Source organism: Zea mays, chromosome 1 (assembly GCF_902167145.1).
Source record: "Zea mays cultivar B73 chromosome 1, Zm-B73-REFERENCE-NAM-5.0, whole genome shotgun sequence".
NCBI classification, from domain to species: Eukaryota; Viridiplantae; Streptophyta; class Magnoliopsida; order Poales; family Poaceae; genus Zea; species Zea mays.
This window is the reverse complement of record NC_050096.1, coordinates 299,322,867-299,393,006: the sequence shown is the minus strand read 5'-3', so window position 1 is coordinate 299,393,006 and position 70,140 is coordinate 299,322,867. Positions and strand designations below refer to the sequence as shown.

The 70,140-nt window shown below is 47.6% G+C and overlaps 3 protein-coding genes across 5 annotated transcripts; 2 read left to right on the top strand and 1 right to left on the bottom strand.

Annotated features, from left to right (window-relative positions):
* Positions 1-20,535: 20,535 nt before the first annotated feature.
* On the top strand, positions 20,536-26,319 carry LOC100282868 (uncharacterized). Its single transcript, NM_001155774.1, has 11 exons — positions 20,536-20,748; positions 21,503-21,587; positions 21,879-22,178; positions 22,515-22,673; positions 23,123-23,263; positions 23,380-23,436; positions 24,089-24,227; positions 24,315-24,419; positions 24,535-24,755; positions 25,731-25,772; positions 25,915-26,319. The coding sequence occupies exons 1-11, from the start codon at positions 20,603-20,605 to the stop codon at positions 26,092-26,094; spliced, it is 1,575 nt and encodes a 524-aa protein (NP_001149246.1). The 5' UTR covers positions 20,536-20,602; the 3' UTR covers positions 26,095-26,319.
* A 664-nt stretch (positions 26,320-26,983) lies between these two features.
* Positions 26,984-40,217, bottom strand: LOC100279190 (uncharacterized). 3 transcript variants are annotated; one of them, XR_563442.3, is made up of 12 exons: positions 39,736-40,217; positions 38,091-38,254; positions 37,864-37,987; positions 37,441-37,567; positions 33,794-33,855; positions 32,526-33,640; positions 32,004-32,393; positions 28,000-31,886; positions 27,828-27,914; positions 27,610-27,729; positions 27,398-27,496; positions 26,984-27,295 (listed from the first exon to the last, which is right to left on the bottom strand). XR_563442.3 is itself a non-coding variant. In XM_008674158.4 (12 exons), exons 1-11 carry the CDS (start codon positions 39,885-39,887, stop codon positions 27,449-27,451), a joined length of 6,276 nt encoding a protein of 2,091 aa, XP_008672380.1. In that variant the 5' UTR covers positions 39,888-40,217; the 3' UTR covers positions 26,984-27,318; positions 27,421-27,448. The 3 variants fall into 3 exon arrangements, 2 of the variants coding, with proteins under 2 accessions (XP_008672380.1, NP_001347866.1); XM_008674158.4 differs by having other exon boundaries at positions 26,984-27,318; positions 27,421-27,496; NM_001360937.1 differs by having other exon boundaries at positions 27,020-27,496; positions 39,736-40,090.
* Positions 40,218-43,748: 3,531 nt separating this feature from the next.
* Positions 43,749-45,014, top strand: LOC100277656 (uncharacterized). Its single transcript, NM_001151165.2, is given in 3 exon segments — positions 43,749-44,164; positions 44,280-44,513; positions 44,599-45,014. Coding segments are annotated over 3 exon segments (603 nt in total). The 5' UTR covers positions 43,749-43,930; the 3' UTR covers positions 44,734-45,014.
* Positions 45,015-70,140: the final 25,126 nt, after the last annotated feature.

The following is a 70,140-nucleotide window of genomic DNA, read 5'->3' as shown; positions in this document are numbered from 1 at the left end:
CTGAGTTCGACTGGATCCTAGCTTGGACAGTACATCGGCTGATGTGTTCCGATCTCTTTCTACATGATGAAATTCCAGACCCTCAAATTTATCTTCCAGCTTTCGGACGACAGTGCAGTATTTTCCCATTGAATCGCTTGAACAATCCCATTCTTTGTTTATCTAGCTAATGACTACCAGAGAGTCTCCATATACCATCAATCTCTTGATGCCCAATGATATGGCGATGTTCAATCCATGGATCAGAGCTTCATACTCGGCTGCATTGTTGGAGGCCGGAAATAGCAACTGGAGGGCGTATTTGAGGTGCTCACCTCCAGGTGCGGTGAAGAGAATCCCCGCTCCTGCTCCCTGCAGCCTCAGCGAGCCATCAAAATACATTCGCCATACTTCTGCAGTCTCTGGGTTATCTGGTACTTGCTGTTCAGTCCACTCTGATACGAAATCGACCAGTGCTTGAGTTTTGATGGCAGTGCGGGGTCGGAACTCGATGTCATGAGATCCCAGCTCGCAAGCCCACTTGGCTATTCGGCCAATGGCTTCCTTGTTGTGAAGAATATCCCCTATTGGAAAACCAGTGACTACTATGACTTTGTGGTCATCAAAGTAGTGACGTAGCTTGCGGGCAGTTAGAAGTACTACGTATAATAGCTTCTGAACTTGAGGATACTTTTTCTTTGAGGGGCCTAGAACTTCACTAATGAAGTAAACAGGATGTTGCACGGGGTAGGCATGTCCTTCCTCTGCTCACTCGACTACCAACGCGGTGCTTACCACGTGAGTCGTGCAAGAGACATACAGTAGCAGATCTTCAGCTTGTTGAGTTGACGTAGCTCGTCGGGGTGGCTTCAGTACTGGTGGTGTTGTCAAGAATTTCTTCAGTGCATCTAGAGCCTCCTGTGCTTCTGAAGTCCACTGAAACTTATCCACCTTCTTGAGTAGTTTGTAAAATGGCAAACCTTTTTCCCCCAGCCTGGATATAAATCTGCTCAGAGCTGCCATACATCCAGTAAGTCGCTGAACCTTCTTTTGTGATCGAGGTGCTTCCATCTTCATGATAGCTTCAATCTTATCCGGATTAGCCTCAATTCCCCGGTGGCTGACAATAAACCCGAGTAACTTTCCTGCTGGTACCCCGAAAACACACTTTTCGGGATTAAGCTTCCATCTATATCGTCTCAGACTGTTGAAAACCAGCTGTAAGTCTTCGATGAAGTTTTCCGAATTCTCCGTTTTGATTACCACATCATCTACGTAGGCCTCCACACGCTTGCCCCAGTGATCGGCTAAGCACGTTTGGATGGCTCTCTGATAAGTCGCTCCAGCGTTTTTTAGGCCGAACGACATGGAGGTATAACAGAAAGCACCAAACGGAGTGATGAATGCCGTTTTTTCCTCGTCTTCCTTCGCCAAACTAATCTGGTGGTATCCGGAATAGCAATCCAAAAAAGACAGCACAGAACATCCAGCGGTGGAGTCCACCACCTGATCTATCCTTGGGAGCCCGAAGGGATCCTTCGGACAGTGTTTGTTGAGATCAGTATAGTCGACGCACATGCACCAATCCACTTTATTCTTTTTTAGTACAAGAACAGGGTTGGCTAACCACTCGGGGTGTAACACCTCTCTAATAAATCCAGCCGCGACCAAGCGAGCTAACTCGGCGCGAATGGCCTCTCTCTTGTCGGGCGTGAAACGATGTAACTTTTGCCAAATCGGCCTTGCCTGGGGATAGACCTTCAGTTTGCGCTCGGCCAGTTCTCTTGGGACTCCCGGCATATCCGCAGGTTGCCATGCGAATACATCTCGGTTATCTTGCAGAAACTGGACGAGCGCGCTTTCCTATTTGTCGTCCAAGCTGGAGCTGATGACGGCAGTCTTGCGTTCATCAGCGAACCCCAGGTTGATCCTCTTGGTTTCTTCAGTTGGCCGCATAGAGGTCGCGGCCTGAGCTTCGTTTGCCGGTACCGCGAGGTCCTCCTCAGGCTTAGAGTTCGCCTGTGCTGAAGAGACCGTCGCCGACTTGGTGGTGAGGGCTGCTTGGATGGCCACTCGGAAACACTCCGCGGCGCCTTGGAAGTCGGCACACACAGTTATGATTCCTTGCGGTCCTGGCATCTTCAGTATCATGTATGTGTAATGTGGAATGGCCATGAATTTGGCCAATCCCGGCCTCCCGATGATGGCGTTGTACCCGCAGTCGAAGTTCGCCACTTCGAACCTCAGGAACTCGGTTCTATAGTTCTCCAAAGTTCCGAAGGTGACAGGCATGTAGATGTGGCCCAGCGGGTATTCCCCTTCCGTCGGCACGATGCCGAAGAAAGGAGTGTCCGACTCGTGGAGCTCTTTGAGGTGAACTCCCAAGCCTTGGAGTGTCCGGGGGAAGGTGATGTTGATGCTGCTCCCCCCGTCCACTAGCACCTTCTTCACCCGGCTCTCTCGGATCACCGGGTCGACGAGGAGCGGGTATTTGCCTGGATGGTCGAAGTTGAGCCATTGATCCTCCCGAGTGAAAGTGATCGGGTGCTCCGACCACCGGTATGGGGCGGGAGGACCGGTGGTCGCCACCAGTATCTGGCGGTCGTTGAGCTTTTGTTGCCTTTTGTTCTCCTGCGACCCATGTCCACCGAAAATGACATTGACCTCCCTGTCAACGCGCGGGAAGGCTCCTCCTCCCTCCTCCTGCTGATGGGGTTGTCGTAGTTCATCTGGTCCTCCCCTCGGCGGAGGAGGAGGTAGAGGTTGGAAGGGTCGGCCGTGGCCGATAGAGTGCTTGAAGTCCCGACAGTTACGAAGAGTGTGGCGCATGTCCTTGTGGTACGGGCACTGGGCGTCGAGGATGTCGTCCAGCGTGCGCTCGCCTCCGCGGGGTCCTCCTCGGGCGCGAGAGGCAGGTGGTCCGGCGGCGTGCACTTCTTCACGAGGCCTCTTCTCCCAGCGTTTGTCGGGTTGCTGGTTCGCTTCGCGTCGTGGTGCTGCCGGTGCGGGTTTTGCTCCTCCGATGAGGTTCTGAGCTCGCTCGTCGGCGGTGATGTAGAGGTCGGCTTCCCGGAACAGCTCCTCGGAAGTAGTTGGCGCCTTCTGTAGTATGGCTCGGACGAAAGCCGAGTCATTGGATCCTCTGTAGAAGTCCTCGATCACGGCCGCCTTCGTGACCTCGGGGATACGATTTCTCATGGTCTGGAACCTTTTGAGGTACGACCGAAGAGTTTCGTCCCCCCGGCGCTTGATGGATTTGAGGTCCCATGGTTGCGCCGGTTTGTCGGAGAGGGACTGGAAGTTGGCGGTGAAGCGTCGACTGAAGTCGCCCCAGTCGTCGATGCAGTGTCGGGGTAAATGTCGCAGCCATTGCAGCGCGTCTTGCCCAAGGACAATGGGTAAATACGCGGTCATCACGTCTCCGGACGCCCCGGCAGCTCGAGCAGCGGTGGTGTAGATGGCTAGCCAACCCCCTGGATCCTGCTTAGGTTCATATTTGTCGACATTGGATACCTTGAAGTTGGGAGGCCATTGGATGGCCCTAAGGCGCGGAGTAAGAGCAGACACTTCGCAGGTGTCCTCCTGTCGTCGGGGATGATGCCTATCCCGGGGAGGGGAGTAGTTGTTGTGGTTCCTCGACCGTCCCCGGGTAGTACCGCCAGTTGAGGCCGTTGCCGACTCAGTTCTGGTGGCCTGGCTCCGAGCTGGGATGCCATGATCCCTGTCGTACTCCTCCCGGCGGCGGATCTCGTTCTCATGCCGCCGTTCACGTGAAGCATTGATGGAGCTTCGCGCGTCTCGGCGACTGTTGATGGCGTGTCGTAGATCGTTCGGCGGGTGAGCGAGCGGTAGAAGATGGTTGGCTGCCTGGGTGAACAGTCGTCGGTAGCCCTCGGCGTCGGGAGTCCGAGGGAGTCCATCAGCTATCCGAGCTAATACTCCTCCGACTTCGCTTGGCGTGTTCATGGCTCGGGCAAAGTCGGGGTTCAGGTTGCGCCCGAAGAATGGATTCTCCCGGTGTTGCCTTGCATCTTGCTCGACTTGTTCCTGAGCCCGGCGGCGATCACGTCGTCGGGAGTTCCTTCGTTCTCTGAAGACGCGTTCTTCCGGAGTTTCTCCTATCTCCGAGACCTCGTCTCGCGAGACAGGTTGCTCCGGATCCCGTTCTCCGGCCACGTGATGTCGTCGAATGTTCCTGCGCCGGTTCCTCCGTCGGCGGGATTCTCGTTGAGGCGGTTCTTCTCCGGGTGTGGTCGGCTCGTCGTCGGAGATGGTAGGCGACTCCACTCTCCCGATGAAGAGGACGTCAGGGTAGAATGGTGCTGCTGTCGTGGCGACCTTCTTTCCGTTGTCCTTTGGGGGCGGAGGAACGGAAAGAACAACTTGCTTCCCTTGGTCTCCTTCTTCCTCGCGATCTGTGTCCATTCTTTTGTCGGGGAAGTAGACAGTGGAGTTCTCCGGGTCAGCGGGCCCTCGGCCCCCGACTTTCCGGAGACGATCTTTTTCCGGAGAGCTGGAGGTTGCGCTTCTCCGGCATTTTCGGAGTTTGTTGGAGGAGACTTCTTTTCCGGCGGATCCACAATGCGGTGTAGAGTTCCCTCTTCATCCGCCACGGATGAGATTGTTTCGAAGCAGAATATGGATCCGGGACGCAGGGTGATCTTGCTGTAGAAGGTGACGGCCATTGAGCTAGCTTGGATCGTCGACACACCCCCTACCTGGCGCGCCAGCTGTCGGTGTTTTGGGTCCGACCGCACACCCGGGGTTGCCCCTCAAGGTGTTTTTAGGAGTAGGACGGTGTCGACAACTGTAGCAAAATGGTTCGTGCCGATTGCACGAGGGACAGTGGACAAGGTTTACAGGTTCGGGCCGCTTAGAGATGCGTAACGCCCTACGTCCTGGTGAGTATGCTTGGTGAACGTGGTTACAAGAGAGCTCTCCGGATTGAGAATACAGAGAGTTGGTGAAAGGGAATTAGGCTTACACCTAGTTCCTATATTATTTTGGTGGTTGAATTGCCCAACACAAATCTTTGGACTAACTAGTTTGCCCAATTGTATAGATTATACAGGTGTAAAAGGTTCACACTCAGCAAATAAAAAGACCAAGTTTTGGATTCAACAAAGGAGCAAAGGGGCAACCGAAGGCACCCCTGGTCTGGCGCACCGGACTGTCCGGTGTGCCACCGGACATGTCCGGTGCACCAGGGGGACGCAGACTCAAACTTGCCACCTTCGGGAATTTCCAGAGGCGACTCGGCTATAATTCACCGGACTGTCCGGTGTACACCGGACAGTGTCCGGTGCGCCAAGGGAGGTCGGCCTCAGGAACTCGCCAGCCTCGGGAAACTCCAACGGCTAGTCCACTATAATTCACCGGACTGTCCGGTGTGCACCGGACTGTCCGGTGCGACTCCGGAGCAACAGCTATCTTCGCGCCAACGGCTCTCTGCGGTGCAATAAATGCGCGCGCAGCGCGCGCAGATGTCAGGCACGCCCATGCTGGCACACCGGACATCAAACAGTACCTGTCCGGTGTGCACCGGACACCCGAGCGGGCCCACAAGTCAGAAGCTCCAACGGTCGGAATCCAACGGCAGTGATGACGTGGCAGGGGGCACCGGACTGTCCGGTGTGCACCGGACTGTCCGGTGCGCCATCGAACAGACAGCCTCCCAACGGCCACTTTTGGTGGTTGGGGCTATAAATACCCCAACCACCCCACCGTTCATGGCATCCAAGTTTTCCACTTCCTAACTACTACAAGAGCTCTAGCATTCAATTCTAGACACACCAAAGAGATCAAATCCTCTCCAATTCCACACAAAGCCCTAGCGACTAGTGAGAGTGATTTGCCGTGTTCATTTGAGCTCTTGCGCTTGGATTGCTTCTTTTCTTTCTCACTTGTTCTTGTGATCAAAACTCCATTGTAATCAAGGCAAGAGGCACCAATTGTGTGGTGGCCCTTGCGGGGAAGTTTTGTTCCTGACTTTGATTTGAGAAGAGAAGCTCACTCGGTCCGAGGGACCGTTTGAGAGAGGGAAGGGTTGAAAGAGACCCGGCCTTTGTGGCCTCCTCAACGGGGAGTAGGTTTGAGAGAACCGAACCTCGGTAAAACAAATCCGTGTGTCACACTTCATTATTTGCTCGCGATTTGTTTTGCGCCCTCTCTCGTGGACTCGTTTATATTTCTAACGCTAACCCGGCTTGTAGTTGTGTTTATATTTGTAAATTTCAGTTTCGCCCTATTCACCCCCCCTCTAGGCGACTTTCAATTGGTATCAGAGCCCGGTGCTTCATTAGAGCCTAACCGCTCGAAGTGATGTCGGGAGATCACGCCAAGAAGGAGATGGAGACCGGCGAAAAGCCCACTACAAGCCACGGGAGCACTTCATCGGAAGAGTCCCGCACCAAGAGGAAGGAGAAGAAAAAGAACTCCTCCAAACGGAAGGAGAAAAAGTCTTCCTCTTCTCACCACAAAGAGAAGAAGGAAAAATCTTCTTCCCACAAGCCGCATCGGAAAGGCGACAAGCACAAAAGGATGAGGAAAGTGGTCTACTACGAGACCGACACTTCATCAACATCGACCTCCGACTCCGATGCGCCCTCCGTCACTTCTAAGCGCCAAGAGCGCAAGAAGTATAGTAAGATCCCCCTACACTACGCTCGCATTTCCAAACATACACCTTTACTTTCCGTCCCATTAGGCAAACCACCAACTTTTGATGGTGAAGATTACGCTAGGTGGAGCGATTTAATGCGATTTCATCTAACCTCGCTCCACAAAAGTATATGGGATGTTGTTGAGTTTGGTGCACAGGTACCGTCAGTAGGGGATGAGGACTATGATGAGGATGAGGTGGCCCAAATCGAGCACTTCAACTCTCAAGCAACAACAATACTCCTCGCCTCTTTAAGTAGAGAGGAGTATAACAAAGTACAAGGGTTGAAGAGCGCCAAGGAGATTTGGGATGTGCTCAAAACCGCGCACGAGGGAGACGAGCTCACCAAGATCACCAAGAGGGAAACGATCGAGGGGGAGCTCGGTCGGTTCCGGCTTCGCAAAGGGGAGGAGCCACAACACATGTACAACCGACTCAAGACCTTGGTGAATCAAGTGCGCAACCTCGGGAGCGTAAAGTGGGATGACCACGAGATGGTTAAGGTTATTCTAAGATCTCTTATTTTTCTTAACCCTACTCAAGTTCAATTAATCCGTGGTAATCCTAGATATACTAAAATGACCCCCGAGGAAGTTATCGGGAATTTTGTGAGTTTTGAGTGCATGATCGAAGGCTCGAGGAAGATCAACGAGCTTGATGATGCCACCACATCCGAAGCTCAACCCATTGCATTCAAGGCAACAGAGGAGAAGAAGGAGGAGTCTACACCAAGTCGACAACCAATAGACGCCTCCAAGCTCGACAATGAGGAAATGGCGCTCGTCATCAAGAGCTTCCGCCAAATCCTCAAGCAAAGGAGGGGGAAGGATTACAAGTCCCGCTCCAAGAAGGTTTGCTACAAGTGTGGTAAGCCCGGTCATTTTATTGCTAAATGTCCTATATCTAGTGACAGTGACCGAGGTGACGACAAGAAGGGGAGGCGAAAGGAGAAGAAGAGGTACTACAAGAAGAAGGGCGGTGATGCCCATGTTTGTCGGGAGTGGGACTCCGACGAAAGCTCAAGCGACTCCTCCGACGACGAGGACGCCGCCAACATCGCCGTCACCAAGGGACTTCTCTTCCCCAACGTCGGCCACAAGTGCCTCATGGCAAAGGACGGCAAAAAGAAGAAGGTTAAATCCAACTCCTCCACTAAATATGAGTCTTCCAGTGATGATAATGCTAGTGGTGAGGAAGATAATTTGCGTACTCTTTTTGCCAACCTTAACATGGAACAAAAGGAGAAATTAAATGAACTAATTAGTGCCATCCATGAGAAGGATGATCTCTTGGACTCCCAAGAGGACTTCCTAATCAAGGAAAATAAAAAACATGTTAAGGTTAAAAATGCTTACGCTTTACAAGTTGAAAAATGTGAAAAATTGTCTAGTGAGCTAAGCACTTGCCGTGAGATGATTGACAACCTTAGAAATGAAAATGCTAGTTTAAATGCTAAGGTTGATTCTCATGTTTGTAATGTTTCAATTCCCAATCCTAGGGATAATAATGATGATTTGGTTGCTAGGATTGAAGAATTAAACATTTCTCTTGCTAGCCTTAGATTAGAGAATGAAAATTTGATTGCTAAGGCTAAAGATTTTGATGTTTGCAAAGTTACAATTGCCGATCTTAGAGATAAGAATGATATACTTCGTGCTAAGATTGTTGAACTCAATTCTTGCAAACCATCCACATCTACCATTGAGCATGTCACTATTTGCACTAGATGTAGAAATGTTGATATTGATGCTATTCATGATCATATGGCTTTAATTAAACAACAAAATGATCATATAGCAAAACTAGATGCTAAAATTGCCGAGCACAACTTAGAAAATGAGAAATTTAAATTTGCTCGTAGCATGCTTTATAATGGGAGACGCCCTGGCATTAACGATGGCATTGGTTACCAAAGGGGAGACAATGTCAAACTTAGTGCCCCTCCTAAAAGATTGTCAAATTTTGTTAAGGGCAAGGCTCCCATGCCTCAGGATAACGAGGGTTACATTTTGTATCCTGCCGGTTATCCCGAGAGCAAAATTAGGAGAATTCACTCTAGGAAGTCTCACTCTGGCCCTAATCATGCTTTCATGTATAAGGGTGAGACATCTAGCTCTAGGCAACCAACCCGTGCTAAGTTGCCTAATAAGAAAACTCCTAATGCATCAAATGAACATAGTCTTTCATTTAAAACTTTTGATGCATCTTATGTGCTTACTAACAAATCCGGCAAGTTAGTTGCCAAGTTTGTTGGGGGCAAACACAAGGGGTCAAAGACTTGTGTTTGGGTACCCAAAGTTCTTGTTTCTAATGCCAAAGGACCCAAAACAGTTTGGGTACCTGAAGTCAAGAACTAAATTTGTTTTGTAGGTTTATGCATCCGGGGGCTCAAGTTGGATACTCGACAGCGGGTGCACAAACCACATGACCGGGGAGAAAAGGATGTTCTCCTCATATGAGAAAAACCAAGATCCCCAACGAGCTATCACATTCGGGGATGGAAATCAAGGTTTGGTCAAAGGACTTGGTAAAATTGCTATATCTCCTGACCATTCTATTTCCAATGTTTTTCTTGTTGATTCTTTAGACTACAACTTGCTTTCCGTATCCCAATTATGTCAAATGGGCTACAACTGTCTATTCTCTGATGTAGGTGTCACTGTCTTTAGAAGAAGTGATGATTCAATAGCATTTAAGGGAGTGTTAGAGGGTCAGCTATACTTGGTAGATTTTGATAGAGCTGAACTCGACACTTGCTTAATTGCTAAGACTAACATGGGTTGGCTCTGGCACCGCCGACTAGCCCATGTTGGAATGAAGAATCTTCACAAGCTTCTAAAGGGAGAACACATTTTAGGATTAACAAATGTTCATTTTAAGAAAGACAGGGTTTGTAGCGCATGCCAGGCGGGAAAGCAAGTTGGAATTCATCATCCACACAAGAACATCATGACGACCGACAGGGTGCTTGAGCTACTCCACATGGATCTATTCGGTCTGATTGCTTACATAAGCATCGGTGGGAGTAAGTATTGTCTTGTAATAGTGGATGATTATTCTCGCTTCACTTGGGTATTCTTTTTACAGGAAAAATCTCAAACCCAAGAGACCTTAAAGGGATTCTTAAGACGAGCTCAAAATGAGTTCGGCTTAAGGATCAAGAAAATAAGAAGCGACAACGGGACGGAGTTCAAGAACTCTCAAATTGAAAGTTTTTTTGAGGAAGAGGGCATCAAGCATGAGTTCTCTTCTCCCTACACTCCACAACAAAATGGTGTAGTGGAGAGAAAGAATCGAACTCTATTGGACATGGCAAGAACCATGCTTGATGAGTACAAGACTTCGGACCGGTTTTGGGCCGAAGCGGTCAACACCGCCTGCTACGCCATCAACCGGTTATATCTTCACCGAATCCTCAGAAAGACATCCTATGAACTCCTAGCCGGTAAAAAGCCCAACATTTTATATTTTAGAGTTTTTGGTAGCAAATGCTTTATTCTTGTTAAGAGAGGTAGAAAATCTAAATTTGCTCCTAAAACTGTAGAAGGCTTTTTACTAGGATATGACTCAAACACAAGGGCATATAGAGTCTTTAACAAGTCCTCAGGACTTGTTGAAGTTTCTTGTGACGTTGTGTTTGACGAAACTAACGGCTCTCAAGTAGAGCAAGTTGATCTTGATGAGATAGGTGAAGAACAGGCTCCATGCATAGTGCTAAGGAACATGTCCATTGGGGATGTGTGTCCTAAGGAATCCGAAGAGCCTCCACATGCACAAGATCAACCATCCTCCTCCACGCAAGCATCTCCACCAACTCAAAATGAGGAAGAGGCTCAAGTTGATGAAGTAGAAGATCAAGCAAATGAGCCACCTCAAAATGATGGCAATAATCAAGGGGGAGATGCAAATGATCAAGACAAGGAGGATGAAGAGCAAAGGCCGCCACACCCAAGAGTCCACCAAGCAATCCAACGAGATCACCCCGTCGACACCATCCTCGGCGACATTCATAAGGGGGTAACTACTAGATCTCGGGTTGCTCATTTTTGTGAACATTACTCTTTTGTTTCCTCTATTGAGCCACACAGGGTAGAGGAAGCTCTCCAAGATTCGGATTGGGTGGTGGCGATGCAAGAGGAGCTCAACAACTTCACTAGAAATGAGGTATGGCATTTAGTTCAACGTCCTAACCAAAATGTTGTAGGAACCAAATGGGTCTTCCGCAACAAACAAGATGAGCATGGTGTGGTGACAAGGAACAAAGCTCGACTTGTGGCCAAGGGATACTCCCAAGTCGAAGGTTTGGATTTCGGTGAAACCTATGCACCCGTAGCTAGGCTTGAATCAATTCGTATATTATTGGCCTATGCTACTTACCATGGCTTTAAGCTTTATCAAATGGACGTGAAAAGTGCCTTCCTCAATGGACCAATCAAGGAAGAGGTCTATGTTGAGCAACCTCCCGGCTTTGAAGACAGTGAGTATCCTAACCATGTCTATAGGCTCTCTAAGGCGCTTTATGGGCTCAAGCAAGCCCCAAGAGCATGGTATGAATGCCTTAGAGATTTCCTTATTGCTAATGGCTTCAAAGTCGGAAAAGTCGATCCTACACTCTTTACTAAAACTCTTGAAAATGACTTGTTTGTATGCCAAATTTATGTTGATGATATTATATTTGGGTCTACTAACGAGTCTACATGTGAAGAGTTTAGTAGGATTATGACACAGAAATTCGAGATGTCTATGATGGGGGAGTTGAAGTATTTCTTAGGATTCCAAGTAAAGCAACTCCAAGAGGGCACCTTCATTAGCCAAATGAAGTACACTCAAGACATCCTAAGCAAGTTTGGAATTAAGGATGCCAAGCCCATCAAGACACCCATGGGAACCAATGGGCATCTCGACCTCGACACGGGAGGTAAGTCCGTGGATCAAAAGGTATACCGGTCGATGATTGGTTCATTGCTTTATTTATGTGCATCTCGACCGGACATTATGCTTTCCGTTTGCATGTGTGCAAGATTCCAATCCGACCCTAAGGAATCCCACCTTACGGCCGTAAAACGAATCTTGAGATATTTGGCTTATACTCCTAAGTTTGGACTTTGGTACCCTCGGGGATCCACATTTGATTTACTTGGTTATTCCGATGCCGATTGGGCGGGGTGTAAGATTAATAGGAAGAGCACATCGGGGACTTGCCAATTCTTGGGAAGATCCTTGGTGTCATGGGCTTCAAAGAAGCAAAATTCGGTCGCTCTTTCTACCGCCGAAGCCGAGTATATTGCCGCAGGCCATTGTTGTGCGCAATTGCTTTGGATGAGGCAGACCCTGCGGGACTACGGTTACAAATTAACCAAAGTTCCTTTGCTATGTGATAATGAGAGTGCAATCAAAATGGCCGACAATCCTGTCGAGCATAGCCGCACTAAACACATAGCCATTCGGTATCATTTTCTTAGGGATCACCAACAAAAGGGAGATATCGAGATTTCTTACATTAATACTAAAGATCAATTAGCCGATATCTTTACCAAGCCACTTGATGAACAATCTTTTACCAGACTTAGGCATGAGCTCAATATTCTTGATTCTAGAAATTTCTTTTGCTAGCTTGCACACATAGCTCATAAATGTACCTTTGATCATGTCTCTTTCATATGCTATGACTAATGTGTTTTTCAAGTCTATTTTAAACCAAGTCATAGGTGTATTGAAAGGGAAATTGGAGTCTTCGGCAAAGACAAAGGCTTCCACTCCGTAACTCATCCCTCGCCGTCGCTCCAAGCCACTCTCCATTTTTGGGGGAGCAAGCAAAAGGACTTCATCTTTGGTATAATCTTAACTCATTTGTTTATGACCAAAGGGGAAGAAATTATTTCATGGGCTCTAATGATTCCGTTTTTGGCGATTCATGCCAAAGGGGGAGAAAGTATGAGCCCAAAGCAAAAGGACCGCACCACCACCAATTTCAAAAACTTAGTGTTTTCCAAAAGTATTTATCAATTGGTATCCTATTGTGTTCAAAAGGGGGAGAAAGTAGTATTTCAAAAAGAATATATCAAAACCCTCTTGAACACTTAAGAGGTGGATCTCTTTTAGAGGGAGTTTTGTTTAGTCAAAGGAAAAGCATTTGAAACAGGGGGAGAAAATTTCAAATCTTGAAAAAGCTTTGCAAAATCTTATTCATTTACCTTTGACCATTTGCAAAAGAACTTTGAAAAGGATTTACAAAAGAGTTTGCAAAAACAAAACATGTGGTTCAATCGTGGTCCAAAATGCTATCTAAGAAAGAAACAATCCATGCATATCTTATAAGTATTTATATTGGCTCAATTGCAAGCAACCTTTACACTTACATTATGCAAACTAGTTCAATTATGCACTCCTATATTTGCTTTGGGTTGTGTTGGCATCAATCACCAAAAAGGGGGAGATTGAAAGGGAATTAGGCTTACACCTAGTTCCTATATTATTTTGGTGGTTGAATTGCCCAACACAAATCTTTGGACTAACTAGTTTGCCCAAGTGTATAGATTATACAGGTGTAAAAGGTTCACACTCAGCAAATAAAAAGACCAAGTTTTGGATTCAACAAAGGAGCAAAGGGGCAACCGAAGGCACCCCTGGTCTGGCGCACCGGACTGTCCGGTGTGCCACCGGACATGTCCGGTGCACCAGGGGGACGCAGACTCAAACTCGCCACCTTCGGGAATTTCCAGAGGCGACTCGGCTATAATTCACCGGACTGTCCGGTGTACACCGGACAGTGTCCGGTGCGCCAAGGGAGGTCGGCCTCAGGAACTCGCCAGCCTCGGGAAACTCCAACGGCTAGTCCACTATAATTCACCGGACTGTCCGGTGTGCACCGGACTGTCCGGTGTGCACCGGACTGTCCGGTGCGACTCCGGAGCAACGGCTATCTCCGCGCCAACGGCTCTCTGCGGTGCAATAAATGCGCGCGCAGCGCGCGCAAATGTCAGGCACGCCCATGCTGGCACACCGGACATCAAACAGTACTTGTCCGGTGTGCACCGGACACCCGGGCGGGCCCACAAGTCAGAAGCTCCAACGATCGGAATCCAACGGCAGTGATGACGTGGCAGGGGGCACCGGACTGTCCGGTGTGCACCGGACTGTCCGGTGCGCCATCGAACAGACAGCCTCCCAACGGCCACTTTTGGTGGTTGGGGCTATAAATACCCCAACCACCCCACCATTCATGGCATCCAAGTTTTCCACTTCCTAACTACTACAAGAGCTCTAGCATTCAATTCTAGACACACCAAAGAGATCAAATCCTCTCCAATTCCACACAAAGCCCTAGCGACTAGTGAGAGTGATTTGCCGTGTTCATTTGAGCTCTTGCGCTTGGATTGCTTCTTTTCTTTCTCACTTGTTCTTGTGATCAAAACTCCATTGTAATCAAGGCAAGAGGCACCAATTGTGTGGTGGCCCTTGCGGGGAAGTTTTGTTCCCGACTTTGATTTGAGAAGAGAAGCTCACTCGGTCCGAGGGACCGTTTGAGAGAGGGAAGGGTTGAAAGAGACCCGGCCTTTGTGGCCTCCTCAACGGGGAGTAGGTTTGAGAGAATCGAACCTCGGTAAAACAAATCCGTGTGTCACACTTCATTATTTGCTCACGATTTGTTTTGCGCCCTCTCTCGCGGACTCGTTTATATTTCTAACGCTAACTCGGCTTGTAGTTGTGTTTATATTTGTAAATTTCAGTTTCGCCCTATTCACCCCCCCCTCTAGGCGACTTTCAGTTGGTGTGGGTGGCTACGTTATAGGGTCGATCATTTTAAAGGGGTGCCCCCTAGGCCTTATATACTCGACCGTGGGGCAATACATGTGGATATGATAACAACGTGTAGCTAAAAGATAGTGAACTGTTTGAGTTTATCTTCCTGTAGTTCTGCCGACTTATCCTCGTATGGCTCCGTTGCATGGGGGCTCCAGCGCGGGAAAGTCGGATCTCTGTTGTGGTCGCTCGCTCGACGTTGTGGGTCTTCCTGGTTTGCTCCAATCCGGCCTCATGTCGATCTGCTTTGCTGGTTGTCTCTCCCTAGGCCCACGAAAGAATGACCTTATGATTTATTGGGCCCTTGGGCCTTTTGTGAGGTCTTTTACTCTTTTAGTGGACCCGGGGGATATCTATCCCCCACATCTGGCACCTCCTTAGAGAGGCTCTCTAGGTCGGCGATGAGGGCCTCGGACTCGGCGAGGGCCTCGGCGTACTCCACGCACTCCACGTCGCATTCGAACGCGTGTTTGTACGTGGGGCCGACGGTGATGACCCCGTTGGGGCCCGACATCTTGAGCTTGAGGTAGGTGTAGTTGGGGACGGCCATGAACTTCGCGTAGCATGGCCTCCCCAGTACCGCGTGGTAGGTTCCTCGGAACCCGACCACCTCGAACGTCAGGGTCTCCCTTCAGAAGTTGGAGGGTGTTCCGAAGCAGACGGGAAGATCGAGTTGTCCGAGGGGCTGGACGCGCTTCCCGGGGATGATTCCATGGAAAGGCGCAGCGCCCGCCCGGACCGAGGATAGATCGATACGCAGAAGCCCGAGGGTCTCGGCGTAGATGATGTTGAGGCTGCTGCCTCCGTCCATGAGGACCTTGGTGAGCCTGACGTCGCCGATGACGGGGTCGACGACGAGCGAGTATTTCCCCGGGCTCGGCACGTGGTCGGGGTGGTCGGCTTGGTCAAAGGTGACGGGCTTGTCGGACCAGTCTAGGTAGACTGGCGCCGCCACCTTCATCGAACAGACCTCCCGACGCTCTTGCTTGCGGTGCCGAGCCGAGGCGTTCGCCGCTTGCACACCGTAGATCATGAAGCAGTCGCGGACCTCGGGGAACTCTCCTACCTGGTGATCTTCCTTCTTGTCGTCGTCGCGGGCCCTGCCACCCTCCGTGGGTGGCCCGGCCCTGTGGAAGTGGCGCCGAAGCATGACACACTCCTCAAGGGTGTGCTTGACGGGCCCCTGGTGGTAGGGGCACGACTCCTTGAGCATCTTGTCAAAGAGGTTGGCACCTCCGGGGGGTTTCCGAGGGTTCTTGTACTCGGCGGCGGCGACAAGGTCCGCGTCGGCGGCGTCGCGTTTCGCTTGCGACTTCTTCTTGCCCTTCTTCTTGGCGCCACGCTGAGTTGACGCCTCGGGGGCATCTTCCGATGGGCGGCCCTGGGGCTGCTTGTCCTTCCAGAAGATAGCCTCGACCGCCTCCTGGCCGGAGGCGAACTTGGTGGCGATGTCCATCAGCTCGCTCGCCCTGGTGGGGGTCTTGCGACCCAGCTTGCTCACCAGGTCGCGGCAGGTGGTGCCGGCGAGGAACGCGCCGATGACATCCGAGTCGGTGATGTTGGGCAGCTCGGTGCGCTGCTTCAAGAATCGCCGGATGTAGTCCCGAAGAGACTCTCCCGGCTGTTATCGGCAGCTTCGGAGGTCCCAGGAATTCTCGGGGCGCACGTACGTGCCCTGGAAATTGCCGGTGAAAGCTTGGACCAGGTCGTCCCAGTCGGAGATCTGCCCCGGAGGCAGGTGCTCCAACCAGGCGCGAGCGGTGTCGGAGAGGAACAGGGGGAGGTTGCGGATGATGAGGTTGTCATCGTCCGTTCCACCCAGTTGGCAGGCCAGACGGTAGTCCGCGAGCCACAGTTCCGGTCTCGTCTCCCCCGAGTACTTCGTGATAGTAGTCGGGGGTCGGAACCGGGTCGGGAACGGCGCCCGTCGTATGGCCCGGCTGAAGGCCTGCGGACCCGGTGGTTCGGGCGAGGGACTCCGATCCTCCCCGCTGTCGTAGCGTCCCCCACGCCTGGGGTGGTAGCCTCGGCGCACCCTCTCGTCGGGGTGGGCCCGACGGTCGCGGAGATGGTGCTCGTTGCCGAGGCGTCCCGGGGCCGCAGGCGCTGTGTTGCGCGTGCGCCCGGTGTAGACCGAGGCTTCCCGCATGAATCGGGAAGTCACAGCACGATGTTCCGAGGGGTGCCCCTGCCTTCGGGAGGCGGAGCTCTCGGCCTGCCGGACCGCGGCGCCTTCCAGGAGATTCTTGAGCTCTCCCTGGATTCGCCGCCCCTCGGTGGTTGATGGCTCTGGCATCGCACGAAGAAGCATTGCTGCTGCAGCCAGGTTCTGGCCGACCCCACTGGATGCGGGTGGCGGCCTGACTCTGACATCATCGGTGAAGCGGTGCTAGAAGCCCTGGGGTAGATGACGTATTTCTCCGGCCGGAGGTTGGCCCGCCCATGCCTGCTCGATGTCCCGGCGGATTGGCTCAAGCGCTCCTGCTCCCTCGTCGAGCCTGGCCTGCACCCTGCGGATTTGCTCGAGCTGTGGGTCGTGACCCCCCGCCGGAACGGGGACCACAGCTAGCTCCCGTGGGATGTCAACGCGAGGCACCGACCTAGGGAGATCACCGTCCTCCGGCATGCCGAGATGGTTGCCTTCGGAGGGACCCCCTAGATCGACGTGGAAACATTCACGTCTTGGGCCGCAGTCCTCGTCGCCGAGGCTGCGGCTACCGTCGGAACAGTCGGAAAGGCAGTAGTCGCATGCGGTCATAAAGTCTCGCATGGCACTGGGGTTGCCAAGTCCGGAGAAATCCCAGCAGAAGTCGGGCGCGTCGTCTTCCTCGGACCCAGAGGGCCCGTAGGTCGAGACGCCCGTCAGCCGGTCCTAGGGTGACCGCACACGATACCCCAGAGGGTTTGGACTCGCCTCTACGAGGGCGTCCGCCAAAGCGAGGTCGCTTGGCGGTTCGAGGCTGAATCTGAAAGGCGTGAGATGGGAATCGGTCGGTACCTCTTGGTCGACGGGCGGCGATGAAGTCACGTCGGGGACTGACCGCACCGTCGTCTCAGGTACGAGGGTGACGTCTAGCAAGCCTTTCGTGAGCGCGCTGGCGTCGTCCGTTTGCCCGGAATCGGCGCGTTGCGGGGAGACGGTGCTCGTCCTCGTCTCAAACGCGAGGTCGATGCCCGACGCGCCCCCCGTTAGGGCGCTGGCGCCGTCGATTCGCTCGACAGCCGATGAGGCGCTGCCTCCTGCTTGGCCTTGGTTGCCCCGCCTCCTCCTCCGTCGGCGGGGGAGAGGACGGGGTGAGCTCGAATGTTGTTCTTCCACCACGCGTGGAAGACGTCGTCGATTCCGCCAACGGCGGGCGGGCTGTCGACCGCCATTGTCGCTGTCGCATGGCGGTGGAAGTAGTATCATGTCGTAGTTGCCGTCGAGGGACACGAACTCAAGACTCCCAAAACGGAGCACCGTCCCGGGTTGGAGAGGTTGCTGGAGACTGCCCATCTGGAGCTTGACGGGAAGCTGTTCGTCAACACGCGGCAGGCCCCTACCTGGCGCGCCAACTGTCGGCGTTTCGAGACCGGGGGGTCCCTAAGCCGACGAGTGAAATGTCGTCGCGTGCCCCAGCCCAGATGGGTCGGCGCGAGGCCGAGCGCGAAGGGGGGAAGTGAGGTGGCCGGAGATGGGCGAGAGAGAGGTAGAAATCCTGCGGCCTTCGTGTTCGTCCCGCGCCCAGGTCGGGTGCGCTTGCAGTAGGGGGTTACAAGCGTCCACACGAGAGAGGGAGCGAGCGGCCTTGCGCGAGCGCCTGTCTCGTCCTCGTCCCCGTGTGGCCAACCCTCTCTAAGAGGGCCCTGGTCCTTCCTTTTATAGGCGTAAGGAGAGGATCCAGGTGTACAATGGGGGTGTAGCAGAGTGCTACGTGTCTAGCGGGGGAGAGCTAGCACCCTAAGTACATGCCATCGTGGCGGCCGGAGATATTTTGGCGCCCGGTTTGTGTGATGTCGTGGCCGTCGGAGGAGCGCTGGAGCCTGGCGGAGGGACAGCTGTCGGGGCTGTCGAGTCCTTGCTAACGTCCTCTTGCTTCCGCAAGGGGGCCGAGAGCCGCCATCGTCAGGGAGCGTGCGGGGCGCCATCATTGCCCATCTAGCGGAGCGAGCCAGATGGGACGCCGGTCTTGTTCCCCGTAGCCTGAGTCAGCTTGGAGTAGGGTAATGATGGCGCCTCCCGTTGACGTGGCCGGCCCGCGCCCTAGGTTGGGCGATGCGAAGGCTCCTCCGAGGTCGAGGTCGAGTCCGTCTTCCGTGGCCGAGGTCGAGTCCGAGCCCCTAGGTCGGGCGAGGCGGAGGCCGTTGGCTGAGGCCAGGGCGGAGTTCGAGTCCTGGGGTCGGGCGAAGCGGAGTTCGTCGTCTTCTGGGGCTGAGCCCAAGTCCGAGCCCTGGGTCGGGCGGAGCGGAATTCGTCGTCTTCTGGGGCTGAGCCCAAGTCCGAGCCCTGGGTCGGGCGGAACGGAGTTCGCCGTCTTCCGGGGCTTAGCCCGAGTCCGAGCCCTGGGTCGGGCGGAGCAGAGTTCGCCGTCTTCCGGGGCCTAGCCCGAGTCCGAGCCCTGGGTCGGGCGGAGCGGAGTTCGCCGTCTTTCGGGGCCTAGCCCGAGTCCGAGCCCTGGGTCGGGCGAAACGGAGTTCGACGGCTTCCGGGGCTTAGCCCGAGTCCGAGCCCTGGGTCGGGCGGAGCAGAGTTCGCCGTCTTCCGGGGCTAGCCCGAGTCCGAGCCCTGGGTCGGGCGGAGCGGAGTTCGCCGTCTTCCGGGGCCTAGCCCGAGTCCGAGCCCTAGGTCGGGCGGAGCGGAGTTCGCCGTCTTCCGGGGCTTAGCCCGAGTCCGAGCCCTGGGTCGGGCGAAGCGGAGCTTCCTATGGTGCATGCGGCCGGGCCTGACTGTCTGTCAGCCTCACTCTGTCAAGTGGCACCGCAGTCGGAGCGGCGCAGGCGGCGCTCTCTTTCTGTCAGACCGGTCAGTGGAGCGGCGAAGTGACGGCGGTCACTTCGGCTCTGTCGGCTGAGGGGCGCTCGTCAGGATAAAGGTGTCAGACCACCTTTGCATTAAATGCTCCTGCGATTTGGTCGGTCGGCGCAGCGATTTGGTCAGGGTTGCTTCTTGGCGAAGACAGGGCCTCGGGCGAGCCGGAAATATGTTCGCCGCTGGAGGGGGGCCTCGGGCGAGGCGGAGATCCTCCGGGGTCGGCTGTCCTTGTCCGAGGCTAGGCTCGGGCGAGGCGTGATCGAGTCCCTCGAATGGACTGATCCCTGACTTAATCGCACCCATCAGGCCTTTTGCAGCTTTATGCTGATGGGGGTTACCAGCTGAGAATTAGGAGCCTTGAGGGTACCCCTAATTATGGTCCCCGACAATCCCCGTCCCGTTTACGTGTCGGGAGAGAATTTTTTTCCGTTTACATCCCGTGGGGAAGAAATTTTCCCATTCTCGTCCCCTAATAGAGGAATTCCCCGCGGAGAATTGGGGTCGGGTCCCATTGCCATGGTGGCGTCGTGGGGAAGCGGAAGGAGAGAGAAGAGGGGAGGCGAAGGGCCTGTTTGGTTCAGCTTTTTCTGACCAGCTTTTCTGAGAATCTAGCTGTGGAGAGAATCTGGCTGTGTAGAGAATCTGAGTATCATTAGGATTACGTGCAAAGTAAGATAAAGATGTCCATATGACTCAGGATCTACAAAATGACGGATTCCTACTATTGCAACGACTCAACCGATTATCTGTTTATATTGATTTTGAATGGTTTTTATCCATACGAATTTTATAAAAGCTGACTGAAAAGCTGAGCGTTTGACAGTCCGCAACAGGGGCGAAGTCCAGCCACTCTCACATTACACGTGGCAGCCTTGCATCACACGGGTATATTTTAAAATCCACGCCACGCCGTCCTCCGCAGCATCAGCGCATCGCAGCCGTCCAGCGCGATTGGAGCGTCCAGATGCCCGGGGGAACGTGTCACCGTGTCACGCCCGCTTGCCCGCCGCCCGGTCGCCGTCCATACTCCCATAGCATCGAACCGGCTCGAACCCATGAGCCCCCACACCCAACCCAACCCAACCGCGCTTTTTGTCACCTGGAAAGGGAAGGCAAGTCGAGATTCGAGAAGGCAAATCGAATTCGCCATGGGCATGGCTGCTCCGCGCGCGCCGCTGCCTCTCCCCCAACTGCTGCTCCTCCTCGTTGCCGCGCTCCTCGCCGCCGCTCCCCTCCCTAGGGCGGCCAGGGCGGACGAGTTCGACGTCCGCCGCCACCTCTCCACCGTCACCAGGTGTGCCGCTGGTGACCCTGTGCCCGCTGATCTGAACTTGTTCTCTGCCGTGGGTTCCTAGCGTGCTGCGTTAGTGTGATTCGGGTGTTACATATCCCCATCGCGTTATTGGTGCGACTGGGACTAAGGCATAGGGATTTTGGAGGGGTTTTGAGGCTTGCGGGGACTGGGGAGGACCATTGAACTGACACCTTTACGGTTTGCTGGCCCGAGTTTTCCCCAGCTTTGCTTCGGGCTGACGGTACTACTCGCTCTCCCTATATCTTGATTGAGCTAAATTTTTTATGGATGGGATCATGGGACATGGTTATCTGTCTAATTGTAAATAGAAACATTTCAGTTGTAGCATGTAGTAAGATAATGGATGTCATAACCTTTATGGTTTGCCGGCCCGAGTTTTCCGCAGCTTTGCTTCGGGCTGACTGTACTACTCGCTCTCCCTACATCTTGATTGAGCTAATTTTTTTATGGATGGGACATGGTTATCTGTCTAATTGTAAATAGAAACATTTCAGTTGTAGCATGTTGTAAGATAATGGATGCCATAACCTGTACACCTGAAGCACTACAATAGTTTAAAATGTAGTACTCGTGATCTTATGGTTATTTGTAGGAACAGTGTGTGTTTTACATCTATAGATCATTATCCGCAAATGCGTGATCTGAATGATACTAAACTTAAATCCAAGAATTCATCTATGCATTCACCATTTCTTCCCTGAACGAAATGATCTAATCACCTCGAGATGTACAGGTATGATGTGGCCAGGGAGTCCAGTAGTGTCATCTCCATGCCGTCAATCCCAGACGGGTGCCGTGTCATTCACCTCAATTTAGTGGTAAGTATGCTTCCGTACATTGTGCTGTTTTTTTTTGCTACCCAGTTATAGTGCATTCATATTTGTTCACGATTTCATGTTGGTTCAGTTTGTTTTGAGGGAAATAGTGTAACCATTTTTTCCTCATAATATGGCTATATGACGCCAAGCTATTTTTTATTTTAGAAAATCCTAATGTGTAATGGACAAACTATTTGTATTTTGAGATAATTACGAATAAAATGATATAGCTCTAAAAAAGGATTGCATGTTTAGGTGGTAACCTGATATTATCCGTTTTTCTTTTACTAGGCAAGACATGGGACTCGCGCTCCTACCAAGAAGCGCATCAAGGAGCTGGATAGATTGGCAGTTCGACTGGAAGCCCTTCTGAAAGAGGCAAATCAGGTCCTTGATAGTGATTCTCTGAAGAAAATTCCATCCTGGATTAAAGGCTGGGAATCACGCTGGAAGGGTAGGACTAAAGGTGGTGAGCTGATTAGTGAAGGGGAAGAGGAGCTTTACAATTTAGCTACCAGAATGAGGGAGAGGTTTCAAGATCTATTTGATGACGAATATCACCCTGATGTATATTCAATAAGAGCAACCCAGGTCAGCTTTGATATGGTTTCTTTAATTTATTTGTGTATATTCTCGCATCTAATATGATCCCTCTTCATTCTCACAAGAACGGTAAATGACACTAGCATGTCACATTTGGATTGACATACTGCCATTCTTTCCACTGTTGTTTTTTACTTAAGGGGCCTATTGTGGAAATATTAATAATATACACACAGTTAAAAATCTGATTACTCGGGAGTCGGGAGAATAGGTGAACCCACAAAATTGTTCCAAAATGATGCAGATACACAACTACGGTCATCAAATGTTGCTGATTTTTACTCTTGCAGGCTTGCAGCAGATTAACTATGTTCCAAAATACAGGTTCCTCGAGCATCAGCTAGTGCAGTGGCATTTGGGTTGGGACTACTTTCTGGGAAAGGAAAGCTTGGACAAGGGAAGAACCGAGCCTTTTCTGTTCTGAGTGAGAGTCGTGCAAGTGATATTTGTCTGAGATTCTTTGACAGCTGTGAGACATACAAGGTAATATTTATGGTAGCACTAACATTTTTTAAGAAGAATAAGAAAGATAATGTTGGCAGATGTGCTAATGTGACTTGATTTTTTTTTATTGTTTCTTAATTTTTTTATATTTGAAGTATCCTACTCTGATCAAGCCTTGTAGAATATCGGTAACTGAAGATAAATTTGTAGAAGTAATGTCAAATGATGCTACCATGTTGTGCTATTTAGTAGTTACTAAACAAATTCATTCCTGATATCTGCACTACTTACTTTATCTGTTTCATACAATGCATCCACTCTTCTGTTTAACCTTTACAGTTTATTAGGTTGTCCTCACCATGTTTTCTCCCTGCACTCATGTCCATTTGTTTCTTCTTTTTCGTGACATGCAAGTTAGGTCTATAGGTATAGTAAGCTATATAGTGTTGTAGTTGAATAAATAACATTAACTTTGGGACCTTTTCCAGGCATACAGGAAAAGGAAGGAGCCTGATGTAGAGAAGCAAAAGGAACCAATTCTAGAGCATGTCACAGCTGCACTTGTCAATCGTTATCACCTAAAATTTACAACTCGCGATGTTTCTTCCCTCTGGTTTCTTTGTAAGCAGGTAAAGAATGAAACATGGACAAGGGAGCTGATGATTTCTGCCATATGTTTCAGAAGATACCTACCTGCTAGGCTCTAGAGTTGGATGTAAATAACTTTTGAATGTTTTAAATGCAGGAAGCATCTTTGTTGAATACAACAAATCAAGCTTGTGGGCTTTTTAATGAAGCTGAGGTAGGTTACCTCTGGACATCTATTGTGCCATGCTTCATGGTTGAAATTTATTGTTTATCTATCTGTAGTGACAACTTTTTCCTTTTTTTTGTTTGGTGGACAGAAATGCTGCTTAGATATTATGCCTTGATTTTCAATTTTGTAAAGTTCACTGCATTTTCAAATAATGTATCATCTTCATGAGTGGTGTTGGTTAGCTTTGGAAAATAAAGATGTTCTTTACATGTTTTTAGTAGTTGTATATTAGTGATTTATTTGGTTCGTTCAAAGTACTTAGTCAAGCATTTTATGCTGCTCAAGCTATCTGTGCAATTAAACCTCCCCATTTGGTAGAAAGTGAAAATATTCTCATTCGGTCGTTCCTCGACTGGAATTCATTGTTCCACTAATTGTTTGGTTGGTTGAGAGAACTCTCTATTGGATCCAATCCGTGCGCTGATCGTGAGCTCGACAATGCTACATAAAAATGTGACTTAAGTCTTAACAGAACATATGGCAAGTTCTTGACAGGCACCATAGGTTAAGCGCTTTTTCTTGAGCAATCTGTTATTGTGCTTTCTGACTCATGTTGACATACTTTCAAGTAACTCACTTTCTTAATGCTTTTGACTTTGCTTTTTTTTTAAAAAGAATGTAAAAATGTTCTGTTCAGGTTCGTTTTCTGGAGTGGACAGATGATTTGGAGGGTTTTGTTCTAAAAGGCTATGGTGAGTCAATTAACTACAGGATGGGACTGCCATTGCTCAAGGATGTTGTCCAGTCAATGGAAGAAGCAATCATAGCTAGAGAAGGTAGCTGCATTCCATGATTTCAGCAATCTAATTCTGATCTTTAGTATGTGCTTCTTGGTAAGATCTACATAATCGTTGACATTGTAGAAAACCGTGCTGATGGTACGTTTGAAAAGGCAAGGCTCCGATTTGCACATGCAGAAACTGTTGTTCCTTTTAGCTGCCTTCTTGGTCTTTTTCTTGAAGGTCCAGGTATGTTTCCACATCTTCGCTTAGTCCTGTTCATGAAATTCTTCCTCTGAATTATATATTGACGATTGATGCCTCATTTGACACATCTCACATGTATGAACTTTTGACTGTCTAGAAATTGAGAAGATACAGAGAGAGGAAGCATTGGACCTACCCCCTTTGCCGCCACAGGGAAGAAACTGGAAGGGCAGTGTTGTTGCGCCTTTTGCTGGTAACAATATGCTGGTTTTATATCAATGTCCAAGCAAAATTTCGGATGGCAGCACAATCTCTGGAGGCCGAAACAACTCTTACTTAGTTCAAGTTCTACACAACGAAGTCCCAGTTTCAATGCCTGTAAGCCTTATAGCTTCCTTCTATTTGTGTTTTCTTCATCTACTTGTTCTACCCTGCCACCAGGATATAACTAAATTTGCTAAACTCTCTCTTACTCCCCTAAATATTGGGACTAATAGGGGGCCCATGAAGTCAAATATTTTGATAGTTTCAACCTAAAAGATGTTAGCACTTAGCACGATGGATAAAGATTTATGTGCTGCAGATATTTCTTGTTTGGAGAAATTATCGGTGGCACTCTGGCTTTAGCTCTTGGACATTAGAAATGGTACTATTTATCAGGAACACACTTAGAAACGTTGCTCATTATCTGGGGCACACCGCGGCGATTAAAATTTCCATTTCCGGCAATATACTTTGTCTGCAAGATTTTTCCTAAAATGGATTTTTTTATTGCTTTGGTGTGCTGCTGATAATAACCAACGTTTCTCAGTGTTGTTCCTAATAAATAGTACTCCCTCCGTTCTTTTTTATTTATCACGTTTTAGTTCAAAAATGAACTAGGAGGCGACAAATATTCGAGAACGGAGGTAGTACTATTTTCAGTGTCGAAGAGCTAAAGTCACTCGCTGTCGGTGTGCCATAGATCATTTCCTCTCCTTGTTCATATCGTCTGTCTATGCAATTTGAACTCTGTCTAGGTAAAGGTACACCTACTTAAATAAATATTTTTGGGTTTCAAATACTTGGGCAGAGCAATGGGAAAAAAAACAATGTCAAATAAGTCTTGGAAACCAGCTAATGGGTCTGCTTCCTGTGTTTCATTTGTAGAAGTAGATGGCTTGGCCTAACCAACTTGCTTGGTAATAAGAGTCAGTTTTGTTGTTTGTAGAAGTAAACGTTTTGCATATATCAAGCTTAGTGCATTGTAAGATACAGAGTTAGGTCCTGTGTAAGCTTGCGTTTAATTAATAACGTTAAATGCCCCACCACCACCGTAATGGATCGTTGCTAAGTTGGACCTTATGTATGCAGGGGTGCGGCAACAAAGATTTCTGTCCGTTCGAGGAGTTCAAGGTAAACCCAACATGGCCTCTTCATTTGTTTTTTGTTTTTCCCCCTTTGAAGACAGCCGCTCATGTCGCTCTGGAAGTTTTTCACTGCCAGTCAGTCATTCCAAAGAAATGGGTTCTTATCAACCTTGTCTGTGTGCCTACAGGAGAAAATTGTGAAACCGCACCTGAAGCACGACTACAACATGATATGCAAGGTCAAATCCCCAGCGGCAAGCGAGGAGCCTGCCTCGTTCGCCTCCAGGGTGTCCAGTTTCTTCCTAGGACTCCTCTCGCAGAAAGGGTACCGCGGTGTGGGCGCCGAGGGCGTCAAGACCGAGCTGTAGGCGTCAAGACCTAGCTTAGCACGGTGCCGTCTCCTCTCACCGTCTGCGAGCACGATCAGGAACCAGACTAACCCATGCACTAACCCGCAGTGTTTTTGTACGGGGCGAGTCGAATGTGTAGGACACCACCACAGGAGGCGCCAGTTCGGTTGTCTCCAGGGCCAGACGCCTCTGATACTGTAGTAGCAATAACATAAATAATAAATGTGTTTCGATTCGGACTCCCTTTCGCGCAGAAAGAAACAAATGCATGAATGAATGAATGAAATAGTACGTGATAAGCATCTTCTGGGGAAAAAAGAAATAAGATAACGAATTAGAGACTGAAAAGGAAAACACGAACTAACTCGATTCATGAAAGTTTCAGGCACCGAATTGGATTGGATCCTTGTCGCCTAGAGAGGCACACTGAACGTTCTGATAGTTGACGTGTACTGTACTTGGCCACTCCGTCCATTTGCTAGCTTCTTTTCTTTGGCCTGCCGTCTGTAGAAATCTCAATGTAATGCCGTCGTCTACAGTTGCGCACACCACACGAACGGTGACTGTGACATGTGGATAATCCAAAAAAAAGTTCCCAGTGTCAGCTACGTAGCCACTCGCACAGCCGCAGCACACTCGGAGTGACGCGAGACCCAGCTCAGCTAGTCAGCTCACGGGAAGGACGCGAGGAGATGGCGGGGGAGACGGGCGCAACCGGCTTCATCTGCTCGACCCTCGTCGGCCGCCTCCGCCGCGGCGGCTACTGTTGAAACTAAATCTTGGTGTTAAGTTTAGTTATTGCCTCCAATAGTTAGTTTGTTAGTTTGACCTGCCATGGATCAACAAATTCGTCTAAGCGGGTGTATTGGTTTTCATATTTTTGCAATTCAAGGTCTGCTATGCTTGCTGTGTGGAATCGATGATGCCATTATCTCACCTTTTTTTCCAGAAAAGATGGAACAATTCTTTACTTAACTACTACTGTTTAATTTACATAGACCATGCATGCTATCCTAGGATCATGCCAACCGCAACAGCCTTTGCTGCTGTGGGAGAGAGAGGCAGGTATACAAACAATCGGTCGAAAGAATACACATACAAAAAATGAAAAGGATTATGGGCGTATACTATACACAAGACTAGCATTATATTACTAACAAAAACGATGACATGGTTGTGCATCCCCATCCTGTCCCCAATGCTCTTGATGAATCGGTACCTTTCTGCCATGGAAAGAAGCACCAAGAGGGTAGGGCAAACAAAAACGATGACATGGTTGTGCATCCCCATCCTGTCCCCAATGCTCTTGATGAATCGGTACCTTTCTGCCATGGAAAGAAGCACCAAGAGGGTAGGGCAAACGGTGGGGGATTTATGTATCACTCCAACTATCTGCGTCTTCGTCGTCACTTCCCACTGCCTGTTACATATGATGAACAAGAGAGATCGGCAAACGGCCAACATTAAAACATCAAATCAAAATGGAAGCCAACTTGTCGCGAATGAAGCTGAAGCTAAGGACAGAGAGACAACCTGTCGTATGGCATTTGCCTTTTCTATGATAGCGGCAACCTTCAAGTTTCTAGTACTGGTTCTAGCAGGGGATCTCATTGCTGTTTGCTGAGCTGGAGCAACAGGTTTCAAGCTGAAGGTCTGCTCGGAAAGCGAAACAGAAAACAAGTTATGGAGAATGCACAGATATTTGAGTTTTAGTTTTGTTTCTCAATGGAGGACACATTTTATTTGCCAACCTTGTTTCTTATCTGTTCTAGCAACATGTTTCTCTCGTTAGGCTTCGGCTTGTCAGTCGGTGGTGCAAGCTCTGAAACCTTTCTCATCTGCAAAAAATATAGATCGCATTAGGTTAAATCAGGGACCATAACTACGACACAGAAAAAACATATCACGACGAAGGCAAATTACCGAGCTTCTATCATGAGCAGCAACAGCATCAACCAGTGGATTCCTTGGGATGTTTTTTATCGAAATAGGCTTCCTGATTAAATGATTGTCGGCGATATTAGGCTCAAATTGGCTCTCTTCTTCTAAAATACCATATTTAGGATGAAGCATCTGAGGTCCAACAGTCCATCCCATCACAGGTGGCTGCTCAGCATGCGCATAGCAACTTTTTTCAAGGCCAGTGACCAACTCACTTGTATCTCCAGGCCATTCCAGTAACAGGCCTGGGTTGTTAACCTGGTTTTTGTTTTCCCCTTGAGGTGCCACTGGTTCTAAGCTGTACAACAGGCCTCCTGGTTGATCGTCCTCGGAACTCCCCACATTATGTTCCTGTAAAATTTGACTCTCTTGGACATTCCCTTTCAACAGCGTGCCTGGTGCAGAATGCTTTGCTGTGTCTGAAGGTGCCTCACTTGTACCTGACTGATGCTTAACACCATCCTCTGATGCATTTGTAATATGCTCTTTATGGTCTGAAGTCTCTGAGGACGATTCACCATGCTGAGGTTGCTGGTAGCACCTATTTCCAGAAACATGTCCTTTTGTTAGGGTGCTTTCCATGCTGCCAACAGCATCCATTGACTTATCATCCCCAGATGCAGCTCCATGTGTTTGACTGGGATGCTCGCTATTTTCTCGAGTATCTGGTTGAGGGTCCTGCAGTTCATATGTAGGTAATGGAAACAGAGGGTCTGATAAGTATAGAGCTGTTCCATGTGTCATCCCAGAATCATCCAGATGTTCCTCATCTGCCATTGTTGATGTGAACCCAGCATCCAGGTGTTCCCCAACTCCTGTTGCCGATGAAGAAATATGCCCCTGTTGCTTAATGTCCTCTGAAGTCTCTAAGGATAGCCTGTGTTCAGTCCTTGCAACATCAGTTACTGCAACCCTGGTCGATAATCTATCAAAATCCACATTTTGATCATTATGATCTATCAAAGAACTCTCACATCTATCTTCTTTGATTTCTTGACAGGATACTGGTTCTATAGATCTATCCGTTGGATCAAGCAAACCTGGCCTAATATCCATCTCTTGGCTTGATATCTGCAAAACAGGATCTATTACCCTTGCAGGTTCAGTCATACAGCCTTTTCTACTCAGAAGTCCTAGCCGAGGCTTTCCAAGCCTCCACTGGAGAGGAGGGAGAGGGGGTGGCGCTTGAGGATCTTTGTAGGAATCAGCGAGTAGAGCTTGAGGATCTTTGTAGGAATCATTTTGAAATTGTACAGTAGGTGGTGGAACAGGAGACAACTGATACGTTTCCTCACTGCTAGGCATGGCAGAAATACAAGTCGACACTGTTGTGTTAGCTAGTACTGGTATATTTGAAGAACATGGTGCGGCCTGGGAATCAAATTCAGTTGAGCAATCAGATTCTTTCGCTGATTGTGGAGCAACTCGAAAGTCTAATTCAGGGGGTGCATGAGTTTCCTGCTCTAGCTCCCCAGGAAGCAGGTTTGGTTGAGCATCTACAGATTCATCAATCTTATCTTTAACCAAACATGGGGTGACTTCGGAATCACGGTCATCCGAGACATGGTCTTCTGATTCAAGATCCACTAAAGCGGGACTGCTCAAAGGAGGGTGATCCAATTCATGTATATCCTCATCAGTTGAACATGGAGCGATTTGAGCATCACATTCATGTGGAACACAAGCTTTTGATTCCCGGTCCAGTTCGTCAGCATTGCTCAAAGGAGGATCATCCAGTTCATTGATATTCTCATCATGCAAAGGAAATGGAACGGTTTGAGAATCATGTTCACCTGAGGTGTAGCATTCTGACTTCTGTTCTGCTTGAAAAGAAGTCCTCAAAGAATGATGGAATGATTGGAGGATCATATTCATTCTGACTTCTAGATTGTCCTTAGTCTCATCAACTGAAGGTGATGGAATGATTGGAGGATCACATTCAAATCCACCAAAGGCACAAACTTCTGGCCCCTGGACTAAAACAGGTTTGCCCAAAGTAAGGGTTTCATTCTTCTCACTAGTTGAAATGTGTGGGACATCTTGGTTGTCATATTCATCCAAGGCACAGGCATGGGCCTCTGGTTCCACCGGTACAGCCTCATCTAATCCATCTACTTTTTCATTAATAGAAGAATGTGGAACAAGGTCAGCACGGATTTCCAGCTCTTGTTTCACTTCAACAACGTTGTTGCTTAAAGAAAAGCAGCATTCTTCACTAGTCTTCTCCTTATGCAGCAAAGGGGAACTATCACGAGAATCAACTTCAGGCAAGCCATGCAGTTCCTGCCGTAAATCCACTGGAACGGAGAGCATATTTAATTCAGGACTTCTGTTATCATTGGAAAACTCGAGAAAATTTAAATGGAAATCTACTCCTGGTGTCTCGTCCTTGCCCACGCGATCTTCTTTACCAGAAACAACCATTGATGTAGTGCCTTGTCTTTCCACAGCACATGAATATTCGACACACTCAGAACAGAACTTAGAATGAATACAGGCTTCCTGATCTAACTTCACTGGCAAGGCAGAGTTATAACATGGAAAATCTGACTCTCTGATCAGAAAAGCATTTGGAATTTTGTTAGAATCTGAGGCTGGTTCACTGTGAGAACAGTTAGTGACAGATGAAAAATCTATCTCATGATATTCTTGGCAGAAGGATCTGAAATCATCTTCAGTCATAATTTCTGATGGTAATGGCGCATCATCAGGTGGAGTTGCAGGTTCCCAAAGGGCATCAGCAGTTACTCCCATATTGTCATGTTGTATTACAAGCTCTGAAAGGAAATCCTCTTCTTCAGGGAAACATGGTTGGCTACTCATACTGGAAGATGAATAAATTTGAGTGTGGCTCATCAAGTAGGCAGGATCCAGGAACGGGTTTGTACTACTAGAATCTTGAGCGTGCATCCCCCACGCCAAATCTTGACCAGCATTCACTGGTTGTTTCTCAACTGCATTACTTTTCAAGGTTACTGCACCATCCTTGTTCAAATCGCAGAGAGATCGATCTTCAGCATTATGACTGCCCTCTTTTAGTAATTCCTCTTGATAATCAGATTTTACTAGAAATTGTGTATCACCATCCCTGTCACTACATTTTTCACTTGTAGTCTCTACAATAAGAGGACTATTGTCTGTCTGCAACATACTCTTCTTAGAGATATCTTCTCTTGATTCATCTACTGCCCCAAAATTTCTGTGAATAGCTTCCGTTGTTTCCAAAACTTCCCTGGAAGGAGACTGTAGTTGTAAATCCAGCCTAGTGGCTTCTTCAGTCAAACTTGTAGCCAGAACCTCTACCTTTTCAGGATGTATGTTAGCATCAATGAACTCTTTGGGAGGTACCACATCAACTGCAAATACGCTAGTAGTTGATTCTTTTGCAACCACAAATTCACCAACCTCTGCAATTTCTTCTGTTTCAGTCAATTCATGTTTTTCTACCAAGGAACTACTGGTGTTAGGTAGAAAGGAAGTACCAGGGGCTAGAGGGACACCAATCTCTAGTGCTTCAGTATCATCACTGAATGCATAGGACGTGGATGCAAGTGTCTCTCCTACATGAGATTCTGTCTCCAGTTGAGAAGCTAATACACCTGAAACGACTCCCGGAAGCTTTTCAGCATCAGTGAAATCCCTGGCCACGGCACATCCTTGCATAGAATCATCCTTGCATGTGTTGAGGCTAGTTGGACAAGTCCTTTGTTCAAGAACAACAAATTGATGATCCTCTGCAACATGCTTATCGTCATCGAAAGTAGTTGATAGGCCATCATCTAGTAAAGAGTGTGTGTCTTCAGCAATCTTGTCATCATATGATTCATACAGTACACTATTGTGGATGCTTGAATATTTCGGTGCAACTCCTGTATAAACAGAACACCCGTCCAAATAAAACACCCAAAATGCAATATCAAGTTAGGCAAGTGACTAGCATTTTTTGAAGCATTAAGGAAAAATACGAAGACTAATTATCAACATACCATCTTGACGCTCGTCGATGCCATCAGGATCCAAACCTGTTGGTGCAGTATCTGCAACAGTTTCTTTAGGAATTGTAACAGTGTCGGCTTCTACATCATTCATCGACACATGATCCTTATTTGGCAATGATGCTTTGCTAGGTGAACTTCCTGATTCTAGAGATCTGCCTTCTTCCGATTCTGTCTTCAACTCCTGTATTTCCTCTTGGTTCAATTTGGTAGGGTGGAGAGACAAATCATCAGCATTCCCTGAACTGATTTTATCTTCGTCTTCTGAAACATCATTAGGTTTGCTCAGTATCATAGAAATATCATCTAGTACAACATCCTGGACATGCTCCACTGGATGATGTACTTTCTCGGTGTAATTGTTGCAGCCAATAGCCATATCTAACCAGACAAGACAATAACTATGTTAGTAAACGAAAAAAATAGAGGTAAAGCCAAAACAAGAAAGTTATATTTACTGTACAAATGAGAATGTATTTTATCAAAATATTTGCTACTTCAAGTAAGAATTACCATCCCAGTTGCTAGACGTATTCGGTGACTGTTCATCAGAATTATGGATAGCACCAGCATGATCATCACTCAGAGAGTGAATCGCTTCCTCGTGTTGTAGACAACTAACGAGACAATCATTGTTTTGTACGTCACCATTTTCAGAAACTACACTAGAAGATGAGCTCACGTCAATTAGATCCACATCGTTAGAAGACTCTTCGTCTGTGGACCAGTCAACACCATTCATTTGTCTGCCAGATTGTGAACCAGAGTTTGGACCATTGGTGGCTGACACTGTGGGAGCAGAATCACTTGACAGTGGCAAGTCCACACAGGTTGGTTCTTCACCACTGCTTGCATTATCCAATCCCAATGACGAGTCTATTGCAGGACCTACTTCTGGAGGTTCGGCATACAATACTTTGTCACCTTCCTTGTTGTGACGGTTCAATTCAACCAGTTCAACACTGGCACTGGGATCACATTCAGTTTTCATTTGAAGACCTTCTTTGTTTTCCATGTCCGTGTCATTAGAAGCACCAATGAAGTTGTCTTGATCACTCACGATGTCATCAGGCCTGCGGCCATCAACATCTTTCTGATCAGCAGGAACCTCAGCCAATCGGGGTTTCTCTTCACATGTCAAATGTGATCTGTTATTACTTTCTCCAATATCCAAGTATGGACAATCCGGCAGCTTTTCTGAGCTATGGACCATGCCATTTTGTTGAAAAGGTTCATGTTGTTTCCCCAGATTCCGTTTATCACCTAGCTCCAAATAAGCCGATCCATCAATGGGTTCAGATTTAGTATCCACAGCATCAGATTCGTTTACTGGAACAACTTTTGTCAGATCCAATTTACCAGAAGATTGAACAAGGGCGCCAAAACTGTCCATTTCTCCAAAAGGAGGTGCAGTTTCACTTGAGTCAGGCGATCCAAATTTCACATAGTAATGCCTCACCGAATATCTGGAGATGATTTTTTTCTGCGATAAAATCACTTCTTGCAGATGCTCCCTCAAGATTCTGCTAGTGGTTTTATGATCAGGACTCCGTGGTTGCCTGGATTTCAACTTTGTTGTCCTAGGTGGAACTTTTCTAGAAGTTCGATCCTTGGGGGTAATTTGAGACCTGCAGGTTTTGCACAAAAGTAATGTATCTGATGCTAAAAGTAATGTATATGGAAAAGTCTAAAATCATATCAGCTAAAACTTCTGGAAATTGGTTGTTTTGGATGAATCTGGTGCTCATTAGTCATGCCCAAGAAAATGGCGCCAAACTTACTCTGAGTTTGCAGTGAGTAATGATTCAAGAGTTGCCCCTTTCCTCCAACGCATGGCCTTCTTCTGAATAAACAAAGAGAGGTAAATAAGTTTTTGATTTAAGAACATTGTTCTCTCTGGAAAATATGGGCCTCAAAGAACAGGTTGCATAATGACATACTAACAGAACAAGCACTATCAACATCCTAATTTAAAAGACCACAAGGCAAGATGAGATGACAGCTTCTTAGCTATTACCAATAAATCTCAAAATTTATCAACACCCTAATTTAACGTCTAATCTAACATGCAATTTAATTAGCTTGACTCTTATCCCCAACGTCCACATTGATCCTCGTTTGGCAAGATTAATTAATTTAAAAGAAAATCCGCCAAGTCAACATAGTCACCATAATATGCATTACTATATTAAAAACAGAGTTAAATGCACTAGAGGTCCATTAAGGGGGGTTTTTGAATGCACTAGAGCTAATAGTTAGATGTTAAAATTAGCTGAAAACATCCAAACGGACTAGCTAGTACTTCAGCTATTAGCTATTTTTAGCAAATTAGCTAATAGTTAGCTAATTTCACTAGCAATTTTTTAGCCAACTAACTATTTGCTCTAGTGCATTCAAACACCCCCTAAATTATGGGGGTCAGTTATGTCCATCAACTCTAAAAGTTAACTTGTAGGTCCATAAACTTTTTAAGTGGTTCATCGCAAGTCTGTACCCCTTTGTTTGGCCCTTAGATTGAACTTTCGGGTCCATACACGTTTTAAGTGGTTTACCACAGGTCTATACTCGTTTGGCCCTTAGATCTATGTGGAGTCAGCAAACAGCATGCATGAAATTTGCCGAGCTCATGCTTATCCCCCAACCACGCTGCCACCATTTCCACTACCTCAAGCCCATCTGTGCCTCAGCGGTCAGCGCTACCTCTGCTCCAATGCTCACCACCACCATTACACCTCACCGAGCTCCTACTACTATCGTTGTTCCTAGCCTTGTGCCTAACCTCTAGATTTTTTTTCTCGAACACATGCGAGGATTGCACATCTTTTATATATTAGAGAGAAAGAAACAGGACAAGTCCCAAGTACACAAAGAACCCTGCTACAGGGCTAAAGCATCCTGATATAAGCCTATTACAGATGAAATATGAAACTCGACCTAACCCTCCTAAGATCATCCTCAACCCCTTGCAGGTGACGAGCCCTTGCCAAAACCCAGCAGCTAAGCTCTTGAAGAAAGCTTTGCTGCAGCTTCCCAAGGGCCAGTTGATCCCCATCAAATCCACATCTGTTGCGCTGAAGCCATCAAACACCCAGGATGATGGCACTGTTTACAACCTCTACTAAGTCCACCCCTGCCTCCTCTACCCTTTGCACTCGTTGGACATACAAAAACCATGTCAGAGCTCCTAGCCCGTCATACTGCAACTGTCATGATCAAGCTTTGAGCTCACATGCACCGCCATTCCCATCAGTGTAGGCCCTGCTTCAACGAGTGCACGGCTGATTCCGCCAGGGTACCCTCATTCCTGTGCACACGCATTTAGGGCAAGTCTGTGTTGGACCCACCAATTTCATTGTCATCTTCTACCTTCTACCTGTCATCAATCGTCAAACAGGCATGCTTGTGGCCGACCCGTTGCGGCCTCCACCGGACGGGCATACTTGTGGCCAACCAGTTGCTAGCCTCCATGGGACAGATTAAAATCACCCTCGGGTGTGTAGGTGAATCGTGAAGCTCATGGTCCCATCCATTGTAGCCAACAAGTGCTTCCTTAGCTGAATCGGGCCCTTCCACCATACATGTGCCTATGTTGATTTGGGAAAGAAAGAAGGAGATGACTCACGGGATGTGTGCGCTGCCACGTCTCCGTAGTGCACCCCTCCAACCATATGCCTCGTGTCACAAGGACTTATCATGTCCCACTGTCCCCTGCACTCGTGCCGCTTACCGGCACTTAGTCTCACCACCTTGTGCGCTTAGGGAGCGGAACAAGAAACAAGAAGGGAGGATCTAATTGCAAATTTTATGTCATGTGAGTTGTTGGCTCCACAAGCCACGTCAAATCTAATTGTCAAACGAAGGGGTGTCGACCTGTGGTGAACCATTGTCAAACGAAGGGGTGTCGTCCGGCAGCGAACCACTTAAAAAGTTTATGGACCTAGAAATTGAATCTAAGGGCCAAACGAAGGGGTATGTGCCAACAATGGGCAGACCAGTGTCGAAGGCTCCCACATGAGTAGGGTCTAAGAAAGGGATCGAGGCAAGCCTCCCCTACAAATATGGAGAGGTTTGGCCATGCAATCTAAGGTCGTAAATGGGGCCTCCACTCTCTTTTGGAGCGATCGTTGGATTGGAGAGCAGCGAGTAGCTGATATTGCCCCTCGCCTTATGGAGACAATTCCTAGCAGAATGATTAACAGGAGGACAGTACAGGAGGTGGTCGGAGATAAGCTATGGATTAATGATATTTGGGGGGACTGTCAGTTGATGCTCTTGCAGACTTCCTTCGGCTTTGGAATATTGTTGCACAAGTTGAGCTTCAGCTGAACAAAGAAGACAAGCATATCTTTCGGTTGTCTGCTAATGGAAAATACTCGGCTAAAGCTGCCTATGAGGGGCTTTTCCTTGGATCTGTGCAATTTGAACCTGATGAGAGGATTTGGAAAACTTGGGCACCGCCAAAATGTCGTTTCTTCATGTGGTTGGCTGCCCTTAAGAAGTGTTGGACGGTTGATAGACTTGAAAAGTGTGGACTTGACCACCCAGAAAGATGTCCTTTTTGTGACCAAGGGGAGTCAATTGATCATCTCCTTGTGGCTTGTGTCTTCTCTAGACAATATTGGTTCCTCATGCTTAGACAATTTAAGCTCCAAGGTCGGGCACCACAACCAAACAATCAAAGTTTCATGGATTGATGGAAAGATGTCAATGAAACTGTTGCTGGTCCTATTAGAGAAGGTCTCAATTCCATGATTATTTTGGAAGCATGGGTGTTGTGGAATCATACAAATAGATGTGTTTTTGACGGCCTGTCTCCTAGTATAAATGCAGTTTTAGCTCATGTTGGAGAGGAGCGTCAGGTGTGGGAATGTTCTGGAGCCAAGGGGCTGAACTTTTTTGCAACAGCCCCTGCCATACCCTGAGGTAGTTTATAGTATTAGTTTGATAGATGGATCATTTTATGTACATTAGATTTTGGCCGCCGTAAAGTGGTTCTCTGTATCTCGATCTATGTAAGGCCTGTATTTTCTTCTTATTATTAATATAATGATACGCACCTGCGTGTTCGAGAAAAAAAATATGGAGAGGTTGCTTTGAACCCGCGACTTGGTGACTCAGAAAGACAACTCTCACCACTGGACTAGGCCCAAACCACTTAAAAAGTTTATGTACCTAGAAATCAACTTCTAGAATTGGTGGACCTAACATAAGTTAATGGACCTATGGTGCATTTAACTCTTAGAAAGAACTATTTAAATTTTGAACTGCTGAAATAGAAGAGTAGCAACCAGCTTCACAGTTTCTTTTTGTGAACAAAATAATCGAGAAGGTAAAGTCGCCAAGGATCCAGGACAAAGTGGAAAACGATAATTTGCGAGTTATCTTAGAAAAATATTGGTAAGAATTGACCTTTTTACTTAATACTTACCTTAATTCTACGAGGTTTATTTTCAATTAAAACATCCGCTTCTATCATGTTGGAGGCATGTTCTGTCTTGAAGAAAGAAGGGTCTGAATATCGTTTTAAGGAGGCTCCAGCACCAGCAACATCAAACCTGAAGAATAATCCTAGTGTGTCATTGCAGAAAATGTTCAAAAAAAAACTCGGTTGCGTAAATGTTCAAAAAACTCGGCCGATAGGGGATAAGACCGCCCCCGCGGTATTATAGGTATTATTATTAAGAAGAAGCTCAATCGGAGCCCCGGCCAAAGAAGGTCCTGAAATTCGTTCCCACTGGGATTCGAACTTTCGAACTGAGGACCTGAGGAGTGCTACTCAGGCCACCTAACCAACTCAGCTAGATGCCCTTTCGCACATAGTAGATGTTCACAAAAGACAACAGCTCCATACTTATCCAATGTGAACAATTGTGGCGGACCACGACATTCTTCATATGAATCCATAATGAAACGAGGCATATCTCCTTGTGTGATCACATTCTGTTTAAGTTGAACATTAGAATGCCACTCAGCTCCTACAAGAAATGTGGAGAGATTTTTATAAAAAAAACACGCCAAAAGAAATTTGCAAGGAGGTATGCAGAGCTTTTTTTTTGGGGGGGGGGGGGGGGCGCAAACCATCATCATGTGGATAATTTGAGTGCTCCGTCTGAGATATAATAGCCTTTTCAACTGCTGGAAATTCTGCCTCCAACTGCTGCAACCGGAGCATTAAACCATGTCCTCTAGAAGCAGTAGCCATAGCCTCTTCGTGAAGGTCATGAAAAATTTCAGCTGCAAACCTGATGCACATGTACAATTCAGTATGAATGAGAAGCCAACTGTAAAACTGCATGTGCACTATTATGAGACATGGGTGAGAAAGTACCAGAGATTAACAACTAAACTCCTATATTTTAAACAAGTTTGACTACTTGGCTTGAAACTTTATCATGTACTTCTCTGAAGATGAAAACTTATCTAACGAGAATAGTTCGACTTTCATGCACACTAGTACTAACTAAAAACATGATAACATACAAAATTATGTTAAAAAATACTGTGATTTTGTAACAACATCAACTTGACTAGTTGAGCAGATGGGAACAGTAGTGATGCAAAGATATCTGACAGACAAAAAACTAGTAATATTCATCAGTAAAATTACATCATGCCAATAGTTTGAATGACATGACATATTGACATATCTAGTTAATTAAAAAAAGGAAAGTGCCAGGCCACCATTATAGTCCCTTTCAAATAAAAACACACACACGGAGTAAGCAGTAAAGTTTGGTTGAAACCAAACAAAAACAAAAGGTCGGGAAAACAGCAAATGTAGTGCAAATTTCTTCTAATGGTCATCAAATGACCCCATTTTTTAATGTGCAGAACTGCAGACCAAGAGCTCTAATGACAATGAATTCCTTCCACATATATTGCGAGCACTCTCATCGGATCAAGAAGTACTTCTTTGCAGCCATGAGATTCACAATGCAATGCCCTTAGGTATGCAAATTCTCCTTCAACATACCCGACAAGGGTCAAATACTATGATGAAGCCCTGATTATTAGCTGCAGAGATAGAAAACTGTGACCAAGCAAGGTCAAATACTTCACATTCTGCGTAGTCTTTCCACTCAACCCATGTGCGCAAGTCAGTTGATATATCATATATATACCTAATGTAACAGGTTTGACTAGCACAGCGAAATAGAAATGTGCACTCCAAAGTCTAGCCTCGTCACTCGTGTTATGAACTTATGATAAGCTGCTAGGCGAGCCGTGACCGACAAAAATTCTTGTGAAACACCTCCAATGCGTGCAACGAAGACACCGGACAACACAATTCCCCCACATTCACCCACCTCGGGAGTCAGGACCCCTGGAGTGGAATGGATGCAAATTCGGTTCGCAGCACCGGTTTGTGCGGACATTGAAATGGCACTCACTTAAAACCATTTCTAAAATTCAACAAGAGTAGTCGAACCATTGCAGCGAAATGCAACTTGAAAACAAAACGAAGGAGAGGTCCTCGCCCAACAGAGCCCCCCCTCAGATTGAGCGAATAAGGCGCCGAGGAGCTCGCCCCCAAAATTTCAATAACCAAATTACGCTGCACTGCAGTACACAAACACCTCCCGAAATAAAACGAGGGGCAACCAGCACCAATCGGCTGCGACTCACAAATAGAAACCACCGAAGTCACAGGCTACCTACACAACCTGTATAGAACTTTAATTAAAACATAAAATCGGATCGGAGAGCAGGCAGCGCCACTCACTCGGCGAGATCCCCGAGCTGGCGGAGCACGCCGACGAGGCCGGCCATGGCGACGCCCTCGAGGAGCGCCTCCGGGTCATCCTCCTCCCCCGGGGCCGCGTACACCTCCGGATCCGCCAGCCCATACTCGTTCCGTATCTGGTGCCGTATCATCCTCCCCGCCCGCCGCGCCGAGCCGCCGCTTAACGCCCTCACTAACCAGCGCCGTCCTCCCTCCCTCACCCCACGAGCACCTCAAGGCCCCGCCATTGGCGCGCGCGTGCCGCTCCGGAGAGCGTCTGGTAGACTTGGCGGGGTGCGCTTAGCGCGTGGGTTTTCAGCGTGGCGGTGGCGGAGCGAGGAAGACGAGGCCCCCCCGGACCCGGAGTGTGAGGGTAACGAGATTTTTTATACGGCGAGCAGCCGAGCACATTCTTTCTTCACATCTAGCAGTCAGTCGCAGCGCGTCACGGGCGCTGACGACCGGGGCCCGCGCGCCCTCGTGCCCCGTGAAGATATTCTTGTCCACTAGTACCGCTACCGCTCGGAGACCAGCCCGCCGGCTGACAGGTGGGCCAGAACGCTGGGCCTCCGGGCGGTGGTTTCTGGTTTGAGTGTTTTGACGGCGGGGGCCCCAGCGCTGAACCGTGCCGAGCTGGCAGGAGATGGACTAGTGGACGTGGTAGACGACTCTTCTGTGCAATCGTCGTCATCATTTCCTTGGGGTTTCAGCTCGTCTCATCTCACCCGGTATGGCAGCTAGTAGCAGACTGCATCCAGCAAGTGCGTTAGGTAAAGCTCCAGCCAAATAAGCAATCGGTGGTGCAGCAGCAGTAACCAGTAACCAAAGCCCAAAGGCAGGGCTGCAAGCCGTGATGAGGCGAGCAGTCGAGCACCCAGTCACACTTTAGGGGTGTTTGGGAGTGAAGTTTTTTCACAGTTTTGGAAGAATACTGCAGTATTCTCAAATACTGCAGTATTATATGCAGAATGGTGTTTGGCAAGTTGGCTAAAATCTCTGTTTTCAAAACTGAAGTATTGCAAATACTATAGTTGTTTTAAGGTATTCTAAACTTAGGTCTGGACCTCAGTTTTCAAAACTGCGGTATTGTCATGACTAAAGTATACTGTAGTATTTCAAAAACTGTGGTTTTCAAAAACTTTGTTCCCAAACAGGGCCTTAAATGCGCGTTATTTTTTCTTAGAATCTGACTATAGAAGTACAGAAAAATCTAAGTATTTTGAAAATTACGTGCGGACAAAAATGAAATGATTTATAGGATTTAGGATCTAAAAAGTGACGGATTATTTCTATCGTGATGATTGTCCGATTATGTGTTCACGTTAATTTTGAACTAGTTTTACCAAAACGTTTTTTTTATAAAAAAGAATGAAAAGCTAGATGTTTGATAGTCCGCGGTAGCTTCTCGTGTCCAGAATCAGGAAGCAAACCGAAACAAATTGTCCCAAATATCGCTTGGACTTGGGTGGCGGACGTCGTTAGACAGTGAGCTTCCCCCTGGCTGAGATAACAATGGGACCCGATCCTCGACTCCCTGCGGAGAATTCCTCCTCGATGCCTTGTTCGGTTATTTCTATCCCACTTGGATTAAAATATATCGGGTCTAATTTTGATTTTTATGAATTTAAACTCACACATTCTGCTCCAATCCACGTAGATTGGAGAGTAACCGAACATGCCCTTGAGGGATGGGTATGGGACGGTTTCTTCCCCATGGGGGTTTAAACTAAAGGGGAAAAACTCTTCCCCCGACGGGTAGACGAGGACGGGAACGGAAAGCATTCTCCGTCCCGTTCCCGCGGGGATCCGTTAAAATTGCATTTGATGATATTTTTAATTACTAGTTGATGATAAAAATAAATAATTACTGGTCAAGAGATCACTCATTATACAAATATATTCATTTTGATATATATATATATATATATATATATATATATATATATATAATTTTTATGACAATATGCATAAATGATAGTGTTTCACTGTTTTGTATTGGTATCAAAAGACGTATATCTTAATTATAATTTAAGTGAGGTTGGAGATCTCGGTCGTGGATTTATCTGTACAGAAACGGAGAAGAAACGGAGATGGAAGGAAAATATCACCCGCAATAGTCTTGTGATCTATGGGAAAGTGTTTTTCGTAGCGGAGACGTGACAGACGGGACGGGGATGGGTGCTATCTCTGCCCCTGGCAGGCATCAGTATGAGCTGTGGACGAGACGTGACGGCAGGACGCTAGTAGTACCGGCACAGCGAAAGCTAGTGGCTAGCACCGGTTTCACTTGGTATCTCTCGGGGGTTTCTCCCGGAAGAACGAAGCCGCTTTATTTTTACTGAAGGTGCTTGCTTTTTGAGGCGTGTTTGTTTTGCTTGTTGTTTTTTTTTGGTGATAAAGCGCTTTGTTTATTTATTTTATTTACTGGCTTAACGCTCCACCGCCCGCTGTTGCTGGAGACTGGAGAACAAAGCAGCGAGCAACTGAGCAGCATGAGCTGTGCTGTCACTCTGTCGCTGCACGTTCTCATTTGGCAGTAGTACATTGGAGCTTGTACAGGTAGCGTCGTACCCAGCAGCAGCAGGAGATCTGATGGCGAACGTCTTTGTGTGCTATTAAAGGAGTGAGGTGTGCCGTAGCACCTAACTCATGCGGACCACCGTAACCCCTCCCTCCCTTTTTTTTTGGTTGGAACCATCATCTTCGGCGCCGAGTACACCGGCCGCCCGGGAGTCCACTACAGCGCCGGAACTGGTCGCATGCACCTGTTCGTTTCGGATCCGTTTCAGAGAGAGAGAGAGAGAGAGAGAGAGAGAGAGAGAGAGAGGAGACACGGCTGTCTGTTAATCGATCAGGTATACATACATGTGGAGAAGCAGAAGAGCAGTGTGGACGACTGTGCAACACCGCGTGTCTTATCCGCCATCCGGAGATGGAGTGGAGATACTACACGGCCACACTTGTCGGCGACGGGCGGTCGTTTCGGCACCAAGCACCGTGGGAACGTATAATTGCGCGCCGGACCGGGCCACCGGTCTTGCGGTTGGGCGTTAGCGCGCGCCTTGTCGCCGCCCCTAGCCCCCTACCGCGCCCCTTGCTCCATTTACGCTTCTTTACCTGCCGGCTGCTGCGGTAGCTGTGGATGCATGCAGCGCTGCCCGGGTGCCGTACCCTGCTGCTCTCGGCTCGGTGCGCGGGGAGACGAGACGAGCACGTGCCAGGTCAGTGACGGACAGCGTGGCCAACAGGGTTACGGGAAAGGAAGGAAAGGTTGGGCCGTGCGCCTTCCACAGATGAATAAACCCCGGCCTCCTGCCCCTGGGTTGGGCCGCGAATGGACGGGCCTAGCTTTGTGTTTCGTTCGGTGATGACACAATGGAACTCTTCAATCAATCAATGGCATATAATAATAATAATAAGAATAAATATATTTCAATGGCGTTGATTCGTTGAAGGAATCTCCTTTTTTTTGCGAAGGGCTGCATCCGTTAACCTGGGAACTGATTCCGGCCCAGCTCAACCAAACTCTGCAACGTACGTATGTGAAAGAGGAGGAGAAACTGAGAAAGGGAAAGGAGGCCGGCCACTACGCACGGAGAATTTGGTTCTTTATTAATCCCCCCTTTCGAGTGCCATCACTCAGCTCAAGAACAAGGAACGCCGAAAGAAAAAGCGTGTCCACATACTCCTCCATTCACCGCCTCTGCCGCTCACACGTGTACTACTACTACTACTACCTGACGAAGTGAACGCGGCACACAGATTTGTCTTTGCTGAAGAATCCGGCTCCTTTCATTTGTTAGAAGGATCCCAGATCTAGATGCAGCAGCGCGATCTGAAACCGTGTTGTCGGCCAGCCAAGCTGCGGAGTACTTGGTACTCCCTCCGTTTCTTTTTATTTGTCGCTGGATAGTGCAAAATTACACTATCCAGCGACAAATAAAAAGAAACGGAGGGAGTATTTGTTTAGTCAAATTTGACGGTGGAAACCGAAGCTGCCATTGCCAGTACCGCCGAGGCGTACCGCCGAGGCTGCTGCTACTACTAGAGGCTATCGGGCTGCCTGCCGACTCCCGGGCCTACCTGGTCAAACTTGGCGAGCCTGGGGTCGCATCGCGTCGCGTCCGCCCTTCGCCGCAGCCGTCGGTCCGGGTGCGGCGGCCCTCCCTAGCCCGTGCCTGCGCGCGGCGCGGCGATGGATACGGAGGCGGTCCCGGCGCTGGCGGTGGTGGACGCGCGGTTCTGCGCGGCGGGCGCGGCCACGCTGGCCGTGGCCAAGGCGCTGAGCATGTCCGGCAGCGACTTCGCCGTCACGGACGCGGCCACGGGCGCGCCCGTGCTGCGCGTCGACGGCGTGCTCTTCAGCCTGCGCCGGCGCTGCGTGCTCGTCGACGCCGACCGCCGCCCCGTCCTCACCGTCCAAGAATCGGTTCGGTTCCTTCGCCTCTCGCTCGCTCGCTCGATCTGTCCTGTCGGTGTCGGGGGCTATAGCTCCTCCAGTCGAGTCATGACCTTGCGCTGCTTGGACGGCGATGAGAACGCAGGCGCTGATGCTGAACACGCGGTGGAAGGTGTTCCGGGGCGACAGCACCCGCCGGCGGGACCTCATGTTCAGCGTCGTGAAGCCGTCCGTGATCCAGCTGCGGGGGCCCACCAAGGTCAGCGTCTTCCTCGCCAGCAACGACGCCGAGCAGGCCTGCGACTTCAGGATCACCGGCAGCTACCACGACGGCGCCTGCGCCGTCTCCCTCGGCGACTCCGACACCGTCATCGCCAAGGCAAGTGCGCTCTCGGCTCTCCCTCCTCCTACCCACCCGTTCTTGGACTGACACGTATTGTTTGTTGGTTCGGTTGGCGTTGCAGATCGACCGGCGGTTCAGCGTGGTCAGCGCGCTGCTGGGGAAGAACTCGTACAGCGTCACCGTCAACCCGGGGATCGACTACGCCTTCGTCGTCGCGCTCGTCGTCATCCTCGACGAGATGCATTACCAGCGATGACACGCACGCTTCAGTTTTGGTTCCAAGCCGCGCGCCTTCCCTTCTGCTGTTGGCTGTTGCGTGGAATAAGGCTCGCCCCGTTCTCGAATGTTTGTCGCGAGAGACTACTTAATTTCCATACGAGGATCTTAACCTTCCTAGGCACTTGGCAGTTCCATCTGGCCGTGTACTCGACACGGACGTTCTCTATTTGTTAAATACCTATGCTATTTATTGTACACTTAAATATTCTACATATTTTACTTTTAATTAATTTATTGTCTAAAGTATAAAATCTACAAGAGAGAGATTTAGACGACGTTTTATAAGACACAGTTTGAGCGTTTGAGACGAAGAATTTATATATATATATATACTAGGTAGGTGCCCGTGCGTTGCAACGATATACAAAATATTCCAATAAATGTTAGTGTCCTTGTGTTTATTTATCTTTGTGTTAATGGTATATCCGGAGGAGCATGAAAAGAAGCGGGTGAGAGAGCGTGAAATAGAAACGATACAAGTGCACAATATAAAAACATGTAGTGTGTACAATGCAAATAGTAGCTAGCAATTTTACATAAGAATAAAATACAAGTGAGCTAAACATTAGCAGCATCCACTGCACCCTTTTTCTGACATTCATCATCTACAACTGAGTATCAAAACATCATTCTAGGAAACAGTTTAATACATCTGAAACAATTACAAAGAATTAGCAAAAAGGGAAACATTTTTTTTGTTTTCATTCTCATTCCTCCATTGCAAAAGAAACAAAAGGATCTTTTATAGCCTTTCCCCCTTTCTAGTAACTTAATTGAACAGAACGAATTAAAATGGATATCCAGATCCTATCAAAAACCTTGTTACTCTTACTTCTAAACACATAATGGACCCTAAACATGTCAGTACTCAAAGTTGTATTCATTTACAGAAAGCATATTAACATATCAGAAGGTTAAAGAAGCCAATGGCGGTTATGTTCCTGTGTATTATGAGATATATCTAGTGTACGTTTGCCTGAATAATTCATAAAAGACACCACCTGGAGTGGTAACCCTATAATGTTACAGAACAAACTTGCACATTCACAAGAATTACACCATGTCTACCGATGGGTTACCCTTCCAGAGATCATGGCGCTGCTCGCATCAAGACTCCTAGAGGCCTGTGACGAGACGAAGAGGATCTCGGTCGCTGATGATGACGACTTACTAACATTGGTCGAGTATGTCTCTGAGGTTTCTAGCAGAATCAGGTCCTCTTCAAGCATCATCCTCAAGATGAGCTCAAGTTCTCCAACAATCTCCCACATGGAAGGCCTGTCATCAGTTTCATCCTAGCAACACTTGGTTGCTAGTGATACGAACCTCTCAAGTTGGCCAAGGTTTTTCTTAAATTAACTGGTTTGTTCTTCATTTTGCAAATTGATAGCAATGCTGCAATGGCACCATGAACCAGTAAATTCTCAACCAATATTTGCTCTCTAAACTTCTGGTGGCAGATTACAGCAGCATAAACAATAGAACAAGTGAATAACTCACTCTGAATCATTAAATCATCATTTTCACTATCAAATGTCCTCACCAGAAGCTCAAAACTGCTACGAACCTACCAGTGCCGACCTGGAGTCCTGGCTCGACTGGTCGCCACCCGCCATTGCCTAGCCCGCCTCCTGCCGCGCCAGCACATATCTCTACTACTATTAAGAACCTAAGGGGTAGCCTGTTTCTCCGTGGTTCTGCCAAAAAGAATAGAAGAACAACAACAAGCCAATAACTAACGAACCCACACCACAATTCCATACCTACCACTACAAGTCTCAAGGTGTCCCTCACCCCCGTAAAAAAGTTTCAATGGCATGTAGGTTAAAGGTCATTACTGAAGAAATGTGGCTCAAGGTATGTTGTATGTCTCATAATCAGGATGTCAACCTTGAAAATTGTGGACTGGTTCTATATCAATTATTGATCAGATATGTAGACATAAGCCTGCTATTCACGTAACTATTCATATATTTTAGTTAATAAAAAGTTGTGTAAACAAATTGCCATCAGGATATGCATCAGGGCCAATCTTGAAATCTTCCATACTCAGATCAATGAAATGGTAAGGATCAATGCTCACAAGAAGAATTGTTGACAGCAGAAGCTCAGCTCCAGTTCACCTACACTAATAATCATTTTCATAAGTGATGTTTTACCAAATGCTTTCAGTAAGTAATAAACCAACTGAAAGAGAACAAAAGTATGCAAGTATACCTTTTTTGCTTTGTACTACACAACCGAACAGCTGCCTTGTCACAATAAATTTTCGTTGTTTGCATACTGATATTAGGGATTAGGGAGAGGAGAGCGTCTTAGACTGTAGTTATATGGAAGCTGATCATAGGTGCCGCTGTAAGGCAAGTGAAGAACAACCTTCAGAACAAAAAGAATAGAAGAACAACCACAAGCCAATAATTAACGAACCCACACCACAGTTCCAAACAGAACAACCACTTTTACAAAAAAAACCAAGATTGAGAGCTCTCTCTTTATCTCTCAAGCACAACTATGGAGGAAAGGAAACATTGTAGTACCAGAACAAAGTTTACCTTGAGTGTAATTCCAGAGCCAAACCAGACGTCACCAGAAACCTTCAAGCTATCAAGCTCGGCTATGCTGCAAATGGACTTGAATCGGACAAGGAAATTGACAACCTGTATTAGGGAAAATTTCATCGGTGCTTGTTGTGATCTGACACCAGTTGAGAGGAGTGACAGTTTTTACTAATCGATGGTTGAGGAGAAGACTGTATTAGGGAAAATTTCATCGGTGCTTGTTGTGATCTGACACCAGTTCAGGTAATTAGGGCCTACACCCCATGCACCCCTCAGGGTAGCTATCATGGACACAAACTTCACAAACCCAGTTATTCAGGAGAAGACTGAATTAATTACACAGTCTATGGATACAAGTTCAAATATGCTGGTTAATAATAGATTGATAAATATCATCTGTGATAAAAAGAACATACCAAGAAATCCTAGAAAGTAGGCAAAGGCCAGCCAACAATCAATAACCAAAATAACTGTACCAATAAACCCTACAACATGAGGGGTAAACGAAAAAGGAATTAGATTGTGAAATGTGAATTCGACAAAATATTAGCTACAGTAATGAACAACCATCTTCCTATGGCAATATTCAACACCAGATATGATCTGCATAAGAAGTTAATAAGAAAATTACTGAACTAAGCTCATTGAACCAAATAAACACAAATAATCAAGTTGTTGATAACAAATATGAGAGAAGCATGATAGCTAACAAATAATATGAATCAGCTCACCAAACAGCTTATACCAACCATCAACCATGTACAGATCGGACCACAAATTACAATGCATTGTTCAATAGAAGCCACCTGCTGAAAGAACACCATGCTTCTTCTTCGTGTAGTCTTCCCTTCTCAAGGATATAATCATCATGCACAATGACAAGAACCATTTTCTTAGACCTGCAGATGGTACCGTTGACTTAGTTATAAATTTCTACAAAAACTAAGTAGGACTTAGTTATCATCATGCACATTGTTATTATCTGGATTAGATAGCACGTAGAAATGTAAATAAACAATTAGTGATACTTTACTAACTACCGCTTCTGGATTGGATCTGAATTAGATAGCACATAGATCTGGCAAGACAGGTTATGTTTACATATAACACAATGAAGTGGAAATATTATTTACCTGCATTTGATATTGTGAAGCAGCTTGCTTAAGCAATTTATCACAACTATATTCCTTACAGTTTTTAAGAAGTATTCCTTGCTGACTTCATTTTTTTGTTAAAAATATAGGATAAGCATATTAATAGCTTTCATGCAAGTTCTATAAAAAACAATAAAAATCCCATGTGATTACTTGTGACTTACTGACTTGCGTCAGTATGTATCTTATAAGAGAAAATTAGTATTACTTGGGTGCCCTGTTTGTTCACTATCTTGTTTCATCTCTTCAGGGAGTTCAGTCTCAGATGATGCAGCAAATGCGAACGAAACAATAATAATCAGAGGAATGACTAAACCACGGTGCCTTGTTCATTCCAGAGTCAGTCATCCTGCACAAATGGACAAAAAACAAAAAAAAACGTGTTAGAGTCAGTCTCCAATCAGGCACATGAACAGATGACTAATATATTAATATTCATACAAGTTAAGGGATATAACTTTAAAATACAGTGTTGTAACTTCTAGTGTTATTTCTAATTCTCTCCCTAGATTGCAATTGAGTATCTCCATAATCATCATGGCAATCTGCATACCAATAACCGACATCTTTTTCTTGAGGAAAGTCCCATTTAAATCTCAGATTTCTTGATGAATTACACCCATCACACAAGAATGAGCAGTCACACAAAACCTACCTGGCTGAAATCTTTCCCAATCTAGAAATGGAAGTAAAAAATATAAACACATCCTTTACATGTCATCTAAAAATGGGACATGTACATTGCATTAATAAAAAAATATCGTTTGAGTAGGGGAAAAGAGAGAACGCTGGTGCCTCTAGAAAAAAAGAAGGTTAAAATTATTTAACATACTTGAATGATTATCTAAACAAAGACATTGAACTTAGTTCAATCAAACATGCTAAGATACACAGAAAACTACCAAAATTTAACAATCGGCAAAAAAATCCCCTAAAAAATCCCCTGTAGAGTTCAATGCTTTCCAAGGTCTGATTCGCTAACTAAATCCCCTAAACTGTAACAGTCGACAAAAAAATCTGTTCCTACAACGGTACATGCAGAATCAACAAATAAATCATTGAATAGAAAACCAAGAGGGCAGAGGTTCACTTACAACTCTGATGTAGGGGGAGTCCTGGTGCTTGAGCAGGTCGTGCGTCTGTTTGACGATGAGCTTCATGGTGAATAATAACTTGTAGAGGAGGCAGAAGGCGGAGGAGGGCCCGCGGCAGTTGCCGGTCATCCAGGGCTCGACGTGGTCTCACGGACTGTACATGTTCCTAAATTTGAAACGCTAAATGCTCACCATCTCTTCTGCCAAAAGCATTTTTGCTACTCTCGCATCTGCAGTTGCTGGAGCATCCAACACCTCCCTTTATTCAACCAAACATTTAAAACATAAGTAAAATCCAATATGTACAATTTCAGATGAGATCATCTCAACTTCAATGAAGTACCTGATAGCGTTCACAATATTTCTTGAGACAGCTTGACTTCTTACAATATTTCTGAAGCTGGAGTATTATTAGGCTTAAGTTGCAGTCACATTAACCATTTCCACATCAATCATAGGCTTAAGCTGGTTGCCTTCAGTGCCATCACCTTTTGATATGATGTCTAGTTCAACTTAGATGCCTGGTCAGTGTTTGGCATCACATGACCATACAAATTATGAAGAGCCTTTTCTGTTAATGCATGAGAAAAGAACTCAACAAATCCATACCCCTCTGGAAGAAAAGATGGCACCATAGAACGCATTCTCGGCTCGCTACACTAATAGAGGCTGAACTTGCATATCGCAATCGGGCAATGCAGTATGCATATAACCTAATTATAAAGAGCCAGGAACGGGAAGAATCACGAAAAATATTCTGGGACTCCGTTGAAACTGGAGAGAAGGCACTGGAAGTGTTATTTGAAATGAGAAACATGCGCACTCAAGCAGCAAAGGATGCTGATAAGAATGTAAAGAAGAAGAAAAAACATCAAAAGGAACAAACCCAAGTCTGTGCTGGAGAGGACCTTGGATGGGCGCGATGCTCTTACTATCTGCAAGAGACTGACAAGAGAGAAAGACTGCAATAGGAAGTTGGGCAAGTACGAGGAGAAAAGTAAGGCTTACTTGTGTATCACCAATTTCAGCAGACTCAAGGAAGTTGATCTAAACGAAACCTCAACGATGCAGAATAGGAGGCTTCGCGAACGCCTTGATGCCTTAACAAAGACAGGTGCTATATCTATATCTATGCCTTGTTTGTAATACGAAATCACGCTTAAATTTCCTGATACTTAATCATTTGTTGGCCACCTTCTCTGAACACTGTAGATACTGAATGAGGCAGAACACTGGTGCGGGAGAAGCTAGAAGAGTTGTCGATCAAAGAACGGCAACATAGCAGGAGACGGGAAGGAAAAGAGACCATGAGATCGAGGAGAACTGGTACACCTATAAGATCAAGAGATGACAAGGCTAAACCGACCATGCAGAAGTGCTACGAGTCTGAGGCCGAGAAATATCATGCTAGTGAGACAATTTCGGTACCGAGGGCCTCGTCACTCCCAAGTCCACCCTATAGAGCAACCGGCATGTATGGAACTTCCAGATATGTTACAGATCAGTCAGTGCTACTGCAAAAGAGTGAAGCACTCCATCACCGAGGATTTACCAGACCGGAAGATGGTGAAAACATGAACCATGTTGGCAAAGGAAACGTGGACAGGTGGCTCCATATGCTCATGGATAACCAACAAGAAGATCATGCTGCGTACCATTCTTCAGACGAACACGATAATGACGAGGAGAATGCTTCGGATGAGCAGCGAACGCAGAGCCGGGTTGACGAAGAGAGCTGCAGGAATGGGATAACTGAATATTCTGATGAGATCATCGAGGTCGAGGACGAGATTGTTTCTGACCAGGGAGCAGAAAGAGGGAGGAACAACTTTGGAATTAAAGACAGAGAGGAAAAGAATATTTGGTTCCATAGGACTGACAGCACCTGGGGTTTCTGGTCACTGCCATCATCACCCTCCATGATCCTGGGAATGAGAAAAGGTGTGGAACGCATGGCTGTCGACGATGACCGCAAATATGGCTATGAGGATTCAGTGTCTAGGAGCAGCACTAAGTTTCCGCGCCCAGCAGCCTGTGCAGCTGCGCCTCGACGCTAGAGCCCAAGACGTCGCCCACGAACCTGTACACCTGAGCGAAGCGCAGGTCGTCCGGAGACAGGGGGAACTGAACCGTCTCGACGTCGACGCCCGGGACCGAGGCACCATCGTCAGCGCACCAGATGTATATAGATAAAATGTTGATCTGTGTACAACCAAACCAGATGTATATAGATAAAATGTTGATCTGTGTTCAAACCAACATTGCACTATTCAGCAGGATTGGTTCTGGAGCTAATTTGAAGCAAGATTTAAGTCTCATGAAAGGAGCTAATTTGAAGCAGGATCTTGTTTCCATCATTTTTTGTGCTATCAATAGTCTGTAGTTGTGGATGCTTAAAGTTAGTGTGCATATATTAAATTTAGTGGGCAACTGAATCACTTGGCTAAATGATTCTGACAAAGAGCTTCACATGAATAAAAAAACAAACAAACTGGATCACTTTAGTAATGAAAAAACGATTCAGTTATAAGCCACAGAAAAAGTTGAGACTACGGCCAGGAAAGAACCTTGTGCTAGCAAAATCCATAACGCTACTGCCCCTACCAACTGCCGCAAGCCAACCTCATCAGCAAGCTACCGCAGAACAGTGTTCACCCATGGCTTCAGCCTGTTACCACTGGAACACTTCTAAATACCAATGAAGCTGCCATATTAAATAAGGGAAACCGAAATGGTTGGATTGTTGCATGAAAGCAGTAAATATTTCAACAACAAAAAAAACTTGTGTTGAAACAATAAGTCAACCCATTGATCGATGTACTTCAGAAGTTCAGAATATATAGGGTAAAGTGTTTCAGTTAGAGTCACCCTGATGTCAGATGACTGAAGACATTCTGAAATTGAAATTGTCATCTGTTCTTTTATGACAGCAATTCAAGTGGCGTTCAGCGTCAACTGCTGGTCAGAAGAAAGAGAAGGTGTAGGCATACCTAAGATGAGCTGGGTTGTTGTTGAATCGGGAGAGTGGGATGGGGTCCGTGCGTGGGTGCTTGCCCGTGCAGGCAGTACGACGCTTGTCTCCTCCCCCAGCGCCCCATGGAGGCGCGAGCACGACCACGAGAAGGTGAGGCCCGAGTCCCTGAGGTCCAGCTCCACCGCGCCGGAGCCAGTGCCGCCACGAGGGAGAGGAGCTATGAGAAGAGTACCAGCGACCGCGACGACACGAAGAACCAATAGAAGTCAAGGTTGGCGGGAGTACCTGGGCCTGCGGGGCGGAGGAGGAGGAGGAGGGAGGAGTTGGTGTAGAGATCGATGGCAGCGGCGACGGCATCGGAGCCGTGGACGACGGCGTGCTCGCCCGCGAGGATGATCTTGCCGGGTGCGCGGGCGTGCACTTCCAACGGGCCCCGATGCTCCGCCGTGCCAGCGACTGGATCCATGGCAGGGCACTGGGTACGCCGCCGCCGCCTCAACGCCACCACGCTGCCGCCGCGCTAGTTCGTCACTGCGAGACAAAAGACACGTGCGTCGCTTCCCCCGGGCCGGTTGGCCGTGTCCGGCCGTCGCTGTTCTGTTCCTATTTCTTGGCAACTCCGCGCCGTTTCACCTCTGGAGGACCGACAGCGACGACGCCAGTAGATAGACCTCTCTGGCCACCTCCGGCCCTCTGCAACGGCGAGGAGGGTGGGGTGGCCTCCCTGTCCGGGCCCAGGCTCGGGCCGCTGCTCCCCTCGTCCTTATCGACGCTCAGAGAGGGGAGAGACGGGACGGCTATCTCGGGGCTCGAGAGGGGATTGGATCGCGCCGCTCAGCATGCCGAGGAGAACTGTATACTGGGGGAGTGGATCGCGCCGAGGAGTGGATTGCGGTGGACCAGGATGGGCGGGCACGGCCGTGGATCGCGGCGAGGAGCAGATGGTTGAGGGAGTGGATCACGCCGATGGAGAAGGGAGTGAATCGCGCCGAGGAGGAGAAGGGAGTGGATCGCGCCGAGGAGTGGATCGCGGACCTTCCATCCGCGGCCTCAGGCAGAACTGTGCGCCAGCAAAAACTGTGAACGCCTACACTAAGACCTTATAGAGTAGTAATATATATATATATTTCATATTCTTTTTATTTATTATCGTTTAATTTAAAAATAAACTAGCGGACGATAAATAATTGAGATCTGAGGATAAATAATTGAGATCTGAGGTGGTATCCGAACATGTACCCATTTTCATCCTCAACATAGGCACCACTAAATGCACTTTTTTACATGTCTAGCTTACGGAAACTGTCTTTAGACGGGTGACCACTATGAACTCAATGATTGCCAAACTGACGTATATGCCCGTTATGGAAGACGACCGATGAGAAAAATGTTTGTCCTTGTTGCAGTGGCGGAGACAGAGGAGATGGAGAGGTGATAGGCCGATAGGCGGGGTGGGGAGTTTAGGGCCTTGGGGGGGGGGGGGGGGGGGGGGGGGGCGGTGCGGGTTGGGGGACGAATCCTATTGCCCAATAGTATCATATTATCATCTTAACCTGCAGATAGCGTTATTTGTATGATGAGCTTAATGTCCCTGTACAGTAGTAGTAACTCAGTAAGTAAGCGCGGCAAACAAGACTCTCGTTGTCAGGTTCAAACGAGCGAGGCTGCTTGGCGCCGTTGCGGCCTCCTGACGCCGAGCGCGGCGAGCAGCGCCCTCACGAGGCCAACCGCCGCGTGGCACGACGCCCTCGGCCGGCACCTCCTCCCCCTCTTCAGCTGGGACGAGGAGTGGTACGACGGCGGCGGCGATATTGGCGGGAGCTGACGACGAGCCGCCGTCGTCTCGGCGGGCGCGGGCGACACGGCAGCCGTGGCGCCGCCGCTCTTGGGCGTGCCGGGCTTGGACTCCCACAGGAACGGCACGGCCCGGGGCCGCAGGCTGTAGTAGACGCGGAACGATGCGGCCGCCTCGCCGGCGACGCTGCTGCCGGCTCTCCTGGTGGAGATCGGCCGCAGAGCGAGCTGCTGCTTGGGATCCATGAGCAAAAGCGGTAGCTTTATTTCGGCGGCGGCGGCTGGATATTATTCACTGGAAACAACGTGGTGATTCTGATTCCCCCGAAATAAAACCACCCGAATTGAAGCCGAGCATCACGCTTGCAGTGCCCAGAATGCGCAGAGCTAGCTAGCACTCAGCGGCGCAGGAGCAAGCAAGCGAAGCTGAGGACTTGATATATACTCCTGCAGTGAAGCTTTGACTTGTGCTAGCTAGGCTAGCTGGATCGGTACGAAGCTGCTGCTGGCCTCGCTACTCGCTAGAGGCAGGTGGCAGGAACATGAGGCTACCAGAGACCGTGAGTTGGAAGCTAGCTAGCTACTAGTTCCGTTTCGATTATTTGATTAATTGGTCGAGAATCCTGCCCAACGTACTGGCTGTCTTGAATAATGATCATTAAGCAGCTGATATATGACGCATTATTGAAATTGGTTTCGTTCAAGAGGACATGGGAACTGGGATGCAGTATTCACTGTAGAAATGCACATTGCCCTGCGTACTTGCACGGTACAGGCACAGCTGATGCGCATTGTCCAGGGCTCGATTTGAAAAGTATACTTCTTTTCTTCTCCATGAACCATGATGGTGTTTTGTTTTCGTAGTTGTTGGAAGTTAGTAACAAAGTAACGCGTTTGATGACGTGAGGTATTGCAGGACCCACTACACCGAGACCATCGCTTCCGGGGTCCCAAACTCCCAAGCCCCGAAGACTTCTGTTGGCCCTAGCTAGAGGATTTTGATGGCATGATGCCTCACATCAGGATTCAGGACACCCTAAACGAATACCTATGTTGCGCTAAGGCTTAGGAAGTCAAAGGAACGGCTCATCGAACCCTAAGCTGATATAAGTCTATCTCCAGCAATTTACCTATTTTTATAGCTATATTCAAACTTCACTCTGCAAACAGTGTCTTCAACGGGTCTCTCCGCGGGCAGGCGCCAGCCGCAAACGGCTAGTTGATGTGGCAGCTGTCTGGTGGCGTACCGGACTGTCCGGTGCCACGTTGAAAAAGGAAACCAGCCAATCAGATGGACGGGCGACCGTTGGCAACCAAAAATCTAGTGACACACCGGGCTGTCCGGTGAGCCTGAAGATAGGAAAGTTTTTCGGTTTCCTTGTAGAGAAGGCAACGGCTTCTAAGCCTTTTGGGGCTATAAAAGGAGCCCATAGGCGCCCTCTCCTGGTACCTAAGCATTCTAAGAGCACTCTACAACTCCGAGACTCTGCGACCACGTTGTTCTAATGTTTGAGAGAGATTTGAGCATGTTTTTTAGCTGTCACTTTGTCTTTGTGTTCATACACTCTCTTCTTTGCTTTTGTGTGTGTTGTTGTTGCGTTGTGCCCTTGTGTGCGTATTCTTACTCTTCTCTTACTTTGATTTTGATTGTAATCATATTGTCTAAGGCGTGAGAGACTCCAACTTGTGTAGATTCCTCACAAATAGAATATTATGATATAAGGAAGAATTGTGGTACTCAAGTTTGGTCTTTGAATCACTTGATAGGGGTTGAGTGCAACCCTCGTGTATTGGGACGCCACAACGTGAAGTAGGCAAACTTATTATGCTTGACCGAACCACGCGATAAAAATTGTCGTGTCTCTTGTGCCGTTTACTTCATTGCAATTTTTATCTCTTCGAGGTTCCAAATTCTCACTTGTGATATTGCTATAACTCTAAATTATATCTTGATAAAACAATCAAGTGAAATGAACTTCTCTCTTTCTCTCTACTCTCAAATTTGGTTTTATTTACCCTAACTTAGATTATAGACCAAGTTTGTGTTACTTGGAGCAAGTTTTGCAGGATCACCTATTTAGGTGCTCTCATCATATAGCAGTCAGACATGGCCTATTTGGGACAACTTTTTTCTGAAGGGTTATTCTAGATTCCTGAATAATCTAGATGCCACAAGAATCTGGATAATACAGGACTTACGTGCAGAAGAAGATGCAGGGGTCTACATGGTTTAGAGTTTAGGAAGCGATGGATTTTTCCCGTCGCGATGACTCGACGAATTATGCATTCATATTGATTTGGACTATTTTCACAGAAGTGATTCTCATAAACGCGGACTGAGAAATGAAATGGTTGGCATTGAGAAGCCTATTTTTACGACCAGAAGCCAAAACAAACAGGTCTATAAAAAGGAAGCTTAAGATTATTAGGCTAGATCTCCCGCATAACTAGGGGTGAGGGGAAGCTAGGTATTGATGCTCACTAGTATTTGAACTTGTAATCTTTTCCTTCTTTGTGTTCATCAATTGATGAGTAGCAACATAAAGTAGGATATTTCACACATTGTCTCATGAATCTCTTTAATTACTCGTATGCCAACTCTCAATTGTGTTCAGGTTCAACACAATCATCGACCTTTGCCATGCTCTCTCCTAATTTGTTCTCATACTGTCTATACCTCGTCATTGTTACACGATGTCAGTTATTGGTCACTCCCTTTTGACTCCTGAAGGATATAAAAAACAAGGCAACACAAAGAAGAGTTAATGAAAGGGAGAAGCTTGTGGTTAGTTAATGAAAGGGAGAAGCTTGTGGTTTATTCATTTGTGTTGCCTTGTTCTTTATATCCTTCAGGAGTTAAAAGCGAGTGACCAACAACAATTATCAAGGCTTCAAAGTTCATGATCTGCCTTTTCTAAAACACACAAAAGTTAACAAGGACCAATATCTTTTTACCTTTTACACTCCCTTACGGGAGAAGCCATTGTAAGACCCCCTCCTTGTTCAATAAAAGGAGGGGTCGACCTCATGGGAGTAAGACACATAGACACGAAGAGAACAACACAGAGAGACTTAGGAACTTTCCCACTCTCGCTCGTTTGTAACCTCCTACTACAAACAATCAGGTGTCGTTAGCACAAGACACCGAAGACTGGAGTAGAGACATTCAGCCCGGACCAGTATAACCCTTGCCTCCACTTAACACACCATCTAGGTCTAAAACGCGCATACACAAATTTACTCGGTGGTGCTAATTCGAAACACCAACAACCAACTACCAAGTATAGCATATCGAACAACACAAGGAGGTATGTCGACTGCTTGGAGATAGGAAATGTCTAACACCGTGCCTCTACTAGGGTAGGGACCTAGTGCGACTTCAGAAACAATATAAGAACAACAGGATATTTAGGTCTTAACAGGTGAAATCTGAGTTTTGTGTAACCTCTCTTCTCTCTTGCACTATATAAAAGAGGGGGTGAGCTGCATTTAGGGTGATCCCCACCTTGAACATTAATTCAATTTAGTCTGATCCAAAGTGGTTCTATTTACAGATAATAAGCTTAATATGACACACTATTCATCTAGCAGGTGGACATAAAAAGAGGAATTAAGATCATTAGGCTAGATCTCCAAGCATAGCCAGGAGGCGAGGGGAATATATTTATTGATACTAATTGATATTTGGGCTTGTGATTGTTGATGTTTATAACCACTACCGACGAGTGAATTTGTGTGTGCGTGTTCTGAATTTAGATCGTGTGCTCAGTGGGCACAAGATTTATACTGGTTCGGACAGAATGTCTCTACTTCCAATCTTCGGTGGCTCATGATACCGACACCTTATTGTTGATTGCTCGTACTAGGGTTACAAACGGGCGAGAGAGGGAAGGATCCCAAGACTCTATGCGATGTTAGTGGCTAAGTCGTCGAGTATTGTTGCCTCTTTCGTCTCTTCCCTAGATTGGGCTGGTGTCGGTGTTTCGGGTCCGACCGCGCACCCGGGGTTGCCCCTCAAGGTGCTTTTTGGAGTAGGACGGTGTTATCGACTGTAGCTCGATGGTTCGTGCTAAATGCACGAGAGGTTGTGGACAGCTGTGTATAAGTTTGGGCCGCTTTGAGATGCGTAACGCCCTACGTCCTGGCTGGAATGCTTTATGCGGTGGGTTACAAGGGAGCTCTCTAGTGCCGGAAAACGTAGAGAGCGGGGTGGATGGCTAAGTGACGAGTGATGTCTCTCTCTATCGATCGTCTTGAAGGGGTGCCCCCTAGGCCTTATATACTCGACCGTGGGGCATTACGTGTGGATATGATAACAACGTGAGCCAGAGTAGTAGTGAACTAACTGAGTCTATCTTCCTATAGTTCAGCTGACTCATCCTCGCCCAGTTCCGACGTACGGGGCTCCTGTGCGGGAAGGTCGGGTCACTGCTCGCAATTATTGCTCAGATGTTGTTGGGTCGTCTGGGCTTGCACCGACCCGGCCTTGTGCTGATTTGTCTCACTGTTCGTTCCTCCCAGGCCCACGAGGGGGATGACCTTACAAATTATGGGGCTTTTGGACCTTTCGTGAGGTCTTTTATCCTTCTAGTGGACCCGGGGGATATCTGTCCCCCACAAGCCCCCAATCTTTGGGCTGATTTTGAAATAAACGGCCCAAAGATCCCAGGTCCAGCTTGCGGTATTTGATTTTGCCAGGGAATGCTTTTGGAAATGAGTTTGCCGGGCCACTGCTTCAGAATTCTGAGCGATCCGGTTAACACGTCTTCTTTTTATTGTCTTCTCCTGCTATTATTCCTCAAAATTTGGTGTTCTGTCTCGGCTTTGTGCTTCGAAGGTCAGCATTTTGTACTGTCGAACTGTGAAGTCCATTGGGTGTAGCCCCCGAGCTTCGAGTAGATTTTTGCAGACAATCCACTCGAAGGTCTTCACTTCAGGTATTATCAGAAATCATTTTTATCTTCCACTCGTGTTTTTTCAGAGGTCAGTCTAGCCTTAACTTTGCCTTGTGCTTTAGAAGTCAGCATTTTGCTTCTTCGGGGATGATGATTCATTGGGTGCACCAAAGGTGCACCCAATGGGTGTAGCCCCCGAGCTTCGAGTGGATTTTGAAAATAATCCACTCGAGGGTCTTCATTTCGTGCTTTTTTCTGAGAATCGTCCTTTTCTTTTGTTGAATGCCTTAGAGGTCAGCATTATGTCATCAACGTTATGCTTCAGAGGTCAGCATACATTTTTGTTTTTGAAGCCGAGTACACGATCTGCCCATATCTTGCTAGGTCTGGCAATTTATTTGATCTGCAACTGATTGGACGTTCGATAGATGGGTCTTAACTAGTCTTCATGTCACTTCATGCTTTGATGCTTCTGTTGATTAGACTTGTACCTTATCAGCTATATTTGGCTTTCCTTTGATCCTTGCTGGTATCTCTTTTCTGTCTTGGAGTATTCATTGCGTATACTGCACGGATGTGACAGTTTTGGAAAATATACTGATAATTTCTGGGTGTCCCCCCCAATGGGTGTAGGCAAGGGACGGCTTGGTACGCTGAGCGTTTAGCAAACTGCTTCTGAGTAGTAACTTGATGTGACCGCGGGTGTAATCATATCGCCTGCGCAGTTGACTGGAGTCCCAATGGGTGTCGTGTTACATGAAACGGCGTCAGCCGCCTGACGTGTCTTTAGATGGTTTGAATTGCATATTGAATTTTTGTGACTGTTCGGTGGCCGTGGTAGGAGGTGAGCGGTTGCCTTCTTCTTCTATAAATAGTGCTCTTACTTCTCCAGCATTTTCACGCTTCTTGCTACTGCTTTCTGCTTCATCTCCTCTCCTTCCTTCCACTTCCGCCATGGGCAAGAGCAAGAAAGGTGGCAGCTCTTCACATCACTCGGGTGACAAGCGCAAGCGCGAGCTGACTCCTCCCTTGGAGGACTTCGGCAACTCGGAATACTCGGAGGAGGAGTTCTCCTCCGAGTCCGAGGGTTCTTCGGCTCCTGCCTCTCCCCCGACGTCGTCTGATGATTCAGACGACTCCCAGGGGATCGTCGCGGAGGTATGGACCTACATCCGGGCCATCGAGCGTGCCGGGCTCGAGGGCTCGGATGAGTCGGAGTACTCCTCGGACGAGGAGGATTCCTCCGACTCGTCCGAGGAGGGCAGCGGCGGCGACGGCGGTGACGGCGACGACGACGAAGGCGACGGTGACGGTGGCAGCAGCAGCGACAAGGGCGGTGATGGCAGCGGCAAGGGCGGCAGCGGCGACGGCGGCGGCGGCAGCAAGGGCAGCAACAAGGCCAGTGGCTAGATGCCACTGGTTTTAGATGTTAGTGTAGATTAGTAGTAGAAATAGTATTAGCGAAATAATGTAGTAGTAGCTAGTAGTATGGTTAGTTAAATGTAATGTAGTAGGACGGAAGGCATCAGCTCATAATGAGTTGATTTGTAAGTTCGGTGGTACTTATCGTATAATGAAGAATGGTTTCGATCCCTCTTGTGCATATCATTCTGCCTTCTTGTTGATCGTCATTTGTATTGATGCCTACCGCAGAGGTTGTTTCTGAACGTAACACTTAAGTAGCAACTTAGAATCGTTGAGCCATGCCTCAGACTGCCTTCTTCACGATGCCAGCGCTTTAGTAGTGGTGGTCGAGTGATTATTAACGATGTCGGGGCCTTTTAAAGGTGATGGCCGAGTGATAATGGGTCGCGTCAGTGTTTTAGAAATAACGACCGAGCGGTTACTGGCGACGTCGGCATTTTAGAGGTAACAGCCGAACGATCACTGGCGACGTCGGTGTTTTAGAAGTAGCAACCGAGTGGTAATGGGGACTGTGTCGGTGTTTTAGAAATAACGACCGAGCAGTTACTGGCGACTTCGGCGTTTTAGAGGTAACATCCGAACGATTACTGGCGACGTCGGTGCTTTAGAGGTAACAGCCGAGTGATAATCAGACCGCGTCGGCCACTTTGAAGGTAATAGTCGAGTGAAGTCAGATAATGTCAGCGTTTTTAGAAACAACAGCTGAGTCAATTTGAGCCGCATCGGCGGTTTTGGAAATAACGACCGAGTGATGACATGGCACGCCAGCGTTTTAGAAATAACCGCTGGGTAATGACTGGGCACTTTTTGGAAATGGCATTTGGCCCGGGAAAACCCCATATGTACTGCACTGTCGCACGCCTCCACGCTCCGTGCCCTAGCTTTTGCTTAGCTTTTTGCATCCAGGCTTTCTCTGCTTTCCTGCAACATCGCTTCTGCTCCGCCCGCCAGCGAGGTTGAGATGGCGCCCAAGCGGAAAGCTTTGAGTTCATTCGTCCCAATCATTCCCCCCATTGATCCCAACAGTCAGTTGCCCTTCGCAGGTAACCATATGTCTGTTGTCTCCGAATCCGACCTTCTTCATCTCGTTTCCATCGGGGTTCTTCCTCCGAAGGAGCTCTGCTCGTGGCGGATTTGCCGTGGGGTCACTGTTTTGACAGAGGACACCCATGAATCTGTCATTTACGTTCCTTTTCTCATCCGCGGACTTGCTCTGCCCATTTATCCTTTCTTCCGCGGTCTCCTTGATTTCTATCGCCTGAATCTGACCCATCTGAATCCCAATTCCATTCTGCAAGTTTCTGTTTTTGTTCATTTATGTGAAGCCTTTCTTGGAGTTTTGCCCCACTTTGGCCTTTGGAAGTATCTGTACCACTGTCGGCCTGGGATGGCCGGGGGCAGCACCAGCTGGTGGGGGGGGCGAGCTTGGAGATGCGCCGTGGAAGGAAGACTGATTACCTCGACATCCCCCTCAAGGACAGCATCAAGGGATGGCGCCTGGAATGGTTCATCATGGAGAATCATGGGAATTCCCTCCCCCCACGGTCAGGGAGACAGCCGGATGTTCGCACTCTGAGCCGGACCGAGTCCCCCACGGACCAGGAAGTGGCTGAAGCAGGGGTTTTGTTAGCAGAAGTTGGATTGCTGAAAGAAAGGGGTCTGACTGCAGAAGCTGTGGTTGCTGACTTTGTTTTCAAGAACATTCAGCCACTGAAAGACAGAGCATATTCGGCTTATTTGTACCGAGGCTTGGCTGACTCAACCCGGGTAACCAACAGAAGAATTCCTGCTGTGGATTTAGTGAGCCGGCTTGAGATGATACTCAGAGGCAAGGTATCAAAAATCGGAGCCCCTGTTGCATACTCGGCCTGGAATCTGCCTCCTTCCCAGGCTTTTAATAGTTTCGTGTCAAATCCTCCTGCTGGTGATAGAGGTTTGGGTCTTAGAGTGCGACCCTCTCCTGAAGAAGTTAGTGCTTTGGTTGCCTGCTCGGAGAAATTTCCGACGACGAGAGGCAGGTTCATTTTGAGGTGCCTTTGAATCCAAGTGATGTAGAGATAAGTGCCATGCTTGATATGTTGGCCGAGGATTCCTCTGATGCCGCTCCTGCTGAAACATTGGTGGTGGCGCCCATCCTTGAGGCTGACAAAGCTTTGGACGCTCAGAAGTCTGTCAATGTTCGTCCGAAACGTTCTCGCCGAGCCGATCAAGCCTCTTTTCCTGTTGAGGGGGAGAAAAAGAAGAAGAGACGTCTTCATCGGGTGTCTAGCTTGCATCAGGATGCCGGTCTTTCTGCTCCTGTTGCTGAGGAAGTGCTAGTGCCTGAATTTACTGAAGCTGATCCCAATGGGTGTGACCTGTCTGACGCTGACCCCAATGGATGTGATGTCCGTGTTGTTGATGAGGATGATGAAGAAGAGGACGAAATCCCTCTGATTTGGAAGAACAACCGGCGTTACATAGCTAGTGGGGAAAGTAGTGGTGTTCCTTCTCCTGCCTTGTCTGCCCTCATTGGTCTGCAAGAATTATCTCTGGCGAACTTTGATCAAACTCTTGAAGACATGGTTTCATAAGATCTGTTATCAGAACCGGCAGATGGTGGCGTGATGGATGTTTGTGCTGGTGTGCTCGATGCCGGGTTGGGGTCATCCCGGGCAGCGTCTCGCGCCTCATCGACCTTGGAGCGCGGTCTTGAGGGTCAGGAAGCTGGTTTGGATTGCCCTGCTCCCATGGAAGTGACTGAGGGACCTTCAGCCTTAGAGGTGGCTGCTGCAGAGAACTCGGCCCTTAAGGATGGTGCTGGCGCTTACCTAGCCCCCGAGGGTGTTGTCGGGGATGATTCAGCTCGGATGGGTAGCGCAAACTGTGACCCAGCCCCCGAGGGTGTTGCTGGAGATGATCCAGCTCGGATGGGTAGCGCAAGCTGTGACCCAGCCCCCGAGGGTGTCCGAGCGGGTTCTCCCTCTTGCACTTCCATGGATGTTCACGTAGGGTCTTCTCCTCCACACTCTGGTTGCATGGTGATAGCCCAAACCTTCGGTCAAGGAGTCGCTTTAGAGGCCAGCGTACCCGACGACAGAGTTTTGGGTTCTGCTGATGACACTGAATTGGTTCCTACTGATTCGTTGCAAGTTGCTCCAGGTGGTGATCCTTCGCCGAGCCATCAGTTGATCTCTCACGATTTGGGGGTCCCCTCATTCTTCTCCAACCTCCAGGTATTTTGGTTTCTTCTGGTCTGACTTTTACCCAGGCAGATAATTATTCTCATGCTTGTCTGCTTTTAATGCCAGGCGTTGGTCGATGAGATGTCTAGTCGGCTGAAGTTGCAGGGTGCTTCTGTCCCAGAAGGAGCTTTGTCTCTGGCGCGTTGGAATCCGGTGCTGCTTCAGCGGCGTGTTTCTGACTTAGAGGCGACAAATGCTGGTTAGTGCTCTTTTTGCTTTTTTCGGCTACCTGATTAAACTGCTTCTTATTTTAACACCTTTGCTTGATTGTTTCTTGCTGATAGCACCTAGAGGGGGGGGGTGAATAGGTGATCCTGTATACTTCAAAACTTAAGCCACAAAACTTTGATTAAGTGTTAGCACAGTTAATGCCAAGTGGCTAGAGAGAAGATCTTGCACAATATGATAATCACAAGGAGTTCAACACAGAGTAGACACAGTGATTTATCCCGTGGTTCGGCCAAGTACAAAACTTGCCTACTCCACGTTGTGGCGTCCCAACGGACGAGAGTTGCACTCAACTCCTCTCAAGTGATCCAATGATCAACTTGAATACCACAGTGTTATGCTTTTCCTTTCAATTTCCCGTTTGCGAGGAATCTCCACAACTTGGAGTCTCTCGCCCTTACACTTGAGATTCACAAAGAAATACGGAGTAAGGGAGGGAAGCAACACACACAAATCCACAGCAAAATGCGCACACACACGGCCAAGAATCGAGCTCAAAAGACTATCTCAAAGTTCTCACTAGAATGGAGCTCGAATCACTTAGAATGACAAACGAATGCGCGAAGAATGAGTGTGGATGATCAAGAATGCTCTTAGGTTGCTTGGTGTCTCCCTCCATGCGCCTAGGGGTCCCTTTTATAGCCCCAAGGCAGCTAGGAGCCGTTGAGAACAAATCTGGAAGGCCATCTTTGCCTTCTGTCGTCGGGCGCACCGGACAGTCCGGTGCACACCGGACACTGTCCGGTGCCCGATTTCCTTCCTTAAACTGCGCAGTCGACCGTTGCATATGCAGGAGCCGTTGGCGCACCGGACATGTCCGGTGCACACCGGACAGTCCGGTGCCCCCTTCCGACCGTTGGCTCGGCCACGTGTCCCGCGCAGATCGCGCGGCCGACCGTTGGCCCTAGCCGACCGTTGGCTCACCGGACAGTCCGGTGCACACCGGACAGTCCGGTGAATTTTAGCCGTACGCCGTCGGCGAATTCCCGAGAGCGGCCACTTCGGCCGAGGCAGCCTGGCGCACCGGACACTGTCCGGTGCACCACCGGACAGTCCGGTGCCCCAGACCGAAACAGCCCTTTGGCTGTACACAGCCACCTCTTTCCTTTTCTTTTTCTTCCTGTTTCCAATACTTAGACAAGTGTATTAGTACACAAAGCCAATGTACTAAGACTTAGAAACGTACCTTTGCTCTTGATTTGCACTTTATTCATCCATTGCATAAATTCACATTTAAGCACTTGAGTTGGCACTCAATCACCAAAATACTTAGAAATGGCCCAAGGGCACATTTCCCTTTCAATCTCCCCCTTTTTGGTGATTTATGCCAACACAACATAAAGCAACTAGAACAAGTGAAAAATCACTTCAAATAACACTTAAATTTATTTTGATTCATTTTTGGCATATATGGATCATCCTTTGCCACCACTTGGTTTGTTTTTTGCAAATCAAACTCAAATCTCTATCTCTAAGTCAAACACACATGTTAAAGCATATAGAGAGTTGTTCCAAAAGAGATTGATCAAAGATTTCAAAAAAACTCCCCCTATTTCCCATAATCACCACTTCTCCCCACAAGAAGCCAACTTTTGACAAGAGACACAATAAAAGAGTTTTGCCAAAACAGAAAGCTCTATTCTACTATTTTCAAAATCTCTCAAGTGGTAGCTGATCCATTTATCACTTTGGCCTTTATTTTCTCCCCCTTTGGCATCAAGCACCAAAACGGGATCAATCTTGGCCTTTTAACCCCATTGCCTCACCAAAATCTTCAATTAAGAGTACAAAGGCAATAAGATCATAGAGATGAACTTGGAATAAGTTACCCTCTCATCGGAGTGCAGTGGAAGTCTTGCATGGTCCAAGTTCACCTTTTCCCTTTTAATTCTCCTTTGAGACTACAACAAGCAAACTCAAGCATACGGTTAGTCTCAAAGGGTCAAGTTGTAACACATCTCCCCCTCAAACTGTGCATCACTTTGCAACGGACTTGTGAGATCCAGGGAGTGTTTGTACAACTTGAGCACCACAATAAGCAACAAAATGCAGAATGAACATGATCAAAGGCATAAACACATGTATGCTACAATTCAATCCAAGTTCCGCGAATCTAAGACATTTAGCTCACTACGCAACCTGCAAAAGGTCTTCTCATCTAGAGGCTTGGTAAAGATATCGGCTAGCTGGTTCTCGGTGCTAACATGAAACACTTCGATATCTCCCTTTTGCTGGTGGTCTCTCAGAAAGTGATGCCGGATGTCAATGTGCTTTGTGCGGCTGTGTTCAACAGGATTTTCCGCCATGCGGATAGCACTCTCATTATCACATAGGAGTGGGACTTTGCTCAGATTGTAGCCAAAGTCCCGGAGGGTTTGCCTCATCCAAAGTAGTTGCGCGCAACACTGTCCTGCGGCAACATACTCGGCCTCAGCGGTGGATAGGGCAACGGAGGTTTGTTTCTTAGAGTTCCACGACACCAGGGACCTTCCTAAGAATTGGCACGTCCCTGATGTACTCTTCCTATCGACCTTACATCCAGCATAGTCGGAATCTGAGTATCCAACCAAGTCAAAGGTAGACCCCTTTGGATACCAGAGTCCGAAGCAAGGCGTAGCAACTAAATATCTAAGAATTCGCTTCACCGCCACTAAGTGACACTCCTTAGGATCGGATTGAAATCTAGCACACATGCATACGCTAAGCATAATATCCGGTCTACTAGCACATAAATAAAGTAAAGACCCTATCATTGACCGGTATGCTTTTTGATCAACGGACTTACCTCCTTTGATGAGGTCTGTGTGTCCGTCGGTTCCCATCGGCGTCTTTGCGGGCTTGGCGTCCTTCATCCCAAACCTCTTTAGCAAGTCTTGCGTGTACTTTGTTTGGGAGATGAAGGTGCCATCCTTGAGTTGCTTCACTTGGAACCCAAGGAAGTAGTTCAACTCGCCCATCATCGACATCTCGAATTTCTGCGTCATCACCCTGCTAAACTCTTCACAAGACTTTTGGTTAGTAGAACCAAATATTATGTCATCGACATAAATTTGGCACACAAACAAATCACCATTACAAGTCTTAGTAAAAAGAGTTGGATCGGCTTTCCCAACCTTGAAAGCATTAGCAACTAAGAAATCTCTAAGGCATTCAAACCATGCTCTTGGGGCTTGCTTAAGTCCATAGAGCGCCTTAGAGAGCTTACACACATGGTCGGGGAACCGATCATCCTCGAAGCCAGGGGGTTGCTCTACGTACACCTCCTCCTTGATTGGCCCGTTGAGGAAAGCGCTCTTCACATCCATTTGGTACAACCTGAAAGAATGGTGAGCGGCATATGCTAGCAAGATTCGAATTGACTCTAGCCTAGCCACAGGAGCAAAAGTCTCCTCGAAATCCAAACCTGCGACTTGGGCATAACCTTTTGCCACAAGTCGAGCCTTGTTTCTCGTCACCACCCCGTGCTCGTCCTGTTTGTTGCGGAACACCCACTTGGTTCCCACAACATTTTGCTTCAGACGAGGCACCAGCGTCCAAACTTCATTTCTCTTGAAGTTGTTGAGCTCCTCCTGCATGGCCAACACCCAATCCAGATCTAGCAAGGCCTCCTCTACCCTGAAAGGCTCAATAGAAGAGACAAAGGAGTAATGCTCACAAAAATTAACTAATCGAGAACGAGTCGTTACTCCCTTGCTAATGTCACCCAGAATTTGGTCGACGGGATGATCCCTTTGAATCGTCGCTCGAACTTGGGTTGGAGGTGCAGGTTGTGCATCTTCCTCCATCACATGATCATCTTGTGCTCCCCCTTGATCACACGCCTCCTGTTGATGAACCTGTTCATTATCTTGAGTTGGGGGTAGCACCATAGTTGAGGAAGATGGTTGATCTCGTTCATCTTGTTCCTGTGGCCGCACTTCTCCAATCGCCATGGTTCGTATAGCGACCGTCGGAACATCTTCTTCATCTACATCATCACAATCAACAACTTGCTCTCTTGGAGAGCCATTAGTCTCATCAAATACAACGTCGCTAGAAACTTCAACCAAACCCGATGATTTGTTGAAGACTCTATACGCCTTTGTATTTGAGTCATAACCTAACAAAAACCCTTCTACAGCTTTGGGAGCAAATTTAGAATTTCTACCCTTCTTCACTAGAATGTAGCACTTGCTCCCAAATACACGAAAGTACGATACATTGGGTTTGTTACCGGTTAGAAGCTCATATGACGTCTTCTTGAGGAGGCGGTGAAGGTAGACCCTGTTGATGGCGTGGCAAGCCGTGTTCACGGCTTCCGACCAAAAACGCTCGGGGGTCTTGAATTCTCCAAGCATAGTCCTCGCCATGTCGATTAGCGTCCTGTTCTTCCTCTCTACCACACCATTTTGCTGTGGTGTGTAGGGAGCGGAGAACTCATGCTTGATCCCTTCCTCCTCAAGGAACTCCTCCACTTGAAGGTTCTTGAACTCGGACCCGTTGTCGCTTCTTATCTTCTTCACCTTGAGCTCAAACTCATTTTGAGCTCTCCTGAGGAAGCGCTTGAGGGTCCCTTGGGTTTCAGACTTATCCTGCAATAAGAACACCCAAGTGAAGCGGGAAAAGTCATCAACAATAACTAAACCATACTTACTCCCTCCTATGCTCAGATAGGCGACGGGTCCGAAGAGGTCCATATGCAGCAGCTCCAGGGGTCTTGAAGTGGTCATCACATTCTTGCTGTGATGTGCTCCTCCCACTTGTTTACCTGCTTGACAAGCTGCACAAGGTCTATCTTTTTCGAATTGTACATTAGTCAAACCTATCACGTGTTCTCCCTTTAGAAGCTTGTGAAGGTTCTTCATCCCCACATGTGCTAAGCGGCGATGCCACAGCCAGCCCATGCTAGTCTTAGCTATTAAGCATGCATCTAGACCGACCTCCTCTTTTGCAAAATCAACTAAATAAAGTTTGCCGTCTAATACACCCTTAAAAGCTAGTGAACCATCACTTCTTCTAAAGACAGACACATCTACATTTGTAAATAGACAGTTATACCCCATGTTGCATAATTGACTAACAGATAGCAAATTATAACCAAGAGACTCAACTAAAAACACATTAGAGATAGAGTGCTCATTAGAAATTGCAATTTTACCTAACCCTTTTACCTTGCCTTGATTCCCATCACCGAATATAATTGAATCTTGGGAATCCTTATTCTTGACGTAGGAGGTGAACATTTTCTTTTCCCCCGTCATATGGTTTGTGCATCCGCTGTCGATAATCCAGCTTGAACCCCCGGATGCATAAACCTGCAAGGCAAATTTAGGCTTGGGACTTAGGTACCCAACTCTTGTTGGGTCCTACAAGGTTAGTGCAAATATCCTTAGGGACCCAAATGCAAGTTTTGTCTCCCTTGCATTTTGCCCCTAACTTCCTAGCAACTATCTTCCTATCCTTTCTACAAATAGCAAAGGAGGCATTTAAAGCACAATAAATTGTAGAAGGTTCATTTACTACTTTCCTAGGAGCATGAATAGTATTCTTTCTAGGCACATGATGAATAGCATTTCTCCTAGTCATATTTCTACCATGCATATAGGAAGAACTAGAAGCAGTCATGGCATAAGAATCATAAGCATGTGAATCAAAAGCATCATAACTTCTAAAAGCATTTCTAGAATTTTTCCTATCATGATACAAAAAGGCATGGTTCTTTTTAGCACTAGTAGCCATAGGGGCCTTCCCTTTCTCCTTAGCGGGAATGGGAGCCTTATGGCTTGTTAAGTTCTTGGCTTCCCTTTTGAAGCCAAGTCCATCCTTAATTGAGGGGTGTCTACCAATCGTGTAGGCATCCCTTGCAAATTTTAGCTTATCAAATTCGCTTTTGCTAGCCTTAAGTTGAGCATTAAGACTAGCCAATTCCTCAGTTAGTTTGGAAATTGAAACTAAATGATCACTACAGGCATCAACATCGAAATCTTTACACCTAGTGCAAATCTCAACATGTTCTACACAAGATGTTGATTTACTAGATTTTTCTAGTTTAGCATTTA

Excerpts from the sequence above, each read along its gene's own strand:
- LOC100282868 (NM_001155774.1), top strand. The coding sequence starts at position 20,603 with ATGGGCATGGCTGCTCCGCGCGCGCCGCTGCCTCTCCCCCAACTGCTG. Across the intron at positions 20,749-21,502 it reads CACCTCTCCACCGTCACCAG|GTATGATGTGGCCAGGGAGT; the intron begins GTGTGCCGCTGG and ends CGAGATGTACAG. Across the intron at positions 22,179-22,514 it reads ATTCAATAAGAGCAACCCAG|GTTCCTCGAGCATCAGCTAG; the intron begins GTCAGCTTTGAT and ends TCCAAAATACAG.
- LOC100279190 (XM_008674158.4), bottom strand. The coding sequence starts at position 39,887 with ATGATACGGCACCAGATACGGAACGAGTATGGGCTGGCGGATCCGGAG. Across the intron at positions 33,856-37,440 it reads ATAAACCTCGTAGAATTAAG|AAGAAGGCCATGCGTTGGAG; the intron begins GTAAGTATTAAG and ends TTGTTTATTCAG. Across the intron at positions 27,730-27,827 it reads TAGAACAGATAAGAAACAAG|ACCTTCAGCTTGAAACCTGT; the intron begins GTTGGCAAATAA and ends CTTTCCGAGCAG.